This window comes from Cnephaeus nilssonii (assembly GCF_951640355.1).
Source record: "Cnephaeus nilssonii genome assembly, chromosome: 5".
Classification (NCBI taxonomy): Eukaryota; Metazoa; Chordata; class Mammalia; order Chiroptera; family Vespertilionidae; genus Cnephaeus; species Cnephaeus nilssonii.
The window spans coordinates 23,832,361-23,893,308 of record NC_137076.1 but is presented as its reverse complement, the minus strand read 5'-3'; the positions used below and the strand labels follow the sequence as shown (position 1 = coordinate 23,893,308).

The 60,948-nt window shown below is 44.1% G+C and overlaps 3 protein-coding genes across 3 annotated transcripts in view; all 3 read left to right on the top strand.

The window, feature by feature from the left end:
• Nucleotides 1–255: 255 nt before the first annotated feature.
• On the top strand, nt 256–16,726 carry LOC307099117 (uncharacterized protein). Its single transcript, XM_079770307.1, has 4 exons — nt 256–386; nt 10,374–10,500; nt 10,704–10,764; nt 11,708–16,726. Exons 1-4 carry the CDS (start codon nt 384–386, stop codon nt 13,452–13,454), a joined length of 1,938 nt encoding a protein of 645 aa, XP_079626433.1. The 5' UTR covers nt 256–383; the 3' UTR covers nt 13,455–16,726.
• An 11,861-nt stretch (nt 16,727–28,587) lies between these two features.
• On the top strand, nt 28,588–53,295 carry LOC307099189 (uncharacterized protein). The gene is made up of 4 exons (XM_079770386.1): nt 28,588–28,718; nt 49,391–49,517; nt 49,723–49,783; nt 50,418–53,295. Exons 1-4 carry the CDS (start codon nt 28,716–28,718, stop codon nt 51,811–51,813), a joined length of 1,587 nt encoding a protein of 528 aa, XP_079626512.1. The 5' UTR covers nt 28,588–28,715; the 3' UTR covers nt 51,814–53,295.
• A 7,453-nt stretch (nt 53,296–60,748) lies between these two features.
• Nucleotides 60,749–60,948, top strand: part of LOC307100283 (uncharacterized protein) — a 22,490-nt gene continuing 22,290 nt past the window's right edge. Inside the window, exon 1 of the mRNA XM_079772664.1 lies at nt 60,749–60,874. Within this exon, the coding sequence (XP_079628790.1) occupies nt 60,872–60,874 (3 nt within the window). The 5' untranslated portion in view covers nt 60,749–60,871. The remainder of the gene's footprint in view (nt 60,875–60,948) is intronic.

The following is a 60,948-nucleotide window of genomic DNA, read 5'->3' as shown; positions in this document are numbered from 1 at the left end:
ACCGTTTGGAAACTGAATCGGGAATTCCCTGTGCACACCTGCGCCCGGGTGTGCACAAAGCGCTGGGCAAACACAGCGCAGTCAGCCCCCGCCAGGCCAGGAGTAAGTTCTGTTTCGAGTCTGAGTCGAGGGTCCTGCGGAGGGCTGTCACTCAGGCAGAGGCGGGCGCGTCATCTGCAACTGTCCAATCAGAAATGCTGCTGGGGCAGGTGGGTGGGGCGAGGCGCCACAGGGGCGTGGACTTCTCACCGTCCGCCCGGCTCCGGAATGCTGGTCGCCTGTGCTTAACGGTCCCCGGCGCCTCTGTTGCAGGCTCTGCGGCGCGGTGACCCGCACGCGTGGGGAAGTTTAGGCGGGACTCAGGGAGGCCTAGGAAACTGGAAATGGTGAGTGTTTGGGGCCCGGCGAGGCACGGGGAGGAGGGGCTGGTTGGAACTGGCTGGAACTGGCTGGAGCCGGCTGTGGTCGGACCGGCCTCCCCTCGGTCAAGTCCGAGTCTGCGGACCGAGTCCGCTTTCCGCTTGGGCTCCGCTGGCCCCGCGTCCCCGCCGGCGCTCAGCGCGGGGCTGGGCCCGGAGCCGGGACCGGAGTCCCGTCCCGTCCCTGCGCGGGGCTGCAGCCGCGGGCTCTGTGGGCAGCCCGCGTCTCCCCCGATGGTGCGGGGTCCACGGGGCGGGTCATCAGGGACGATTGTGACTCGGTCTGCGGGGCTTGTGCAGGGGAGCGGCTGTGGTCTGTGGGGTCCCCAGTCCCCCCTCTCTTCAGGGGGAACCGTCCTTTTGTGAGTTTTCTTACATGTTTGGGAGGCAGGGTCTCAAATCCTGGACCCTGGTCCCCCAAACTGGCCTTTACGGAAACTGGCGGAAAATCTCTGCATTTCCAGGTCAGTCCTCCAATCCCCAAAGCCAGCTTTCCTCCCGAGGCTCAGCATCATGATCCACTATTTATCCTCCGGGGTGCGTTTCAAACAGACTCAATACTTTGTTTATTTTATTGAAAAAAAATTTTAATTGTCTAAAGTATTACATATGTCTCCTTTTTCCCCGATTGACACCCCCCCCCCCATTTAAATTTTTTTACGGAATAATGACGGAATGCTCTTCTTTAGAGATTTCTATTTGTCTGGATATTTTGCGTTAGAGGAAAGCCGAGAGTAACCACCTAGAAGACGTAGGAAGTCCGCGTTCCTCTCCCCCAGGACCTTCCCTGGGCACAGACCGAGGGGAAGCCCCCTGGGGGAGGTTCCTCTTGGGAAACTTCCCTGGGTGTTGTGCCCCGTCCGCACGGCCCCTTCCCTGGGTTGGTCACTTTGAAAACACTTACTGACTTATTTAAGTCTGAGTTTTTTGTTTTTTTTAAAAATATATATTTAATATCTTTTCATTGATTTCAGAGAGGAAGGGGGAGGGAGAGAGAGAGAGAAACATCCATGATGAGAGAGAATCATTGATGGGCTGCCCCCTGCGCCCCCCACCCTGGGGATCTGGCATGTGCCCTGACCAGGAATGGAACCATGTCCGCCTGGTCCATAGGTGGACACTCAACCACTGAGCCACGTCGGCCTGGCTAAGTCTCAGTTTTTAATAGGAGTAAAATGTAATTAATCACTAGAACCTGAAAGACAATATAAAAGAGTTCCAGATAAGCAAAAAGAGGAGAATTCGGGGGGAAAAATTTTTTTTTCAGTATTCCGTTCCATTTCTAGAATTTTTCTTTCACTCTTTCTGAGCATGTGTAGTAAGTTTCTGAGGCTGTTTTATTTTGGGGAGTTTTAAAATACAATCCCAGGGCTTGGCCTTGCAGAGCAGAATTGTTGAAGTAGATTCCTAAGAAGAGCTACTGAGCCCTGGAAGTGGGGATGCAATGCAGGGCCGTGGGTGGAGGTGGGTGCTGATGCCCTTTCTGTGGGTGTGGGTGTGGATCCTTAGTGCTAGCCGTTTCTAGATTTTATGTTGAGGTTTGCAATCAGAGTATAATTTGTAGACATTGAGAAGGTCTATGCAGATCAGGTGTTGTCTTGTGGACAAGAGGTTTATGGATTTGGGGATTCATTTGGATCAGAACTTAAAACTGAGTCAGGCTAAGAGTTGCCTCGCCTGTGAGAATGGAAGCCTCAGGGAGGGAGCATTTCCATGCTTACAGAAGAGGGGAGGGTGTGTGGAGATCCCAGTGCTCACTCCTGGGGCTACTCAGGTGTCACCCACGTCCTTCCCCAGGGGCTGACCCACTGCAGGGGTTTATCTCAGCAGGGGGTGTCTAGACCCTTAGTGGAAACATTCCACTTTCTGAGTGTGCGTTTCCTTCTGAACTGGAGGGAAGCAGGCTGCTTACCTTTCTTGATTCCAGTATGGCTGTTTACTTTCATTGGATTCCTTTCTCCATTGAATATTGCAGCTCTTTGAATCTAGTTTTCATTAACACTTGTGCTTTTAATATGTAAGTTGATTGAGAGATACCATGTATATAAGGCAAGATAATTGTGGAACCAAATATAATTTTGGTTTTATTATGGAAGAGAGCCTGAAGATGGGAGAAGGGTGTTTTTAAGTTCTCAGGTGATTTTCCCATTTTTAGGTCAGTTTTTATATGTCCATGATTCTAAAGAAATTTGACATTTAAAAGAATTTCTATTTGAATGAATGTGAGGAAAAAGCAGTTGAATTTTTATTTTCATTGATGTAGTAAAAGAAAAAAACTCAAAAATTAAGGATATATTTGAATTTTCTAGTTCATTTCAGGGCTTTATTGCAAACCCCTAATGCATTATAATATACTACTCAATCTCAAAAATATCCCAAGTGTAAAATACAGTGGACAAACTGTTAAAATGTCCCTTGGCTTCTTACCAGAAAGGAATTTGGGAATTTTTGATGGTCTGGAGTTTTATATTTTTTAGTGTTTAAAGGATTACATCTTAGAGTAGTGTTCTGTAGAAGAAAGTTAAAGTTAAATTAATTTTAAAAAGTAAAAATTAATTTAAAATAATGATTAAGCATAGGAAATAATGGTATATATATATATACTATTTAATAATCCTATTTAATAAAGAGGGAATATGCTAATTGATCCTCACACCATCACAAAGATGGCGGCACCCACAGCCAATAAGTAGGGAATATGCTAATTAACTGCCCCGCCCTCAAAGATGGCAGCGCCCAGTCACTCTGCGGCCTGCCTCCAGAGTCTCCCAGTCCCCTCAGCCTCCCAGCCGCCCAGGGCCGGCCTGAGGCACAGGCAAGCCTCAGATGGTGGCTGCCCAGCCACCCAGGGCCACCCGAGGCTCAGGTAACCAGGGCTGGCTGAGGCTTGCACTGCTGATACTGGCAGCAGCAGAGGTGTGATGGGGCATCGCCTTCCCCTGATTGCCGAGTTGCCTCCTGCCCCTGAGGGCTCCCGTACTGTGAAAGGGGGCAGGCCGGGCTGACGGACCCCCCGCTTTCAGTGCACGAATTTTTGTGCACTGGGGGCAGGGGAGTCCCTCGGCCTGGCCTGCGCCCTCTCGGGGGATGTCCACCTGCCGGCTTAGGCCCGCTCCCCAGGGGATTGGGCTTAAGCTGGAAGCCAGACATCCCTCTGGCAGCCCGGGAGCCCTCAGGGGATGTCTGATTGTGGCTGGGAGCGGGCCTAAGCCATCAGTCGGACATCCTTAGCGCTTCCAAAGAGGTGGGAGAGGCTCCTGCCACTGCCAGTCAGCCCGGATTCTGGCTGAGCGGAGCTCCCCCTGTGGGAGTGCACTGATCACCAGGGGGCAGCTCCTGTGTTGAGCATCTGCCCCTAGTGGTCAGTGCATGTCATAGCGACCAGCCGTTCCATCGTTAGGGTCAATTTGCATATTACCTTTTTATTATATAGGATATATATATATATATATATATATATACACACATACATACATACATATATATATGTATGTATATAATTTTCTCCTTATTTTAAATAAGTTGTGCATTGGAAGGAAGGCTGATTAAATTTCTAAGACAGAAATCAACAAGAAGACTTCCTGACCACATATCCTGGTCCATTGCAGCGCTGTATGTTAGCCATCCACAACACAATAGTTTCAATCACTTCTATATTACCCCCTATTTATATAAAAACAGGCCAGAGCTAATGCCTGTTTTTCTTACTTGGCTTTGTTCTTGTCATAAGTGGTCAGGCTCCATGTGTTTGATATTTAACTACTGAAAATTAAGCCGCACCCCTCTCTCTTCCCCTTGTCCTCCTTACCTGTCAGGCTGATAAGAACCTGGAGGCTCCTGCTCTGGGTGCTGCTGCTTGCTGGGGAGCCCCTCCCCTGAGCTCTGCTGCCCTGTGTTGCATTGTTGACCTCACAGAGCCTGGGTTCTGTGCTCAGAGGACTCTGGGTTGGCAGGTTTAGTCATTCCTTGTTGTTTGGGAGCAGGGGTTTGAGAATGGAGCTCTCCTTGCAGTGGTTTTGGTTGGAGTCTATGTGTGTGTTTAGAGTGAAGGTGTGACCCAGGCTGGGTTCTCCTTACCATTAGGGTGAGTCTTGGTGGGGCAGGGGAGTGTACTAGGGTGATTGATTATACTCATGAGTGAGGTGAGCCCATCAGATGGTCACTCCTTAAAGAGCAGTTATTTTCTTGTTCAGTTTTTTAAAAAAAGTTTACTTTTTAAAATTATAGTTGACATACAATATTATATTAGTTTCAGGTGTACAACATAGTGATTTTTGCATTTATGTATTTTACAATGTGATAACCAAAATAAGTATAGTAACCAACTGTCATCATATAAACTTATTATAATATTTTTGACTATTTTCCCTATGCTATAAATTACATCCCAATGACTTATTATATAACTGGAAGTCTGGACCTCTTACTTATTTCTCTTTATCTCTTTCACCTATTCAGCCAAAACTCTCTTTGGGGGAAGCTATCCGTTTGTTCTCTGTTCCATGAGTCTGTTTCTGTTTTGTTTTGGTAGGTTGTTTTGTTTTTTTAAGTTCCACAGATAAGTGTAATTATATGGTATTTGTCTTTCTTGGTATGACTTTTTCACTTATCATAAAATCTCTATCTCCACCCATGTTTATGTAACTGGTAAGATTTTATTATTTTTATAGCTGAGTAATATTCCATTTTGTCTCTGTGTGTGTATGTATGTATCACATCTATTGTACATAGTACTGTAATTAACATAGGGGTACAAATATCTTTATTGAATTATTATTTTTGTTTTGTTTGGATAAATACCCAAAAGTAGACTACCCAAAATCGAATGGTAGTTCTAATTTTAATATTTTTGAGGAACCTTCATACCATTTGCTATAGTGGCTGCACCAAATTACAGTCCCACCAATAGTACACAAGGGTTCTCTTTTCTTTACATTCTTGCCAACACTTGTTATTTGTTGACTTTTTGGTCATAGCTATTCTGACAGGTGTGAGGTGCTAGATAGAGAGAACAGACTGATGGTTGCCAGAGGGGAGAAGGATTGGGAATGGGCAGAAAAGTTGAAGGGGATTAAAAATACAAACTTGTAATTATAAAATAAGTCATGGGCGTGTAATGTACAGCACTAGAAATAGAGTCAATAACTTTGTAGTAACTATGTATGGTGACAGAAGGTTACTAAAATTATTGTGGTGATCACTTTGTAAGATATATAAATGTTGAATCACTATGTTGTACACCTGAAACGAATATAATATTGTATTTTTTTAAAAAGTGGTGAGTGCAGGCATTCTGTCTTGTTCCTGATGTTAGGGGAAAAGCTCTTAACTTTTCACCATTGAGTGTGTAAGCTCTGGGTTTGTCACATGTGGTTTTTATTATATTGAGATATGTTCTATTTAGTTCCACTTTGTTGAAAGTTTCATGCATGTTATATTTTGTCAAATGATTATTTGCATCTATTGAGATGGTTATAAGGTTTTTATTTTTGTTTTGTTATTGTGGTGTATTATGATTCTTGTTTTGTGGATATTGGACCATTTTTGCAATCTTGCAATAAATTTTACTGGATCATGGTATATGATCCTTTTAATGTATTGTTGAATTTGGTGTGCTAATATTTTTTGAGGATTTTTACATCTATGTTCATAGATGGTATATATATATATACGGGCAGTCGGTATATATATATGGGCAGATGGTATATATATAAACGGGCAGTCGGACATCCCTCAAGGGGTCCCATATTGGAGAGGGTACAGGCATATATACTAGAGGCCCGGTGCATGAAATTCGTGCACAGAGGGGGGTTGTCCCTCAGCCCAGCCTGTACCCTCTCCAATATGGGACCCCTTGAGGGATGTCCGACTGCCCGTTTAGGCCTGATCCGGTGGGATCGGACTTAAACGGGCAGTCGGACATCCCTCTCACAATCCAGGACTGCTGGCTCCCAACTGCTTGCCTGCCTGCCTTCCTAATTGCCCCTAACCGCTTCTGCCTGCCAGCCTGATCACCCCCTAACCACTCTGCTGCCAGCCTGTTTGCCCCCAACTTCCCTCCTCTGCCGGCCTGGTTACCCCTAACTGCCCTCTCCTGCAGGGTTGGTCACCTCCAACTGCCCTCCCTTGCATGCTTGGTCCCTCTCAACTGCCCTCCCTTGCAGGCCGGGTGCCTCCCAACTGCCCTCTCCTGCTGGCCATCTTGTGGTGGCCATCTTGTGTCCACATGGGGGCAGCTATATTGTGTGTTGCAGTGATGATCAATCTGCATATTACTCTTTTATTAGATAGGATAGAGGCCTGGTACAGGGGTGGGGGCCAGCTGGTTTGCCCTGAAGGGCGTCCCGGATCAGGTGGGGGTTCCCTTGGGGTGTGGGGCGGCCTGAGCGAGGGGCCTGTGGTGGTTTGCAGGCGGGCCACGCCCCCTGGCAATGCAGGCGGAGGCCCTGGTATCTGGAATTTATTTTCCTTCTACAATTGAAACTTTGTAGCCTGGAGCAGAGCCAAGCCTAGGGCTCCCTTCGAGGCCGGTAGCCATTTGTGCTGGGGTTATAATTGAAACTTTGTTGCCCCGCCAGGGTGTGCAGAAAGTTTTGCTTCCCCTGTTGCCGGCGGCAACCCTGGCCTGCTCTCTCAAGCTCCATTCTGCCGCCATTTGTTTGAATTTGTTTACCTTCTATAATTGAAACTTTGTAGCTTGAGTGGAGGCTTAGGCCTGGCAAGGGCAGGCAGAAAGCTTGGCTTCCTCTGTTACCTAGGAAACCTTGCTCTCTGTGGCTGTAGCCATCTTGGTTTGGGTTAATTTGCATGCTCGCTCTGATTGGATGGTGGGCGTGGCTTGTGGGCGTGTCAGATGTATGGTCAATTTGCATATTTGTCTATTATTAGATAGGATTTTTGCTTTATGTACTTAGGCATTCCTATGTTAGATGCATAAATGTTATTATTATGTAATGCCTTTCTTTGGCTTTTATTAGAGACTATTTTAGTCTATTTTGCTTGGTGTAAGTATTCCTACACCAGCTTTCTTTTCATTGCTATTTGCATAAAATATATTTTTTCCCTTCAATTTCAGTCTATGTGTGTCTTTATATCTGAAGTAATTTTTTATAAGCAAATATGTATGACTCTTGTTTTTATTATTCATTCAGCCACTGTGTCTTTTGATTGGATAATTTAGGTCACTTACATTTAAAGTAGTTATTGATGGGTATGTAATTATTGCTTCTTTATTAATTGTTTTCTAGTTGTTTTTGTAGTTCTTCTCTATTCCTTTCTTCTCGTTTTCTTCCTTTGTGCATTGATGACTTTCTGTAGTGTTATGTTTGGATGCCTTTCTTTTTATTTTGTGTATCTGTTACAGGTTTTTGGTTTATGGCTACCATGAATTTCACATATAACAACCTATATTAATAGTAGTTTAAGTTAGCCCTAGCTGGTTTGGCTCAGTGGATAGAGCGTTGACCTGTGGACTGAAGGGTCCCAGGTTCGATTCCAGCCAAGGGCACATGCCTGGGTTGCAGGCTTGATCCCCAGTAAGGAGCATGCAGGAGGCAGCCAATCAATGATTCTATCTCATCATTGATGTTTCTATCTCTCTCCCTCTCCCTTCCTCTCTAAAATCAATAAAACATATTAAAAAAAAATAGTAGTTTAAGTTAATAGTTGCTTAAATTCAACATATTCTAAAAGCACCATTTTTTTACTCATCCCCTCCCCCATATATTATGTTTTTAACATTATATTACACATCTTTGTGCATGTGTATGTCTCTTAATTAATTTATTCCAGATACACATGATTTTAAACTGCTTTTCTCTTGCTGCTTTTAAAATTCTGTCTTTAACTTTTAGCATTTTAGTAATTATGTGTTTTGTGGGTTTCTTTAAGTTCATCTTGTTTGGGACCTATGTGCTTTCTGACTTGGATATCTGTTTCCTTCACCAGGTTAGGGCAGTTTTCAGCCATTATTTCTTCAGATAGTTTTTCTGTCCCTCTCTCTCTCTTCTTCTGGGACCTCTATGGTGAGAATGGTAATATACTTGATATTGTCCCAGAGGTCCCTTAAACTATTTTCACTTTCTGAAATTCTTTTTTCTTTTTGCTGTTTTAGTTAGGGTTTCCGCTACCTTGCTTTTCAGTTCACTGATTCACTCTTCTGCATCATCTAATCTGCTATTAATTCCCTCTAGTGTATTTTTTTTCATTTCAATTATTATATTCTTTAGTTCTGATTGGTTCTTTTTTAATATTTTCTATCTCTTTGTTGGAGTTTTCCCTGAGTTTATTTATTCTCCAATTTTATTGACCATCTTTGTAGCCATTGCTTTCAACTTTTTATCGGGTAGATTGCTTGTCTTTATTTCATTTAGTTCTTTTTCTGGGGTTTTGAGTTATTCTTTTGCTTGTAGCATAATCCTCTTTCTCCTCATTTTGTCTATCTCTTCATGTTTGTTTCTATGTACTAGGTAGACCAGCTACATCACCAAATTTTGAAAAAGTGGCTTTATGTAGGTGTGCTGGGGGTATCTTGTGGTGCAGTCTCCCCTATACAGGGGAGCTTGGAAATGACAGAAGGGAGGGCATTATCTATATATACAAATAATAGCCTTGTATTATAATTGCCCGTAGTATTCAGTAAGATAACAAGCTGTCCAGGTTTGTAGTTTAGGATCAATCTGCTATGCCATATAGCCTAGGTATTTGGTAGGCAATGCCATTTAGATTTATGAAAGTACATTCTACATGTATCCATAATGATGAAATTGCCTAACAATACATATCTCAGAATATATCCCCATAGATAGATGGTACCAGACTAACTTTCTGGGCCGTCATATTGGACAGAGAGAGAAAGGAAGAAATGAGTCTGTAATAAATATTGCACAAGAGGCCCAAACCGGTTAGGCTCAGTGGATAGAGTGTCGGCCTGCGGACTGAAGGGTCCCAGGTTCGATTCCGATCAAGGGCATGTACCTCGGTTGCGGGCACATCCCGAGTAGGGGTGTGCAGGAGGCAGCTGATATATGTTTCTCTCTCATCGATGTTTCTAACTCTCTATCCCTCTCCCTTCTTCTCTGTAAAAAAATCAATTAAAAAATTTAAAAAATATATTACACAAGAAAAAAGCAGTGCTGGTCTGTATGAATGTTATTCAGCCAGCTACATCTGATGACTTTTAATGATCTGGAGAACTAATTTAAGACGATATGACTACCTAGACCTTGCTGAAGCTAGCATTGTCATAGGCCTTCTGGACTCATGTTTAATGATGGCAATAGAACAAAAAGCAAATATGTTTATTCAATATGTATTTATTCCCAGAAATCTTATACACATTTAATCCAATGCCTCATGGAGTACTGTAAGTGGTAATAAGGAAAAAAGATTAAAAGTTTTTTTTCTATCCAGCCGGTGTGACTCAGTGATAGAGCATTGACCTATGAACCAGGAGGTCATGGTTTGATTCCCAGTAAGGCCACATGCCTGGGTTATGGGCTTGATCCCTAGTAGGAGGGGTGTGCAGGAGGCAGCCAATCAATGATTCTCTCTCATTATTGATGTTTCTATCTTTCTCTCCCTCTCCTTTTCCTCTCTGAAATCATTTAAAAAACATTTTTTCACAAGGAATTTATTATCTTAAAATGATAATATAATATTTGTTTCATTTCTGTAGCATTTCTTTCTATTCCCAACATGCTCTGAACCCTGCCATTAGAGGAAATACATAAAATATAATGTGATCATGGTAAAAATGTATAAATAATTTCCATGTGTTCGTGATGGTATTTATGAAAAAGTAATTGTGGACAGAGTGTAAGTTTCTGATGATGAAGTCTTAGCATAAATGTTTGGAGATGACAGAATCATATGTAACTTCCTGTAAATGAAGTCTAGGTGTTCAGTGCAGTCCATCTCACAAATTTTACTATACACATATTTGTGATGTTTTAGGACTTAGTGACATTTGAGGATGTGGCTGTGAACTTTAGTATGGAGGAGTGGGCCTTACTGGATTCTTTACAGAAGAAACTCTACAAAGATGTGATGAGGGAAACCTTCAGGAACCTGGCCTCCATAGGTAAGGATGACAAGTTACCCTTTACTTCCTCATCTGAAGGATAAGTATTTCTTATCCATCAACATTGTGCTAACATGTAATGTAGGAATAAAGGACATTGATAAATAAGCTAGGCATAGTCACAGCTCATTATAGAACTAGAATCTAATAATTTTTCTACAATTTCTAATATTTGGAATCCTATTTCTTGGTCTGATTTTTAGGGGAAAAATGGGAAGATCATGAAACTGGAGATCAGTACAAAAACCAGGGGAGTAAACACAGGTGAGTAACATTCACAATAGAAAGCAGTGTCTCAGATGAGAAACCAGTTATGCTATAAAAATTTTAGAAGAATTTTCTCAGCCCAGCTCAGTGGTTGAGCATCAACCTATGAACCAGGAGGTCACAGTTCTATCCCCAGTCAGGGCACATGCCCTGGTGGTGGGCTCAATCCCCAGTGGGGATGTGCAGGAGGCAGCTGATCAATGATTCTCTCTCATCATTGATGTTTCTATCTCTCTCTCCCTCTACTTTCCTCACTGAAATATATATATATACTAGAGGCCCAGTGCACGACATTCGTGCACTTGGGGGGCTAGGGCGGGGGCGGTCCCTCAGCCTGGCCTGTGCCCTTGCAGTCTGGGAGCCGTCAATCGGACATCCTTAGCGCAGCTCTCCTGCCACCACTGCTGTGCTTGCCAGCCGTCAGCTTGGCTTCTGGCTGAGCGGTGTTCCCCCTGTGGGAGCACTCTGACCACCAGGGGGCAGTTCCTGCATTGAGCATCTGCCCCCTGGTGGTCAGTGTGTGTCATGGCAACCGGTCGTTCCACAGTTTGGTCAATTTGCATATTACCCTTTTATTATATAGGATATTTAAAACAAATGAAAAAAATCAATCTAAACTAACCCTGCTTCAAATTACTTCTCAGAAATTTTTTACTAAAGTACATTTTATATATGAGGTAGATGTGTAGTGTTTGCAAAAAAAAAAAAATAGTTTACATGCAAAGAGCATTCATGAAGCTAAATCTGAAGGTTATTTTTTTGATAATAGCAAGGCTGAAGTTGTCTTGCAGAGATTTTGGTGTACTCAATGTCCAACAATTTGGACAAGATAGTAAACCTATACTTAGCAGTAAATCATAAAAATGTAGTCCAAATATTCTACTAACAAGTATAAAATTATTAACAAAGAAATTAATAATGTGCTTCTTGTTTTTTGCAGAAGTCAAATGGTAGAGAGGCGCTGCAAAAGGATGGAGGGTAGTCAATGTGGAGAAAACTTAAGCCTTATTCCAAATCTCAATCTGACGAAATCTCTACCTGGAGTAAAACCATGGGAATACAATGCATGTGGGGAAGTCTTCATGCATCATTCATCCCATAATAGGGACATCAAATGTCAAACTAGACACAAGACCTCTGAGTATCAGAAATATGGAGAGAAACCATATAAATGTAGTATATGTGGGAGAGCCTTCACTTATATTCAGTTTTTTGATGAAAGAAATCACAATGGAGAGGAAGCTTATAAATGTGAGGAATGTTGGAAAGCCTTCAGGTGGCTCAAAAGCCCTCAAAGACACATGATCAAACATACTGCAGATGCTCCTTATAAATGTAAGGAGAGTGGGAAAACCTTTAGTTCTTCACTTTTTCTTCAAACATGTGAGAGAAGCCACACTGTAGAGAAGCCCTATCAATGTAAACTCTGTGGAAAAGCCTTCAGATATTATAAAAGTTTTCAAAGACATGAAAGGAATCACCCTGGAGAGAAACCCTATGAATGTAAAAAATGCAATAAAGCGTTCAGCTATCCCAGTCATCTTCATATACATGAAAGAACGCACACTGCAGAAAAGCCCTATGAATGTAAGCAATGTGGAAAGACCTTCAGATCTTACAGTTCCTTACAACCACATGAAATGATTCACACAGGAGAGAAACCCTATGTTTGTAAGGAATGTGGAAAAGCATTCAGATATTACAGTTCCTTACAAACACATGAAAGGTCTCACACTGGAGAGAAACCCTATGAATGTAAAAAATGTAGCAAAGCATTCAGTGCTCCCAGTTGTCTTCGCAAACATGAAAGAATTCACAGTTCAGAGAAACCTTATGGATGTAAAGAATGTGGAAAGGCCTTTAGATTTTATAGTTCCTTACAAACCCATGAAAGGACGCACACAGGAGAGAAACCCTATGAATGTAAGCAATGTGGAAAGGCTTTGAGATACTACAGTTCCTTGCAAATACATGAAAGAATACACACAGGAGAGAAACCCTATGCATGTAAGGAATGTGGAAATGCATTCAGATGTAACAGTTTCTTAAAAATACACAAAAAATCTCACACTGGAGAGAAACCCTATGAATGTGAAAAGTGTAGTAAAGTGTTCAGTACTCCTAGTAATCTTCGAATACATGAAAGAACTCATACTGCAGAGAAACCCTATAAATGTAAGGAGTGTGGAAAAGCCTTCAGATATTATCGTTCCTTACAAACACATGAAAGGACTCACACAGGAGAGAAACCCTATGAATGTAAACATTGTGGGAAAGCCTTCATTTGTCGTACCACCATTCAAAGACACTTGAAAATGCACACTGGTAAAACACCATATCAATGTAAGGAATGTGGGAAAGCATTCACTTGCCTTAGTTTATATCAAAGACATGAAAGAACTCACACTGGAGAGAAACCCTATGAATGTAAACAATGTGGAAAAGCCTATAGAGATCACAGTTCCTTACAAAGACATGAAAGGACTCACACTGGAGAGAAACCCTATGAATGTAAGGAATGTGGGAAAGCTTTTATTTGTAACAAAATTTTTCGAATACACATGATGAGAGTGCACACTACAGAAAAACCATATAAATGTGAAGAATGTGGGAAAGCCTTTAGTCATCCCTATTCCTTTCGAAGGCATGAAAGGACTCACTGGATAAAACCTCTTGAATGTAAGTAGTGTGGGAAAGACTTCAGTTGGCCTACATCCTTACATGTGAAAACTCCCACTGAAAAGAAATAAAAAAGCAAATAACATGAGAAGGATTGACATAATTTAGTTATAATGCTCTAGAAAACTTTCAAGATTAGAGAGCTATTATTAAAATAGTAAATTATGTTTATCAGTTTGTTTGTTTTTTTTCTTTAATCTGTAAAACTTGAGGTAGTTGTGTATTTCAAGATTGATAACTATTTATCTTGGAGGTAGACGATTAAGAATTTCATCCTGTTTGTTGACCATTTGCCCAAGTGTTTGTATCATTTGTCGAAGATCTCTGGATGTTATCGGTAAGTCTTGGTCCTTCATTACTGTTGGCTCAGATCTGCATTCGGTTTCAGTGTTACGAACAGAGACGCCCATCAGCCTGTCAACTTCCTCAGCACTGATCCCGTAGACGATTCTCAAACTATCGTAGCTCACATTCGATGCACCTCTCTTCTTTAGTGGTGGCATTAATAGCGCTTCCTCAAGGTCCTGTTCCGACACTTCAGACTGCAAATCCTTTGTTATCCAATATTCTTTGAAGGTTCCATCTCTTTTCCATTTCCAAAGAGTTGCTGCTTTGAAGAGATTAGGAAATGCTTAAGGAACAATGTATTCATGACCTTCTAATCGCAAGATTTTCAGATACGGAAACCTTTCCTTTGTGTTTTTTTCCATGAGCTCTCTTTCAACCGTCACTAATTTAGCATCATCATCTGCAACAGATCTCAATGTCATCACATGACCAATTCCGTCATTGATCAGGGCCTTCATAACCACATAGTGAAAAGGTGGAGAAAAGCTTAAGTTGCGTGATGAATGCTTGAGAGGTCTTTCCAGGAAGTTTGTCATCTGGTATGAACAAGAGAACGTTCAATATCTTTTGGTCTAATCCTTCTTGAGTCATCCAATCTGCTGTTCCTTTAATATCCAAAGTTGGATCCAACTCGATGGCAGGAGCTTGTTAGTTTGGAAATATAGTGGCATATAAGGCATTGAATCTTTTATTTATTTGCGTTTTTGGATTCTGTTGTGGTCTTCTGGCGACATGAAACATAAGAGATAGTGCAATTTTTACAATTTTCAAGTTAACCTCAGGGTCGCTCTCCACTGAATGGTCCCACCATGCAGCTCTTCCATCTTTCCCTGGCACGCCTCTATCTGGTTTGATATACTTTTCGAAAGGCTTAGATGGAACCTTGTAGAGCAATGGAAATATGGCCAACAGACAGGAAGTGTTGATGGATATCGTTCCTCCACATGTAAAACTTGATGTCTTCGTGGGTTCAAGAACCCTCATTGTAGCAGCCATAACTACATGAGCCCTCGGAGGGATGTACACATCGGCACTTCCAACAGCCAATATCTCCACATGTGACGCCATAGATTCCTGTTTATCAGTTTTTTAAGTGCACATTTGGACATGGGATTTATGCTACAGTTGATCCTTGGAAAACTCAGGAGTTAAGGGAACCTGTTTTCCATGCAGTTGAAAATGTTTGGCCGAAACCGGTTTGTCTCAGTGGATAGAGCGTCGGCCTGCGGACTCAAGGGTCCCAGGTTCGATTCCGGTCAAGGGCATGTACCTCGGTTGCGGGCACATCCCCAGTAGGGGGTGTGCAAGAGGCAGCTGATTGATGTTTCTCTCTCATCGATGTTTCTAGCTCTCTATCCCTCTCTCTTCCTCTCTGTAAAAAATCAATAAAATATTTTAAAAAAAATGTTTGTGTAACCTAAGCTAGCCCTCTTCATAAATGAATACCAAACCAAAGATTGAAAATACAGTTGATCCTTGAACAACCCAAGTTTGAAACTGCACAGGTCCACATTTTAAATTCTACAGATGGTGGCACCCAATCCCCTCATCCCCACTGGGGCACCTGCCTCCAGAGTCCCCCAGTATCCTCAGCCTCCCAGCTGCCCAGGGCCGGCCTGAGGCACAGGCAAGCCTCGGATGGTGGCTGCCCAGCTGATGCCCGAGGTGCAGACAAGCCTTGGATGGCAGGTGCCCAGCCGACCAGGGCTGCCCAAGGCTCAGGTAACCAGGCCGGCCGAGGCTTGCGCTACTTGCAGTGACAGCAGCAGAGGTGTGATGAGGGCGTCGCCTTCCCCTGATCCCCCGGTCACCTCCCACCCCTGAGGGCTCCTGGACTGTGAGAGGGGGCAGACCAGGCTGAGGGACCCCCCCCCCCCCGCCTCCAGTGCATGAATTTTAATGCACTGGGCCTCTAGTCAGTTAATAACATTGTCTCTACATTTTGAAGCTTGTAAGATACATGGGTGCATTCAAGTTTACTTCTAATATGCAATTAGGTTTAACTTTTAATGTTTTGTTTCATGTTAAGGGGCCATTGGGAAAAAAAAGACAGTTTGTTATTTGTTGGGATTTTCCTACTGGTTTTTTGATAGTTCCTGGATTTCTATTTCATGATATATATATATTCTCACTTTCATACTGACAAAACTCCTTATATGGGGTGATGGGTATTAGGTACTTTTTCCATTTTTTTCATTCTAATTAAACAGAATAAATTTTTAAGTATGTCAAGTTTATGAAAGATTTTAGTTTCATGGGAATTATTATTTTCATATTTCAGCCTTTGCTGTTGTTTTATTTGACTTGCATTTGGTGAATAGATTTTTATTTCAGAAGAGAGACCTGTATTAAATAGGAAAATAAATAGAGTTGGAAATAACACCCCTGTGGGTAGTGTTAGGAACTAGATTTTTAGAATCTATGCCCTTTGTGGTTCCATTAGACATTACTAGTAGCCCCATAGTGTGAGATTTTGAAAGCCAAAGCAAAGAAGGTATTAATTAGTCATATTGTAGAGCTACCACACAGGGAGAAAGAGGCACCTACGTACCATCTTCCACCTCATTTTAAAAAATTCTTTGCCCTTCCAGTCAAGAGAATACTCAAAACCACCACCAACTATTTAATTTCCACTTTTTAGGTATAAGTTTCCACTGCTATCTTCACAAATTGCACATCAAAGTTCCATCAGAGTTTGGATTTTTCTGTAAGCTGTCTGTGCCCACCATGAAACTGATTCAAATGTTTATGTTTATACTAGAGGCCCAGTGCATGATTAAATCATGCACGTGTAGGGTCCCCTAGGCCTAACCTGCCATCCAGGCCATATCCACTGCCCCGCAAAGCCTAGCATGCTCCGCGGACACTGCTAGCAGCCTGCTCCCCGCTTTTGATGGCAGGGGGTCCGCTGGTGCTGGAGCGGACACACAGCTCCACGCTTTCGATCACGGGGGAGCTGGCTGTCTGTCCACTGGTGCACCAGGCCTTTCGAAAGCCTCCGGCGTGGCAGAGGCTTTCGAAAGGCCTGGTGCCGGAGCGGACAGGCACCCAGCTCCCCTGCTTTTGATGGTCCGCAGCAGGACATGGGCTCGCTGCCCCAGAGGCCCCTTCTGTGCCGCAGCACAGCCATGGCGCAGACGCTGAGCTTGCGCCTCCGCTGGCAACGCGAGCTCAGTGTCCCACCAGCCCAATCGGCCACCCCGGCCACCCCGAGTCCCGCCCCCTGCGCCTCCCGCTGGCCCAATCATGGGCATAGCGGAGTGATGGTAATTTACATATTACCCTTTTATTATGTAGGATCTGATTCTCCTCTAGATTACATCTGCATAAGTTCTAAATTATATAGGAAATACCTTATGCTGTTAATAGTGCTAGTATATGTCCTTGGTTGACCATGACATCTACAATGCTGCTACGAAAAGAACATGGAGTTTGTTTTTCTGCTGCATGTTTTGGGGCTGTGTTGACCTGGTCCTTCAGTGTGAGAAATAAGCACCTTCCTCCTCTCAGGAAGACTAGGTGTTTCCAATTACTTGTAGCTGAGCCCAACCCCTCAAGATATACATATGTATACATATATAATTTTAATCCTCATTCAAGGATACGTTTTTATTGATTTTAGAGAGGAAGGGAGTGAGGGAGAGAGAGAGAGAGAAATATTGATGTGAGAAAGAAACATTGATTTGTTGCCTCCTGTATGCTCTGCAACTGGTGATCGAACCTGCAGCCTTTTGGTGTATGGGATGACACTCCAACCAACTGAGCCACTCAGCCAGAGCCGCGGTAAACTTTTAATTATGCTTGATTATATGTGATTAAAACTATGTGCTTACTTTTTTCCAACTAATGCTTATGTAGTTGTTTCATAGAAATATTGTAGTAACTGTTTTTAAGATATAAAATGCTAATAGATATTTTGTTTTCCATTTCCTGAAAAGAATATATTAAAATGTCTCATTATAATATGCATTTTCAGATACACTTGGCAATTTTTTACATTTAATGATTCCATATTATTGTTAGTCAATATTATCATGTACATACAAGTTCAGGTTTCTTTCTCAAACAAATTTTATTTTACTTATTTTTAAATATATTTTTATTGATTTCAGAGAAGAAGGGAGAGGGAGAGATAGAAACATCAATGATGAGAGAGAATCATTGATCAGCTGCCTCCTGCATGCCCCCTATGGGTGATCGAGCCCACAACCCAGGCATGTGCCCTTGACCAGAATTGAACTCTGGACCCTTCAGTCTGCAGGCCGACGCTCTATCCACTGAGCTGAACCAGCTAGGGCCTCAAACAGATTTTATATTTTAATCTTTCATAGATACAATCTTATAAAACTGATTTATGCCCTGGCTCAGTGGATTGAGCATCGGCCTGCGGACATGTGCCTTGGTTGCAGGCACCTCCCTGGCCCAGGCCCTGGTCGGGGCTCGTGCAGGAGGCAACCAATCAATGTGTTTCTCTCACATCTCACATCGATGTTTCTGTCTTTCCCTCTCTCTTACTCTCCCTAAGAATCAATGGAAAAAATATCCTCGGGTGAGGATTAACAACAACAAAAAATCGTGTTTAAGGACACAGAACATCGTAAAGCACGTTTCAGAAAAATAAGTTTAAAAAAATCCACAAAAAAACTGATTTCTTTTTCATTCTTAATGCCAGAACTGTAAATCATGTTTTTCTCAGTTCTCTTGCCAGTGACCTGCAGGATTACACCTCTAGTCAAAAAGAGAGGAGTAATGGATTCTAATAAGAATGAAGACAAACCAGCAGGGATTGTGAGGTACAATATCAGCATGTTCAAAAGGACTTTTAACAGGATTTTGACTTGTGTTAGATGATTTCATTGCTATTAAGGAAGCAAGACCTTTTTCTGTATAGAATGCTGTGAGGAGGTAAACTTTATTCGATCATCAGTAATCATAGTCATTTTCTAGAAGGCAAAAACAATGTAGTGGAGCTAAAGGTAATTTGGGAGAAGCCCCAGTCAGTGATATTAGTAAGAAGAGGGGACTATTGGTTATTGTTATGATTTGGAACTATATCTTTATTTTTAGAGCTATGGATACAAAATCCCCTTATAAATGCCTTGGTGTGTCATGGTCACTTTGATAAAGGGGTGTGGCATTTCTCTCTTCAGGAGGATAAGACTGGCTTTACAAGGAGAGCAAGGCCAGCTCCCTCTACACCAGGGTTTGCCTTTCCTAGTTATTAAATACTAGAGGCCCGGTGCATGAAATTCATGCACAGAGGGTTGTGTCCCTCAGCCCAGCCTGCACCCTTTCCAATCTGGGACTCCTCGAGGGATGTCTGACTACCCGTTTAGGCCCGATCCTACTGGGATCGGACCTAAACGGGCAGTCGGACATCCCTCTCACAATCCAGGACTGCTGGCTCCCAACTGCTTACATGCCTGCCTTCCTGATTGCCCCTAACCGCTTCTGCCTGCCAGCCTGATCACCCCCTAACCACTCCCCTGCCAGCCTGATTGCCCCTAACTGCCCTCCCCTGCAGGCCTGGTCCCCCCCAACTGCTCTCCCCTGCAGGCCTGGGTCCCCCCCAACTGCCCTTCCCTGCAGACCCGGTCACCCCCAACTGCCCTCCTCTGCCGACCTGGTCACCCCTACTACCCTCCCCTGCAGGCTTGATCACCCCCAACTGCCCCGCCTTGCAGGCCTGGTCCCTCCCAACTGCCCTCCCTTGCTGGACTGATCACCCACAGCTGCCCTCCCTTGCAGACCTGGTCCCTCCAAACTGCTCTCCCCTGCTGGCCATCTTGTGGTGGCCATCTTGTGTTCACATGGGGGCAGCCATCTTGTGTGTTGGAATGATGGTCAATTTGCATATTACTCTTTTATTAGATAGGATAGGTGTATTTTCTACAGTGAATTAGACACCATTTACCATAAAGTACCTCAGTTAAAATATATAAATTTACTTTTTGGTATACTGTATAATATATTTAATACCACCTTTCTGAATCAACTGAGGTCTCTAAGTTTGAGTTAATTGTGAGTGAACACAATCCTAGCAAAGGGGAAAGGATACCTTGTTCAATTAAGCCTTTCTTGTTTAGAGACTATGCTTCATTTTTGATTTGTAAAAAAAAATATGTTTTTATTGATTTTTAGAGAGGAAGGGAGAGGGATAGAGAAACAGAAACATCGATGAGAGAGACATCAATTGGCTGCCTCCTGCAGGCCCCCTGCAGGGGATCGAGTCAGCAACCCAGGTATGTGCCCTGACCTGGAATCGAACCAGTGACTTCTTGTTTTCATGGGTCGATGCTCAACCATTGAGCAACACTGGCCGGGCTGATTTTCTTATTTTTAAGAGACAAACGGTTCCTTTGGGAACGAGTAAAAGAGGAATTCTTAATTCTTTTTCTCTCTTCTGGTGACTGAACTGCACAGTGAAATGGGTAACAACATAAAGAATTCCCTTGCGGCCCTAACCGGTTTGGCTCAGTGGATAGAGTGTCGGCCTGCGGGTTCGATTCCGGTCAAGGGCATGTACCTTGGTTGCGGGCACATCCCCAGTAGGGGGTGTGCAAGAGGCAGCTGATCAATGGTTCTCTCTCATCGATGTTTCTAACTCTCTATCCCTCTCTCTTCCTCTCTGTAAAAAATCAATAAAATATATTAAAAAAAAGAAAAAGATAATAGCTACAAGTTTTTGTAAAGAGCACAGGAATTTAATCTTTTCTGTTTTGCTTTTGTTTATTTTTGTAGTGGTAACATGTATTGGAAGGGTTTCATTTTAATGGGCACCAAAGGAAGTGGTCTTTTGGCGTGATAAAATGTTTTCCATCTTTTTTTCTTTTCAGGCTCCAGATATTCTGCAGGTTTATTTCTTAAACTCAACTGGGAAACAAAACCCTGGTGCTTGGAAAGGCCCCTGCAAAACAGTACAGGGTCAAACAAAGCAATACTGGCCCTACTGCTTTTTGTTCTAGGTGCTGGACAGTGCTATTGGAGGAACTGGCAGACAGGCAGGCAGAGTGGCCAGCCCCAACAGCAGGAGTACGGGGTGAGCCACAAAGGAAAGCCGGCCTGGCTGGATTATCTAGGATATCACCACCAACTCAGGGTCCAGGCTGTCACTAGCAAGGCCAGTGGGGACATTCAATGACAAACTCCTGGGGCCATCTCAGATACACCAATGGCAGACATCCCCCCAACCCACTGCTGCCACTCCATGGGTCCCACAGCAGCTACACTGAATGGTGACACCCAAGAGGCTGCTGCCAGCTGAGAGTCTGAAGGGTGGGCCAAGCAGCCACCCAGCACATATTTTCCATCTCTTGATAGTAGTATTATTCCCTGTTTGTGAAAACTCAAAAGCACACCTAAAATAATTATATTGATATCTATATATATAAAACTCTAATATACAAATAGACCGAATGGTGGGACAACCAAACAAACGGTCGCCATGACGTGTGCTGACCACCAGGGGGCGCATGTGGAACATGGCAGGCGTTGGCCTTAACGGGATGGTGGGCCAGTGAGCAGGGTCGTCAGACCAAGGCAGGGCTCAGTCACTGTCATTGGGGTGAGCCTCTAGTGGTTACTGAAAATTTGTTGCTCCCGCATGCTGCAGTCCCGCCTGGGGCTTGCACCTGCTGCCAGTGCTGGCCCCGCTCACACCCACCGCCAGTGCCCGGCGCCAGCCCTGATCAGCAGGTGTGAACAGCGGCTGCCGGCCCCAATCGCCCCTCAGGGCTTCTCCACTTCCCCCTGCTCCTGAGGGGTGATTGGGGCCAGCAGCTGCCTCTCGCACCCACTGCCGGCGACGACCCCACTCACACCCACGATGGCACCGGCCCCAATCACTCCGCAGTTCAATTTCAGTCAAGCCCACATGCCTGGGTTTCAGGCTTGTTCCCCAATCAATGATTCCCTCTCATCATTGATGTTTCTATCTCTCTCCCTCTCCCTTCCTCTCTGAAATCAATAAAAATATATTTAAAAAAATAAAATGATTTACCCATTGAACCGTCCACTTTCATGTAAGTGGAGGCATGCTCCGTCCAGGGCTGTCTGCTTGCAGGAAGCCTTTGCTTAGTAACTATGACAGATGGATGCGCCTGGTGCCAAGCCAGGAAAACCCAAGCCAAGAGAGGCAGAGCTTGTCCTCCCTGTGGGCTCTGGAGGCTTAAGGGAGGCGGTGTCTTTAGAGAGTCCACCCCCCCCCCCCATTTTATTTTGTCTCCATTTCCTGCCCTGGTGGCTCCAACATTCATGAGTGTCCTTGCTGCGTGACAAGTCCCGGGCTCATCTGAGACTCTAATAAAATGGGCTCTCCATACCTTAGCCGTTTTTTAATTACGAACTTTGGGGTCTTTAGCCAATTCGCCTACCTGGCGCATCTTAGCTGCTGTGACCAACAGCTGGGAGCCAGTTCCAAAAACCCATAGGAGACAATCAAAGCTTTTCTCCCCGCTTTGGACAGAATTATCTAGAAAACCTTGTTTTCCTCCCGTGGTATCCTTACGTGAGTCCATCTCTCATGCTTGCTGGTCATTGTTGGACGTTTTGGTAGGATGGATAGTATCAGGGAACACCTGGGACGGCGATTGCCTCTCCCAGGACTCAAATGCTGCCACCCCCTGGTCTAGGTGTTCCAATCAGCCCCCCAGGAGTCGGGGTTCACTTCCACCAGTGGGACATTCATAGATGTTTGGGGAAAGTCCCTGACAAGGACACACCAGCAATTGGCACATTGGTATGTCACCACCCAGTAAAGCCCAAGCCATTTGAGCAGGGGTCGAATACACGTCCAGCTTGTCTAGTTTTTCGACCTCCTCTGGGAACTTGGGCGGAGCTGGAATCATGTGCTGGGGGGAGGAGTGCTTTAATCCAGATTCATTTTGCTGCACCACACCAGCGTGGGACCCCTGACACCCCATGGGGTTGGGGGATGATTTGTGACAGCAGCAAGGAATGCAGCAGCTTAGGAAGCGCTTGCCTCAGCGCCTGCCCACCGTGGGGGACACGGTGTCCCTGGTAGAGTTGCCTCTGTCACAAGTCAAGGCTGGCTCTCCAAGCTTAACACCCTGGTCCCCACCATGGACACAGTGTGTCCCACAGCTGCCCTCCCCTTCCACACTCTTCTAGGGGAGCCCTCCTTGGCTCCCAGCCCTTTCGGTGAGTTCACTTTGGCCTATGATTATAGCCCATTGCCTCCACGCCTCCAGACTTGTCACCCAGTGGGGTCTCACTTAGAGACTTGGAAACACCCACCTCAGCCTGGGGCCTGCTGGGCAGTCTCTGGAGGGGAGTCTGATGTCTGACAGCACCCACAATTTCAGGTGGGAATTTGCAGCAACACTCGCAGCCACCGTACAGAGCAAGCAGCGCTCCTTCCCAGAGGGACTGAGCAGTCAGAGAGGAATTGAGCGAGCCAGCGGTGGCTCCAATGTGTGTTATGGGACTTCAAACTACACCCATGATCCCATTCTTGTCACCAATTGTGTTGGGGGCACAAGCTATAGTTTGTGTATTAAATAAAGATTCTGCAGATTATGGCCTCCTGAATGAGGGGGCACAAGTCATCCACAGGGGGACAGGAGGCAGCTCCCTCATCATCTTAGTTCCAACTTTGGGGAAGTAAGAACTCTGGGACCATTTTGATTGAAGGTGCGCATCAGTACACTCACACAAAGCAAGCAGAGACACAAGATTTCTTTCTTACAGCCCTAGCCCAATTGGCTTAGTGGATAGAGTGTCCGCATGCAGACCAAAGGGTCCTGGGTTCGATTCCGGTCAAGGGCACATGCCTGGGTTGCAGGCTCCTTCCCGGTCCAGGTCCTGGTCCTGGTCGGGTGCTTGTAAAAGGCAACCAATCGATGTGTTTCTCTCACATGGATATTTCTCTCTCTCTTCTACTTTCTCTAAAAATCGATGGAAAAATATTCTTGAGTGAGGATTTAAAAAAGATTTCTTGCCGAAACCGGTTTGGCTCAGTGGATAGAGCGTCGGTCTGCAGACTGAAAGGTCCCAGGTTCGATTCCAGTCAAGGGCATGTACATTGGTTGCGGGCACATCCCCAGTAGGAGGTGTGCAAGAGGCAGCTGGTCGATGTTTCTCTCTCATCGATGTTTCTGGCTCTCTATCCCTCTCCCTTCCTCTCTGTAAAAAATCAATAAAAAATATTTTAAAAAGAATCAGCAATTATGATTAAAAAAAAAAAAAGATTTCTTACAGATCCCAGAAATGGGAGGGTGGGTGAGTACAATGAGGTGGGCAAAGGGCAGTCCTTCATCCAAGATCACAAGCCAGCAGAAGACAGAGAGCAGGATAGCATTCACCTATTATAAGGTGGTTAGGGAAGCGGTCACAAACTTTTTGCCTGTTTAAGTGGTTATTTTGTTTGTTTGTTTTAATCCTCTCCCAAGGATATTTTTCCATTGATCTTTTAGAGAGAGAGTAGAAGAGAGAGGGAAACATCGATGTGAGAGGAACACATCAATTGGTTGCCTCCTGCACATGCCCTGATTAGGGCCCTGGCTGGTGGTGGTGGTGGTGGGGGGGAATCCTGCAACCAAGGTGCATGCCCCGGACCGGAATCAAACCTGGGACCCTTTGGTCTGCAGGCCAACGTTCTATCCACTGAGCCAAACCGGCTAGGGCTCAAGTGATTTTCTAAATATAAATATATTTTTATTGATTTCAGAGAGGAAGGGAGAAGGAGAGAGAGATAGAAACATCAATGATGCGAGAGAATCATTGATCGGCTGCCTCCCGCACCCTCCACACTGGGGATCATGCCTGCAACATGAACATGTGCCCCTGACCGGAATAGAACCCAGGACCCTTCAGTCCGCAGGCCGATGCTCTAGCCACTGAGCCACACCAGCTAGGGCTCAAGTGGTTATTTATTTATTTATTTATTTATTTATTTATTTATTTATTTATTTCAAGTGGTTATTTTAATTGGTGCCCAGGGAAAAGCAAATCAGGAACTTGGGATGGAAACCTAACCTCCTTACCTAAGTATGTATGTGTATTCAAAACAATAGAAGACAGACAAAAATGCTTCGCTGTTCCAGAAAAATGTTAAGCTCTGCTGAGCCTTGATTTTTATGTGTTCAACTCTTCTTTCCACAACTGTGGTGTCCTTCTTAGGAAGAACTGAAGGACCAGGAAGGACTCAGGCCCCAACAGGCCTTTCTTGCTGCCCTGTCTTACTTGGAAAACAGCCTCTAGGGTTTCAGCTGCCCTCATCTCATGCACATAACTTGGAGGAAGGGAGAGGCCTCCCAGGTTTGCCTGTGGGTTTAAATCATGTTCCCTATACAGTTAAGTAGAAATACTGTGGTTCTGAAACATAAAGGCGTAGCCCGCAGGTCTCCCCAAGTGGAATCTATTAGAGGCCCCTGTGATCAACGGTGTGCTGGTTCTCTTTCTCTGCGTTTGTGGAGTTGTGTTTCAGTGAGTCCTGAAGGATTTATCCAAATACAGCAGATGGTATTAGCGATGGCACAAACACCATCGCTAATTTATCACCAGGAGAAAGTCTGTTGTCTAAAACAACCTCAGCAAGCGAATGTAAAGATTTTTCTTGAACAGCTGATGCTTTGGCACGACATTCAGCAATTTCCCCTAAAGTTCTAGACACATTTCTGGCCATGTATTTACTTCCACTGAAACCCACCATGGAATAAAATTCTCAAAAAATCTCATTCCTTCACTGTCGGAAACACTATCGGGCAATTCTAGTTGTAATCTGTGATGTAAATGTAAGAGTGATGTCCAATACTGAGTCTCTGATTAAATGTGTAATGAAATGGGCATAATCAATCATCTGACTACATAACACCTTCCAAGTCGGTAAGAATTTAAGCAATATGTCCTCCATAGATTTTCCTGCCAACTGCAATTAAAAATTAATCCTAGCCCTAACCGGTTTGGCTCAGTGGATAGAGCGTCGGCCTGCGGACTGAGGGGTCCCGGGTTCGATTCCGGTCAAGGGCATGTAACCTTGGTTGCGGGCACATCCCCAGCGGGGGGTTTGCAGGAGGCAGCTGATCGATGTTTGTAACTCTCTATCCCTCTCCCTTCCTCTCTGTAAAAAATCAATAAAATATGTTTTTAAAAAAATTAATCCTAATGGGGCACAGATCATGGAGGTAGGGATACCAAGACTGATTGAATCAAGACTCTGAAAAATGTGAGCATTTAAGAAGGTGGGTGGAGTTAAATTGCATTGGCATAAGTAGCAAAAGTTGCAAAGGAACAACTGTTGAAACCTGGGATGCTTGGGAGGCTCACTGTCCCATGTTATAAACGTTACCTCTTACTTCTCTGTAGGCTTGATTGGTCAGGTGAGACGTTCTAGAAGGAGTCCAGGAAAGTCTCACCCAATATGTGGGTTTAATATTACCATTGGTACTCAGAGTTAGGGGAGAGATGGTTGAGAAATTGGTAGTTACGTGTTGTAAAGGAGTTTTCGGTTCCTGAACAGAGAGAGGAGGCTTCTGACAAATCCAACAGTTTGTCAAAATTCCTCCACTTGCAAGGGATTGGGATATGTGAACTAGGCAGTTATCCTTCCAGGAGAAACTAAAAAAAAAAAAAGGAAATAATAGATATTGTAGCAAGTGTTTGGACTCCTATACTAATACCTGTTATATTCCTTGTTTGAGGGATGGAAAGAGATTGCTCAGGCTATATGCAAAAAGAAAAGAAGTCCACACATAAATAACTGTTGGACATAGAAATCGGGACTCAAAAGAACTGTTGGCCCAGAAGGAAACTCACTACAGACTGATTCATTTGCCTCTCAGCATAACCATTATTGCTCGTCTCACTTTCGGTTCCTATAAGTGTATTCCTAGTATCACATGAGCTCACTCATCTAGGGGAAATGATGAACAACATAGACTGAAGAACAAGAACAGCATTGATCAGACTGTCAGACCTCAGAGGGAAGGTAGGGGAGGGTGGGGACAAGGGAGATAGATCAACCAAAGGACTTGTGTGCTTGCATATGAGCCTAACCAGTGATCACGGACAACAGGGGGATGGGGGCATGCGTGTGGGGGGGTTTGGGATGAGAATGGGGGGAGGGGTTGATGACAAATATGGGATACCTTAATCAATAAAGTAATTTAAAAAAGAAAAGAAAAGAAGTCCAATAATTATCATTGTAGTTGAAATGTATTCTACAAAGAAATGATTCTTGGGATACATTACAAAATCACCAATTAATAAGGTGATCATGTTTTAGTAGGGCAAGTAGCATAAGACAGGCAATATTCCAAAAATTTTCCTGAAAATTAGGCATCTAAATTTCAATACCAACACATAGTGCAAAAGAGTTTTGCAATCCTGGCTCTTAGGCATATAAGAGTTTCCAGATTAATTAACACATCTATCGACTTTGTGTGTGTGTGTGTGTGTGTGTGTGTGTGTGTGTGTGTAGAGAATGCTTAAGATCCACTTTCTTTGCAATTTATAATTGCACAATTCAGTATATGTATATGAAACCATCATGTAATCTTCACATTTTTATTAGTGAATTAGAGCTCAATAAAACTGGGTGGGGGGAGGTTTTCAGATGCATCTCAAAACTGATCTAAATTAAATTTCCTTCCAGTGTAAGATGTACACCTGAGAATATAATGGCCACATCTCACACCCAGTGGTTAGAGAAGAGCCCTTGCATCGAGGCTAGGGCTTCTGCAAGTTCCCACCAGAGCCAAGTGCTCTGGGATTCTTACTAAAAGGACCACATGAGAGGAGATGCGGAAGGGATGGGTAGAAGGCTCAGTGCTGTCAAGGATCAAAGGTTGAAATGGAGCCAGACACTTCATTACAGATGGTGAGGTCATATTAAGTGTCCATGTGTCTAAACAAAGCTCACAGTTCCGAGTGACCTCCTAGCCTTACACCAAGCCCTAGGATGTAAGACGCCCTTGTTCTGTCAACCAAGTGTTAATGAATAAGGAGGCTTTGGCTGAAAATAAATGGTCAAGATTTCTTCAAGTGTCTTTTAGTTTGCAACGTGGAAACACAGCTAGGCAAAAATCCCCGAAGTGTTCGTTCCAAAGAAGATGTAAAAATTAAGAGTTCTCAGAGTCAAGTCACGTGGTGGAGAAATATCTGTGCTGCATTCTTAGCCCTGGGATTGGTCCAGGAGGCTTATCAGGCAGATGTCCGGGGGTCTGGAGAAGGGATGCCAGGTGGCCTGGAGCATGGGCGCCAGGAGGTCTGGTGGCCTCCTGAGTCCTTTAGAAGATAATCGCGGGGTTATCTGCCAGTAAATAAATGTCAGGCTATTGCACAGAGGCTTACGTTCCCAGGCAAGCTAAGACAAGAAAAAGGATCATTTCTTCATGCTTGCCTCAGCCTTCATAGTATCAGTACTGTAACAGCTGGATTAAAATGACTCCACTGTGTATTTCCCCTATCCCTCTTTTCCTCCGTTTCCATCCGTCCTGGCCTGGGCCACCCTCTCGTCCCTGCTTACCCGCTGCATCTGGAAGTTGAACCAGGAATGCTCTGTGCTCACCGGCGGGTCACAGAGAGTTGGGGAAAGAACGCGGCAGCCCCCGGCCAGGAAAAACTTCGCTCTTTCAAGTCCAACGCGCCCGGCGGGGTCAGGTTCCCGCCCACCTGCCGGGGCTTGTTCTGCGGGAGAGAAGCGTCCTCGGCGCGCGGGTGGGCCAGGCCCGCGGGGCGTGGCCTGGAGCTCTGCCTATGGGGGTGCGGGGGGGGGGGGGGGCGCCGCCGGGGAGGTGGCGGGGCCTGTGACAGCGGGCGTGCGGGTCCCTCTCTGCTCCGGGCGCACTCGGGGTCTGCTGCCGCCTGCCCGTCCAGGTCCCGGGCGGCCCTGCCCGAGCCTCGGTCCGGCTGTGAGCGGCGCCGGCTGTGGAAGGACGCGGGGAGACCCAGGACATCTAGGGATGGTGAGCGTGCGGGGCCGGGGACGGGGAGGAGGGCGAGGGGCTGGCTGGTCCGACCCGCGGTGGCGTGAGGGCCTCCCCGCCATCGCCTCCCGGGTCTGCGGGCCTCGGTCCCCTCCCGCACGCAGCGTCGTGGCCGGGCCCTGTCACTGCGCGCGGATTCTTCGGCCCCGGAGCCCCGGAGCCCCGCGTCTCCCCAGATGGTGCGGGGACAAGGGGAGGGTCATCCGGGGACGATGGTGACTCAGTCTGCGGGGTTGCAGTGTGGGAGGAGCTGTGGTCGGTGGGTACCCAGTCTCTCCTTCCTCCCCAAGGGTGACTGTTTTCTCCTTTGTTTCCCAAATGTTTTTTTGTTTTTTTTTTTTGGGGGGGGGGGGGAGGGGGGAGTCACATTCAGGAAACTCTGCCCCAGGCTAGCCTTTCCTGTGAATGTCAGTACGTCCCTAAATATTCGAATCCTCCTCGCTTTCCCAAGCCCACTTCCCCTCCTGGAGTCACAACATCACGATGACTAACTCTGTCCTCGGGGGTACATTTCAAACAGACCCAATATTTTAATATTTTATCCTTTTCCCACAGAATTAAATGTCTCGTTTTTAAGATATATATATATATATATATATCTTATAAGAATATATATATATATTCTTATTTATTTCAGAGAGGAAGGAAGAGGGGGAGAGAGATAGAAACATCAACCCTACTGGGGATGGAGCTCGAAAACGGGAATCGGGAATCGAACCCGCGACCCTTCAGTCCGCAGGCCCACGCTCTATCCACTGAGCCAAACCAGCCAGGGCATGACTCCCCCTTGAGCCTGCCAAGGGAAGTACCTGAAGGCCCACTGACCTTCCTGGGGAGCCTCCCCTGCAGGTGTCCTACCTGCTCACACCCGGCAGGGAAGGAGCCTTTACACTGAGAAGCTACAAGTCCTGGAGAGCTGGGGGTGCAGGTGCACAAGGAGGGGGAGTGGGGAGGCGGCCCTTTCTAAGGCTGTGATTTCTTAACTCTGGACAGTTTTAGACCTTGTTTGAGTTTTGCATCCCCAGTGTGGGTGCACTCAGTGTCATTTGTGCACGTTGAGGAAGTCTGTGAAAGTCAGGAGTGTGTGTCCTGGGTTAGGGATTGTGAATTTGGGAGTTGATTTGGATTAGAACCCGACACTGAATCCAGCTGAGCACTTCCTCGCTGTGAGCTGAAGCCTGAGAGAGGGAGCGTTTCTGTTATTCCCCGGGGAGAGGAGGGTGTTGGAGCTCCCAGACTTCACTCCTGAGGCTGCTCAGGCGTCCCTCCCTCCTTCCCCAGGGACTGGCCCACCCCAGATGCTCTGCCTCAACCTGGAGAGTCTAGGATGTGGAACCTTCTGAAAGTGGCTCTCCTTCTGTCCTGTGGGAAGCAGGCTGCTCCTCTGAGCTGATTCCAGAACTTGTTTCTTTCCTTCGGATCCTTTATCCCCTGAATAGTGCAGGCCTTTCACGCTACTTCCCTGAGCACTTTGTAATTTCATTCCCTGTGTGAGAAATAACACTTTCAGTGTCTTGGACTTAAAAATGTAAATTGAGTCCTAGCCATTGTGGGTTGATTCCTGGTCAGGGCACATACCTAGGTTGTGGGTTTGATCCCTGGATGTTCTCTCTCTCTCTCTCTCTCTCTCTCTCTCTCTCTCTCTCTCTCTCTCTCGTTAATAAAAAGGATTTTTTTTTAAAAGAGTGAATAAAGTTAGTTGAATCAAACAGAATTTCTGAAAAAAAAATGTAAATTGATTGGGAGATCATGTTGGTAAGGCAAATAAATAATGGCACTAAATAGAATTTTTGGTACCTTCCAGGCTAGAAAACCTCAAGATGTGAGATGAATGTGTTTAAGCTCTCAGGCCCATTTTTTCTTTTTACATCAGTGTTTTTAATTGATATGAGGAAAACTATCAAAGCTTTTGCAAATTTTTTAAAAATGTACTATGTTTAAACAGCTAAACCCAAACCCAAATTGTGTCATAATATGCTACATAGTTCTGAAAATACCTTTAAGTGAGATTATGGGACAGGACAAACTAGGATGCAACTTGTCTTTTAGTTAGCAAGAGATTCAAATTTTTTTCACTCGTATGGTTTACATTTCCATAATCATTAGTATTTAAAATAATTAAATCTTAGAATGGTTTCCTATGTTAAGAAGTTGTAATTAAAGAAATACTTGCAGGTAGTAAAACACGGTATATATAATTTTCTGTGTTTATCTTAAATCTGTAAGATAAAAATGTCTAACTTAAGAAAACTCACTGCCCACATATCCTGGTGTCTCTAGAAATGTTACTCCAGCCACTCCCAAATACAGTTTTCATCATTTCTTGAGCCTCTTTGTTGGTGTTTTTTGTTTGTTTGTTTGTTTTTTAAATTTAAAAACAAAGCATTGCAAGTGCATGTTGTTCTTCTCCATGTTTGTCCTTATAATGAGAAGTCATATTCCACATTGTTTGGTATTTGCTGACAACTTAGGACTCCTCCTCTCTCTTCCCTGTGTCCGCACCAGGGCAGGCTGATTAGAAAATTCGGGACTCCCTCCTCTGGCACTGGCTTCAGATTCCAACCACACAAACTCATCTGTGTGCAGAATTCTTGCCCTAGCTCTGCCCCTGACAAAGAGTCTTTGCTTGAACAGGCTCCTGACTCCTCCCAGGCCTATCTTTGCATGTCCTTGTAAAACTCTGTTTTAGCAGGTACCCTGCTAAGTCGGGTGAACCAGAATCCTGCACCCCTCCTATCTGACCACCCTCCATATCTGCTCAGGTTCCTCCTCCTCCACCATCAGGCGATGCCTGGCCCCCCTGGCCTGTCTGCTGTAAGAATCCTGTTTGGTTCGTTTAGCAGGTACCCCCTCACCCCTGATTTTTCTCTGAGGAATTTTCCATCCACTGACCCCCACCCTGCTCTCTGGCCATGAAGTCCCACTTGCCCATGCTGTGCTCAGAGTTGACTTCAATCTTTGAAAGAGCCCTTTCTCACCCACTGCAAAATCCCACAGCAGCGGTCTCTACACCTATCACAGTGGTTCTCAACAAATTCTGCCTTACTATCTTTGACAAATAGAATAGAATTTTAGGCATTTGGGAGCAGGAGTGTGGGGTTGGGCCCCTCCTTAAACTTGTCCTGGGTTGTTGCCTTTGCTGGAATTCATCTCTGTGTTAGAGGGAAGCTGTGACAGAGGCTGGGTTGGCCCCAACATGCCCTGGGGGTGGAGGTGGGTAAGGGAGACGACACCCTGTGGCCCCATCTAGTTGTCACTTTTGAAAGAGCAGTTATTTAAAAAGAGAAAGAAGAGAGGAGGAAATACAGCCAGTAGGTGGCCAGCTGAGTCCACCCCCTACTACCAGAGGGCTCCGCAGATCCCTTAAGTACTCTTGAGAGTTCTTTTATCCGTGAGTTTGTTAACATTAGAACATCCAAACCTATGGAAAAATTAATGTGTTTATTAAATTTTCTTTGAGGCAAACCAAGGACGTGTCTGGAACATGATTTCCAGGATCTGAGAAAATGCTCGGGACAAGGGCAGTTTTGCAGTTCTTTTTATGCACTGGGAAATAAAAGAGGAGAAGTAAAAAAGATCACATGACTTCCATTGGTGGTAGATTGTGAAAGTGAGGGAAAGCAAGGTGGGAACATGTTATGATTGAATAAAAAGTACATTAATTTGGAATGATATCTAGGCAATAAGATCTAGTGTTTCCTTGAGAGTGTTGTGGGGTCGAACCCTGGAGTCAAAAATAAGACCACCGGAGGCTGCTAATTGATTAAAAAAAGCAGGCAAGGATTTATTGAAAACTGTCCAGGACGGCCGCGAGGGCACCACACGCAGGTGGCCACCCTCACGACCGCGCCATCCTAGGTGTAGGCAGTCCTTTTAAAGGTCTAAACCACAAGAATTTCCCTTTGTTCTAAATTCTGAATACATTGGAATGTGGATCTATCTTGCAAAAGCAGATTGTACAAAAGCAGGACTGAGCAGGGTTAATAATCTCTAAAGGTGGTCAACTCCTGGAGCCACTGAGTCAGTGGGCATCAATCTTCTGTGGTTCTGGTCCACAGGCACAGGAAAATGACCTTTGTGAGTCTCCAGGTCTCAATCTGGAGCTGAGGTAACTACCCTATTGTTTAAGCAAGTAAGTGAGTGCAGAAGCCAGAATAGCAGGGTTAAAATTTAAACAGCAGTTTTTACCTAAGTATAGTTGCTACCATATTTCAAGAGGATCTGGAGAAAAGGATTAATCTGGCATTTCAAATGTGTTTTAACCTTGATGCACAAGCACTGTGGACAGGGCTTAAGGCGAAAATAAACCTTTTACTAAAGAAGTTATAGGCCTAACAGTCCTATGATTGCAGGGGGTGAGGGGTGGGGACGGTGGTGGTGGAGATGGAATAGGGCCGTGGTCGGCAAACTGCGGCTCTTTGGCCCCTTGAGTGTGGCTCTTCCACAAAATACCACGGCCTGGGTGAGTCTAGTTCGAAGAAGTGGCGTTAGAAGAAGTTTAAGTTTAAAAAATTTGGCTCTCAAAAGAAATCTCAATCGTTGTACTGTTGATATTTGGCTCTGTGGACTAATGAGTTTGCCAACCACTGGAATAGGGTATATATAAGGATGAATGGTGATGGAAAAATAAATATAAAAAATTTTTAAAAAGTTATAGGCCTGAGGAGTGACTGCCCTCCCTGATCTGATGGTCCTGTGAGGTTGCTTTCGGTTCCTGAGCTGGTATGATTTACTCCATAAGCCCGTATTCTTGCCCAAGCCATGTAGGAGTGTGTTGTTTAACGTTGAAGTAGGGAGGGTTTCCCTGACTTCTGGGTCCTCACTGCCAGCTGTCAATTAGGCAGAAAGAGATGTGCATGAATTTCTGTCCAATCAGGGGCACCGCTGGGGCAGGTGGGTGGGGCCACACACCTCCTAGGCTGAATGTCAGAACTGGCTGGTGACAGCGTGTCCCCCCTCCCTTAATGGTCCCCGGTGGCTCTGTGGCAGCCTCTGAGCCACTGTGATCTACAAAGACCGTGGGACTCTGGGAGGGACTCCGAGACCCAGGAAACCCAGAAATGGTGAGTGTGCAGGGCCAGCTTCAGAGATGGGCACGAGAGGCCGGTGGGACCGCACGGAGCGGCCTGTGCTGGACCAGCCTTCCCTACGGTCAAATCCGGAGCCTGCAGACCCGCGTTCCCCAGGGGCTCTGCTGAGACCTGGGTCCCCTTCAGCACACAGCGCGGGGCTGAGCTGGCAGCCGACCCCTCGTCCCTCCCTCCTTGACCGCCCCCCTCCCCCCGCTCGGCTGTCTTGTCCAGTCCGTGTGCTCAGCGACGTTGGCCCCGGGCCCACAGCCTCTCTGGGCAGCTCTGCGCTTGCAGCCCCCGCATCTCCCAGAACGTGCTCGCCTGCAGGGCGGATCATCAAAGGGCAGTCAGGACTCGGTCTCTGGGTTTGTTTGTGAAAGCAGCTGTGGAATGTGGTGCCTCCAGTTTCTCCTTCCTGCCCTGGGGTGCCCCTTTTCTGGTGAGTTTTTCAAATATGTTGGAAGCAGGGTCTCAATACCATGACCCTGTCACCCCAGTCGCTTGGGACTGGCCAGAAGTACATCAAGGCCCAGTTTCCTGTATGCATTCCCAAAGGCTACTACCCGTCTTTGAATCACAGTATCCTTTTCAATGATTGGTCCTCCGGGGTGCATTTCAAACAGATCCCATATTTTACTTGTTTATATAGTTCTTAACAGAGTAATGGAATGTTCTCTTTTTAAAATTTATATTTGTCTGTGAATATTTTACAGGGAAAAAAAAATCCTAGAATAACTGCCTGAAATATGTTGTATGAAATCCTTTTGCCTCTTTTCCCAGGATCTTGCCTGGGCACAGGCATCCTATGGGAAGGCCTGTGGGTGGAGGTTCCTTTTTTGGGGGAAATTTTCCTGAGTGTTCTCTTTTGTTAGCACTGCCCCTCCCTGACTCTGTCACCTTGAAAACCTTTATTGACTGGTTTGTCTCATCTTTTCTCAATAGGAATAAAATGTTTTTCATCAGTAGAGCTTGAAAGACAGTATAAAGTAGTTCCAAACAGGCACAAAAGGTAAACTCTGAAAAAATTAAATATTTCAGTATTACATTTTTATAGTTATACGGTAGGCCTAATAGAGTTCTTTCATTCTTTTCTCCTGAGAATGTGCAGTAAGTTTCTGAAGTTTGTTTTGCTTTTTTTTTTAAATATATTTTATTGATTTTTTTTTTTTTTTTTTTTTTTTTTTTTTTTTTACAGAGAGGAAGAGAGAGGGATAGAGAGTTAGAAACATCGATCAGCTGCCTCTTGCACACCCCCTACTGGGGATGTGCCCGCAACCGAGGTACATGCCCTTGACTGGAATCGAACCTGGGACCCTTGAGTCCGCAGGCCGACGCTCTATCCACTGAGCCAAACTGGTTTCGGCTTGTTTTGCTTTTAAGTTGTGGACCAAAAAACAGGAGGGGGGGGGGGCAGTTTCTGTGAAAAGTAACCTCATGGGTGATCTGGTCACATTCTTAATTGGGCAGGTCATGGTGGATAGTCAGACCTCAGGCCTATAACTCCATTGGTAAGAGGTTCTAAGCCAGCCCTACCCATTATTCTTGTGCATCTAGATTAACACACCTTTAAAATGCCGTAATTAGCCCGACTGGTGGGCTCAGTGGTTGAGCCTTGATATATGAACCAGGAGGTCAGGGTTCGATTCCCCGTCAGAGCACATGCCCAGGTTTCCGGCTTGATCCCCAGTAGGGCCATGCAGAAGGCAACCGATCATTCTCTCTCATCATTGATATTTCTCTCTTCCTTCCTCTCTGAAATTAATAAAAAATATTTTTTAAAATAAAAGTAATAAAATGCACTAATTAATATTCTTCAAGAGAGCACATCATCTTGTTAATTATCCTGTAATCCAATCCCCCTTTGCTTTTTCCTACCCTCAAGTGATCTTCCTTATATTCCCTCCTTAATTTCAAATGTATAAAAGAAACTGCAAAACTGTTATTCTTTGGATCTTGATTCCTGGCAATTGTCATCAGTCTTGGCCCAAATAAACTCATAAAAATTATCTGCAGGCTTTGGACATTTCTTATGTAGACAGGGTGTTTTCAAATACAGTTCCAGCCCGGCTGGTGTGGCTCAGTGGTTGAGCATTGACCTACAAACAAGGATATCAAGGTTCGATTTCTGGTTAGGGCACCTGCTAGGGTTTTGGTTCCATCCCCAGTTGGGGCGGGGGGGGGGGGGGCATACAGGAGGCAGCCAATCAATGATTCTCTCATCATTGATGTTTCTATCTTTCTCACCTTCTCCCTTCCTTTCTGAAATCAATAAAAATATATTTAAAACAAAACAAATACAATTCTAGGGCGTCCTTTTGCAGAGCAGAAGTGTTCAAGTAAATTCATGAGAAAAGCTACAGCTTCCTGGGAATGAGCTGTACGTGCCGGGGCGGGTGCAGTGATGAAGCCCTCTCTGAGGTTGTAATTATTGCTCCTGAGGCCTAGATAGTTTGCGTTCAGAGTGTAATGTGTGCACACTGAGAGGTCTGTGAAGATCAGGGCTTCTGTCCCATGGACAAAGGGTTTACAAATTGGGAGATTTCAGGCTGAGGGTTTCCTCACAGTGAGAATGGGATCCCGGGGAGGGAGTGCTTCCATGCTTACAGGAGAGGGAAGGGTGTAGCTCCCAGTGACTCCTGGGGCTACTCAGGTGTCACCCACGTCCTTCCCCAGGGGCTGACCCACTGCAGGGGTTTATCTCAGCAGTGGGTGTCTAGACCCTTAGTGGAAACATTCCACTTTCTGAGTGTGCGTTTCCTTCTGAACTGTAGGGAGGCAGGCTGCTTATCTTGATTTCAATATTTGTGTTTCTTTTTTTAAAAATTCATTCTTTTATTATTATTATTATTGATTTCAGAGAGGAAGGGAGAGGGAGAAGAGAGATAGAAACATCAATGATGAGAGAGAATCATTGATTGGTTGCCTCCTGCAAGCAACCCGGGCATGTGCCCCTGACCGGAATGGAACCCGGGACTCTTCAGTCTGCAGGCTGATGCTCTATCCACTGAGCCAAACTGGTTAGGGCTGTGTTTCTTTTTATTGAATTACTTTCTCCGGTGAATATTGCAGCACTGTGATCTAGTTTCGACCCACAGGTTGAGAACCGCTGCTGTAGAGCCTAAGACCATCGGAAAACACAGATATTTACATTACGATTCATTAACAGCAGCAAAATTACAGTTATGAAGTAGCAACGAAAATAATTTTCTGGTTGGGGGTCACCACAACATGAGGAACTGTATTAAAGGGTCGCGGCATTAGAAAGGTTGAGAACCACTGCTAGCACCTGGGCTTTTCATCTGTAAGTTGATTTAGAGATACCATGTGATAATTGTGGAATCAAGGAGAATTTTGGTTCCATTTAGCGAGGGAACCCGAAGATATGAGGTGAGTGTTTTAAATTCTCAGGTGTTTTTCCTATTTTTGGGGGCAGTGTTTGTATGTCCATGTCTCTAGAGAACTTGCACATTGAAAAGGTTTGCCATTTCTAAGGCAACAGATTAACCAATTTTAATGGATGTGAGAAAAAAGCAATTGAGTTTATATTTTCATTGACATGAGGGAAACACCTCAAAACTTGTAAGAATTTATGAAAATCATGGTATTTTTTAGGTCTTCATTGCAAACTCCTAAAGCATTATCATATGCTACTCATTCCCCCAAAATATCCCCAGTGTGAAATACAGTGAAGGGACAAACTGTTATAATACATCTTGTCCCTTTTGTGAGAGAGAGATTGGGAAAGTTTTGATGATCTCCTGTTTTATATTCATTACTGTTTCAAGGATTAAATCTTGGAGTGGTATTCTATGTAGAAAAGGTAAAATTAAATTAATTCTAAAAAGCAAAAGCTAATTAAAATACTGATTAAGCATAGAAGATATGGTATATATAAATATTTTTTCTTAAAATTTTTTAAAATTGATTTTAGTGAGGAAGAGAGAGGGAGAGGGAGAAACATCAATGATGAGAGGGAATCATTGATCTTCTGCCTCCTGCATGCCCCACACTGGGGATGGTACCTGCAACCCAGGCATGTGTCCTTGACTAGGAATCAAACCGTGACCTCCTGGTTCATAGATGGACGCTCAACCACGGAGCCACGCTGGCTGGGCTATATTTTTCCTTTTTAAAAAAGAAATAGTATATTGGAAGGTTAATTCAGTTTCTAAGCTAGGAAACTAACTTAAGGAGACTCCCTGCCTATACTAGTATACCCTGCTCTACCCTTGTGCTCTTACTCCATCCACCCTCAAGTACTCAATTTTAATCACTTTGGATCATCTTGTTAGTGTTTATGTACAAACAAGCCAGTGAGGATTCCCATTTTCCTTACTGGTATTTGTTCTTGGAATGAGAGTAGATTCACACTTTTGATATTTGTTTACTGAAAACTTAAGCCTCGCCCCTCCCTTCCCCTGTCCTTATCTGTCAGGCTGGTAAGAACCTGGAGGCTCCTGCTCTGGGCACTGCTGCCAGCTGGGGAGCCCCTCCCCTGAGCTGTGCCTCCCTGTGTTGCATTGCTGACCTCACAGAGCCTGGGTTTTGTACTCAGAGGACTCTGGGTTGGCAGGTTTAGTCATTCCTTGATGTTTGGGAGCAGGAGGTTGGGAATGGAGCTCTCCTTAGGGTGAATGGTCCTGGGTCAATGTGTTGGCTGGAACCTACCTGTGTCTTTAGTGTGCAGGTGTGGCTGACGCTGGGGTCCCCCCAATAGGAGGGTGTTCTCAGGGGGAACGAGGATGATTGTACCCTGTGAATGAGGTGAGCTCATAAGGTGTTCACTCCTTGAAGAGCAGTTATTTCCGAGAGAAAGAGAAGAGGCAGGGAGAGGCAGCCCCCAGGGAGCAGGCTGAGCCCACATCCCTAACACCAGAGGGCTCGCCAGGTTGCTTTGCCTCTGCTGCTGCACCTGCCTCTCGGAAGCACAGACCCTGACCCTCTGGGCCACCGGGGACAACTCCCATAGTCTTATTATGGCACAGCGAAGGAGTTAGGAGACCCTACTGAGCCCGAGTTTTATATACAAAGGATTCTGGGTGTAATTATTGATCATTTGTTTTTTTGGGGGGAACAGAAGTATAGGAATGGGGTCTTCCTGACAGTGCTTCGGGTCTGATGTTTTGTTTGGAACCTATCTGTGCATTTAGAGTGAAGATGTGACTGAGGCTAAGTTCTCCTTTAAATTTAGGTGAGTTATATATAGGTGATTACTAGGCTCATTGTAGCCTATGAATTTGGTGACACCATCAGATGGTTATTCCTTAAAAAGCAGGCTTTTTTCTCTTTTTATATTTTGTAAGTTGTGATTTATTTCATGTTAAATTATAGTTGACATACAATATCATATTATTTTCAGATGCATAACATGGTAATTTAAAACTTATATACTTTAGGATGTGATCAGCAAATAAGTCAGTAACCATCTGTCACCTTTCAAAGTTATTACAATAGTATTGACTATTTTCTTTATGCTGTACATTAAATTCCGGTCACTTATTTATTATATAACTGGAAGTCTGTACCTCTTCTTCCTTTTTTTTTTAATTAATCCTCACCTGAGGATATTTTTCCATTGATTTTTAAAGAGTAGAAGGGAGAGAGAGTGGGAGGGGGAAGAGAGAGGAAGGCAGGACAGAGAGGGAGAAGAAACATTGATGTTGATTGGTTGCCTCCCACACGCTCCCCCGAGCAGGGATCAAACCTGCCACCCAGGTACGTGCCCTTGACCGGGAATCCAATCCAAGACCCTTTGGTCCGAGAGCTGATGCTCTAACCACGGAGCACACCGACCAGGGCTGTACCTCTTATACCTCTTCACCCTTTTCACCCATCTCTCCACTCCTCACTTCTCTGGCAACCATCACTCTGTTCTCTGTTATGATTTTGTTTCTGTTTTGTTTGTTGATTGGTTTTGTTCTTTTTAGATTCCACACATCAGTGAAATTATACAGTGTTTGTCTTTGTCTGTCTGGCTTAGTTCACTTAGCAAAACATTTTTGCCCTGGCTGGTTGCTCAGTGGTTAGAGCATAGGCCCGCACACCTGAGGGTCTCAGGTTCCCTCCCTGCCTGGGTTTTTGGGGCCCGTGTGGGAGGCAACCAGTCCATGTGTTCTCTCTCACATCAATGTTTCTCTCTCTCTCTCCACCGCCCTCCCACACCCTCTCCCTCCACTCTGAAAAGCAATGGAGAAAAATATCCTCGGGTGAGGATTTATAAAATAAATAAATAAAAACACTTTTGAGGGCCATCCTTACTTTATTATTATAACACCTATTCTCCTAAAATACTCCTTATTGAGCAGGAAAACTCCTAAACAATAATTCGTGAATTTAAATAAAATAAAATATTATTTGCCACTTCCAATTTAGGGGCACAAAATGGGACTTGATGGTTATCACCCCTTAGGAAAATTAGATGATATGGCCCAGTGTAAATTAAACAGGGGCTTCAAGGATTGAAAACTGTTCTAAGAAACCTTTTAGGAAGACATGATTATCTCCAGCTATCCCTTGAACAGCTGAATTGGGCATGTACTTGAACCTGAAAAGAAAGAATGACACCTCACAGTGGATTATCAACACCTTGAGGCTGTGGTCAGACCAAATAAACCCCTGTCCCCAGGACCCAGCCACCTTGGATTTGCTGACTCAGCAACCTGTACAGATTCTGCTCTCATAAGTGTGGGTTGGTCTGTTCTGTTTAGTGTCCGTTTCAACAGTCTCTCAGCTTTACTTGGGCTTCACCTTGAAGGGACATGATACCTTTCCTTTACCTGGTTACCCTCAGGGAACCGCAGCACCATACCACTGCACACAGTCTCTGCAGGCAGGGGCTGAACTGCACTCACCTCGCTCCGGGAGAGCAGGTATGACACAGTGTCATGACATTCCCCTTTGTGGACATTCATTTGACATACCTAAACAAAGTGGATGGGCCCTACCCGGTTTGGCTCAGTGGATAGAGCGTCGGCCTGCGGACTGAAGGGTCCCAGGTTCGATTCCGGTCAAGGGCATGTACCTTGGTTGTGGGCACATCCCCAGTGGGAGGTGTGCAGGAGGCGGCTGATCAATGTTTCTCTCTCATTGATGTGTCTAACTCGCTATCACTCTCCCTTCCTCTCTGTAAAAAAATCAATAAAATATATTAAAAAAAATAAAGTGGATGGGCCCTCGCCGGTTTGGCTCAGTGGATAGAGCATTAGCCTCTCTCTCTCACATCTATGTCTCTCTCTGTCTCTCGCCCTCCCTTCAATTCTCTCTAAAATTCAATGGGAAAATATCCTTGTGTCAGGATTAACCAGAAAATAAAAATAAAATGACAACACAATGAAATAGTCTCTCAGCAACCACCATGTGGCGTAGATTTTGTGTGTGTGTGTGTGTGTGTGTGTGTGTGTGTGTGTGTGTGTGTGTTTGGGAGGCAATATATTTCTTGTTTACAAAATTTACTTGAGTTCATTTATGCCATTACTTGCCCACCGTCCCACCTTGAATGGGCACCCCTATTATAGAAGATTCTAGGCTGTTTAAATAGTTGTGCAACAGGCACACCTGGTAATGTCCTCTGAGACGCCTTCATTATAAGGCTTCAGTTACCAGTTCTTATACCTCTTGGAGCTACCCATGATGGCCTTATGTTGTAATTTCTGTCTTGCTTATTTCTTTATTTTAAGTAGATGTTTATCAATTTTCACTGAGAACCCCTTTTTGTTTTATTTTTAAAAATGATTTCACACAATTACTTTTATTCTTTTTCTGTTTTATTATTTTTTTATTACTTTTGGGGGGTGACATTGGTTAATAAGATCATATAGGTTTCAAGCGTGCATTTTTATGATATATGATTTGTATATTGTATTATATGCCCACCACTGAAAATTAAATAGTCTTCCATCACCATATATTTGGTCCTCTCACCCTAACTATTTCCCCACTCCCCCTTCCCTCTGGTAACTACCATACTGTTGTCTATGAGTTTCAGTTTTATACCCCATATATGAGTGAAATCATATGGTTCTTAGGGTTTTTTAAGCGACTTATTTCACTTAGCATCATATTCTCAAGGTTCATTCATGTTGTTGCAAATAGCATTTCATCTTTTCTTATGGCTGGATAGTATTCCATAGTATGCATGCATTTTTTTTCTTTAATTCTGCTTACTTTGGATTTAATAGTTCTCTTTCTTGTTTGTAATTGTATGCTTATGTTAATAAGTATAGATCTTTTTTGTGTGTGTATTTGTTTGATGTCATAAATTACCCTTTGGGCATTGCTGTCGCTGCAGCCCATAACCTTCGATAAATTTTACTTTTATTTCATGTAGTTCAAAATAATTGTTTTACTCTTGAGAGGTCTTCTTTGATTTCATGTGTTACTTAGAACTTGTGTTGTTAAATGTTTACATATTTGGGGGTTTTCCAACTATGGTCCTGTTAGTGATTTCTAGATGAATGCCCGTGGTGTGAGAGCATATTTTGTATAATTTCTGTTTTTTCAGATTTGTTAAGGTGTATTTTATGTATCAGAATGTGTTCTGTCTTGGCAAAGGTTCCATGTGAACTTGAGAAAAACGGGTACGCCACTCTTATTGCATGAAGTATTTTATAAATTACAATGAGATCCAGTTGTTACATGGCGCTGTTGAGGTCTTCTCTGTGCTTGGTGTTTTTATGGCTGCTGGAATTTATTATTCATGATATGGGTTGTTGAAATCTGCAATGATAGCAGTGGACTTATCCATTTTCCCCGGCACTCTATCAGTTTTGCCCCATGTATTTTGCTTGTCCGTTGTTATGCACATACACATGAAGATTGCTATGCCTCCTTGGAGAATGGACCTCTTTATTGTTATTTTAAGTTTAAATCTATTATTTTAGATAAACTGTCATCTGTTATATAAATTATGATAAGAAATACAAAAACTATTAAGAATACCTTAATTTATTCTTTTTCTTATTGACCACCTTCATCATTTACATTCTTCCTAACGAATATAATTTCTTTCTTTCTTTTGTGTTAATCCTCACCCGAGGATATTTTTTCCATTGATTTTTAGAAAGAGTGGAAGGGAGGAGTAGAGACAGAGAAAGAGAAACATGGATGTGAGAATCACACATGATCAGTTGCCTCCTGCATGCACCCTGACCGGCAGGGGGTCCAGCCTGCAACTGAGGTGTGTGCTCTTGACCAGAATCAAACCAGTGACCTTCAGTTTGTGGGCCAGATCTCTAACCACTGAGAAAACCAGCTAGAGCTGAATACCATTTCTTTCAAAGTAAGTGTACTCATGACAAATTACCCCAATTTTTGTTATCAAAGACCTTTTTTCCTTTATTCTTGAAGGATAATTTTGTTTGACACAGAATTCTAGAAGAGTGTTGGTTTTTGTTTTAAGATATAAAAACCACTTTGCCCTAGCTGGTTTGGCTCAGTGGATAGAGCATCAGTCTGTGGACTGAAGGGTCCTGGGTTTGATTCGGGTCCAGGACACATGCCAGGTTGTAGGCTCGATCACCTGTGGAGGGCGTGCAGGAGGCAGCCGATCAATGATTCTCTCATTATTGATGTTTCTATCTCCCTCTTCTTCCCTCTCTAAAATTAATAAAAAACATATTAAAGAAACAAACAACACTATTTTACTTCAGTCTCTTTTTGCTTGAATAATTTCAGAAAAGAAATTTGATTTAATTTTTATCCTTTTTTATTGTAACTGAGTTTTTTCAATATATTCTGTTTGTGTTTGGATTTGCCCAATTTGAATCTGAGATACTTGGTTGTCATATTTAGTGTTATGTGAGCTCCCTGGGTTGACAGTTTGCTGTCTCTCATAATTTTAGGAAAATCTCAGTAATTGTTACTTCCTATATTTTTTCCTATATTTTTCAACCACATCCCTCCTCCTTCCCCTTGTGCCCACATCTGCTCAAGATGACAAGAAAACCTTAGTGCTCTCTCCTTGTAGTCAGAAGAGACTGAAGCCACCCAAGCTCCTGCCCGCGTGTGAACTCTCACCCTAGTGCACTTCCAAACCTCAAAACACAAGTCCATGGAGTTTTCTTGTTTTGCTCTTTGAAGCTATTTCATGCCTGCTGGAGATGACTGACTTAGTCGCCCCAGAGACTTCAATTGTGGAAGTAAGCCCAGTGGCATGGCTCAGGGGTTGACTGTTGACCTGTGAATCGGGAGGTCACAGTTCGATTCCCAGTCTGGGCACATGCCCGGATTGTAGGTTCAATCCCCAGTGCGGGGCGTGCAGGAAGCAGCCAATTGATGATTCTCTCTCATCATTGATGTTTCTATCTCTCTCTCGATCTCCCTTCTTCTCTGAAATCAATTAAAAATATATATTTAAAAAAATTGTGGAAGTAACAGGTCCTTTCATACCCTATTGGCCATGCATGGTGTCATGAGCTGAGGGATTCCCATGCTGGAGTTGAGCTATCATGTTCCTTTACTGCACGGGGGCGTGTTGCGTGGTGAGGGGTGTTGGAAATGAAAAAAAGGGAGGGCATCCTCTAGAGTGGCTGAAGGGAAGCACTGCTGATGCCTTTATGTAATTTATAATCATGGCAAATTCATCATGAAACCATGGTGGACGCCGATGAGCTCTCTTGCAATCTGTAGCTTTTAACCTGCTCTTCAGTGTCAGCAGGTCCCAGAATTGACTGTTAGGGTTGTGCTAGAAGGAGCACTTTGTCTTATTAGTATCTCAGTGTGTGTACCTGCATGTGCCAAAAATTGGCTGGAAGTGTTATCAGACCGGGTCTGGGTCCGGGGCGGGTTTGCCTAGAGCTGGCCTGTAGTGTATGGGTTCTTGACTTCATGTAGGAAAGATTTCACATGAGTCCAGGTGACTTTTGAGAGTGTGTTCATTAAAGACAGAGAGGGTTAAAGGTAGGAAAGGCAACAGGCGAGGAAAATTCAGAGAAAAGGGGGACTTGCAGACTGGTTCGGGGGGTTAGCTCGAACTGCTGCTGCCCAATGCTCCCCTGGTTGGAAGTCTTGTGGGGTTTAAGAGAAAAAATAACAAAGATACAAACAAAGATACAAGGTGTGGCCCTGGCTGGTGTGGCTAAGTGGTTAGAGTTTCAGTCCTCACACGGAAGGGTCAAGGGTTCGGTTCCTGGTTAAGGCCACATACCTGGATTGTGGTTTCACTCCCCACCCCAGTCGGGGTGAATACAGGAGACAACCAGTCCGTGTGTCTCTCTCACATCAATGTTTCTCCCCTCCCCGCCCCCCGCCACTCTCCCCTCCCGCCTTCCTCCCTTACACACACTCTGAACAGCAATGAAAAAAATATCCTCAGGTGAGGAAAAAAAAAAAAAGATACAAGGTGTGTGTGTGCTCTTTGAAGAGTCTTAAGGTGGCTTCTTTGTCTTGAAGCTTTTTTTTCTCTCTCTCTCTTTGATTCCCGAAATCCTAGGGGAATATTCATTAGCTTTTCAGGTGTGTCCTTCAATATGTTGACTCATCAAAATGTGCATATAGAGGGGTCAGGGGTTATTTTCTGGTTAGTTTCATTAAAAAAATATATTTATTTATTTATTTATTTATTTATTTATTTATTTATTTATTTATTTATTTATTTCAGAGAGGAAGGGTGAGGGAGAGAGAGATAGAAACATCAATGATGAGAGAGAATCTGATAGGCTGCCTCCTGCATGCTCCCTACTGGGGATCGAGCCCACAACCCAGGCATTTGCCCTTGGCCAGAATCAAACAGGGACCCTTCAATCTACAGGCCAACGCTCTGTCTATTGAGTCAAACTGGCTAGGGCTGGTTAGTTTCATTTTTAAAGAATGTCATCAAGAACATCATTGTAGAGGGATTGGGATTGAGGCCATTCTATCCCTGAACAGTCTGGAATTTGCAAACCATTTGTTCCTTAGTGTCATTGGTTAGAGAAGATAAAACCTTGTGATTCGTTAGCTGCCTGTAAATTGCTCAGGTTGTTTGGGCTTGTTTAATTATTTTCTTTCAGTTTCCCTTATTCCACTTGCCAAGCAACCCCCCTACCTTCTTACTATCCTGCCTCAGAAGCAGCCCTGATGCACACGAGGACAGGGGTTTTGTGGTCTAAATTGTCCTGCCTTCTTCCTAATATCTGAGCTCTAAGTTCCAAATAACTTTCTAGGCCATAAAATTGTACCGAAAGAAGAAGGAAGAACTGAGTCTGTGATAAGTATTACCCAAGGTCAAAGTAGTGCTTCCCCATAAGAATGTTTTAGTCAGCCAGCTGCCTCGGATTGCAGGCATACCTTGGAGATATTGCAGGTTCAGTTCCAGACCATCGCAGAAAAGTGCATGAGTCAATAATTATTCTAGCCCTAACCGGTTTGGCTCAGTGGATAGAGCATCGGCCTGAGGACTCAAGGGTCCCAGGTTTGATTCTGGTTGGGGACATGTACCTTGGTTGTGGGCACACCCCAGTGGGGGGTGTGCAGGAGGCAGCCGATTGATGTTTCTCTCTCATCGATGTTTCTAACTCTCTCCCCCTTCCTCTCTGTAAAAAATCAATAAAATATATTTAAAAATATAAAAAATAATTATTCTACAGTTTTTTTGGTTCCCCAGTATATAAAGAAGTTCTATTTACATGATACTTTAGTCTGTTAAGTGTGCAATACCATGTCTCCAATGTCAGTGTACATGCCATAGTTAATAAAAATACTTTACTGTGCAGTCCTGGCTGGGTAGCACAGTTGGTTAGAACATTGTCCCAATACACCAAGGTTGCAGGTTCGATCTTGAGTCAGGGCACATACAAGAATCAACCAATGAATGCATAAATAAGTGGAACAACAACAAATAAGATGTTTCTCTCTTCCTTCCTCTCTCTAAAATCAATAAATAAAATTTAAAAATACTTTATGGCTTAAAAAAAGCTCACCATCATCTGAGCCTTCAAGGAGGTGCAATCATATCTCCATATTGATAAAAATGCAATATCTGCCAAATGCAATAAATTAAAGCCCAATAAACAAAGTATGTCTGTACTCCTAATGGTCTGTAGAACTTCAAGACAGCATGGCCAGCTAGGCTCTGCTAAATGTAGGATTTCCACAAGCCTCTTGGACTCTTCGTTTTTGGTAATTGGAACAGAAGGAAAAGCTTCCAGTTTTTCACTATGTTTTTATTTATTTAAACCTCATGCAGATGAGGTATAATGGGTGCGGTAAATGGGTAATAAGGAGACAGATGGAAAGAATTTTTTCATAATGAATCGATGGGAGAGAGAGAGGGAAACATCAGTTGTGAGAGAGATACATCAATTGGTTGCCTCCCAGGTATGTGCCCTTGACCACAAATCGAACCCATGATCCTTCAGTGCATGGGCTGACGCTCTAACTGCTGAGCACACCGGCCAGAGCTGATGCTTTTTAAAATATATATATATATATATATATATATATATATATTAGAGGCCCAGTGCACGAAATTCGTGCACTGGTGGGGAGGGGGGGTCCTTCAGCCAAGCCTGCCCCCTCTGACAGACTGGGAGCCCTCAGGAGATGTCCTACTGATGGGGAGCGGGCCTAAGCCGCAGTCTGGCCTTCCCCTGCGGGAGGTGACTGGGCTGATCAGGGGAAGGCACCAGCCCCATCACCCCACTCCTGCTGCCACTGTCACAGCCGCCAAGGTGTTTTCACCAACACGGACTCCAGTCCCTACACCATGAAAAAATGACAGCTTTCTTTAGGCACTTTCAAGATGTGTCTTTCATAGGATATGACATTTCTTTTCTTTCTTTCTTTTTTTATCCTCACCTGAGGATATGTTTCCATTGATTTTTACAGAGCTTGGAAGAGAGAGGGAAAGACAGAGAGAAACATCAATGTGAGAGGGACACTTCGATTGGTTGCCTCCTGCATGAGCCCTGACCTGGGCCATGACCAGGGAGGAGCCTGCAACCTAGGTACATGCCCTTGATCAGAATCGAACCTGGACCCTGCGGTGGGCAGACCAAGGCTCTATTCACTGAGCCAAACTGGCTAGGGCAGGATATGACATTTCTTAGCCCTCCAGCAGCACACCTTAGTTTTTCCTCCAGGAGTGTGGTGGAAAAACCTTAGAACACCTTCTTAGGTTCTTATTACTCAAGTTACCAAGAACACTGTGAGAGGCAGCTTACAGGGAGCTTAGCCAATGAGCCTTCAGAAAAGGTGTTTCTTCTGCAGTTCATGCACAGAGGACCCCCTTCATTGTGTCTGCAGGGCTTTTCCGTCCACTGGGCTGGGGGCATGCCCCAAGCCGCACTGCGGGGGGCTGCCAGGGGCATGCCCCCAGCCCAGCGGCCCTGCTTTCTGTCAGCTGCACTTCTGTCTGCTGGGCCAGAGATGTGTCCCAAGCTGCACAGCATCGCTCCCCGGCCCAGTGTCTGTCCGCTTGGCGTGTCCCAAGTTGCGCTGTGGCGGCTCACCCCCGGCCCACCGCCTGCTTTCTGTCAGCTGGGCTTCTGTCTGCTGGGCCGGGGGCGTGTCCCAAGCTGCGGGGGTGGCGACTCTGAGCATGCCCCCAGCCCAGCAGCCCAGCGTTCTGTCTGCAGCTCTTCCTCCCTCTGCGGCCTGTGAGTGGGACGCTAGCATTCCACCCTGGTGCTATGTGGGCCGCCAAGCAGCCCTGGCTCTGAGCAGCCCCCAGCCCAGCAGCCCGGTTCTGTAGCTGGGCTTCTGTCTACTGGGCCAGGGGCGTGTCCCAAGCCGTGCAGTGCCGGCTCTGAGCAGCCCCCAGCCCAGCGTCTGTCCGTTTGGCGTGTCCCAAGTCACACTGCGGCGGCTCAGAGCTCACCCCCGGCCCACAGCCTGCTTTCTGTCTGCTGGGCCGGGGGCGTGTTCCAAGCTGCGCGGGCGGCGGCTCTGAGCATGCCCCCGGCCCAGCAGCCCAGCGTTCTGTCTGCAGCTCTTCCTCCCTCTGCGTCCCACCCTGGTGCTATGTGCGCCGCCATCTTTGTAGCGGAGGTACGGTCAATTTGCATATTACTCCTTTATTAGATAGGATATATATATACATATATATACATATATATGTATATATATATATATATAAAATTGCTTTTTAGAGAGAGAGGAAGGGAGAGTGAGAGAGAAAGAGAAACATCAATGTGAGAATGAACATCAATCAGCTGCCTCCTGCATGCCCCCCACTGGGGATTGAGCCCACAACCCCAGGTATGTGACCTGATCAGGAATCCAACCAGCAACCTTTTGGTGCATGGAACAATGCCCAACTAACTGAGCCACACTGGCCAGGGCAGATGATTTTAAAATAATAGTATTTGTTTTATTAGTGTAACATGTCTGTCATTTCCCAGTATACTCTGAACCCTGACATTAGAGAAAGATATGATGTAATGTGATCACAGTAAAAATGTGTTGATAATTTTTACTTCCTTATGATGGTATTAATTTTATAAAAAATTAAGTGTAGATAGAGAGTAAATTATTGATGATTAACTCATAGTATAAATGTTTGTAAATGATAGAATCAGATGTTACCTTCTTATAAATGGAGTCTAGGTGTCCAGTGCTATCAGTCTCACTCATCCTACTGTACACACATTTGGGGTGTTTTAGGACTCAGTGGCCTTTGAGGATGTGGCTGTGAACTTCAGTCTGGAAGAGTGGGCCTTACTGGAGCCTTCACAGAAGAAACTCTACAGAGATGTGATGCTGGAAACCTTTAGGAACCTGGTTTCAATAGGTAAGGATGACAAGTTCCTTTCACTTCCTCATTTAGAGGACAAATATTTCTTATCCTTCAACATTGTCTTAAGGTGTACAATGTGGGAAGAGAGGACACTGGTAAATAAACTGGGCATGGTCATAGCTAATTATAGAACTAAAATCTAATAAACTTTCTATAATTTCTAATACTTTGGAATGCTTTCTTTGGGTCTGCATTATAGGTAAAAAATGGGAAGATGTTGATATGGAAGATCAGTACAAAAACCAACAGAGAAAACAAAGGTGAGTCACACAGTAGAAAGCAGGGTCTCACAGCCCTAGCTGGTTTGGCTCAGTGGATAAAGTGTTGGCTTGTTGACCAAAAGGTCCCAGATTTGATTCCAGTGAAGGGCACGTACCTTGGTTGCAGGCTCCTCCCCGGCCCAGGCCCTGGTCAGGGCACATGCAGGAGGCAACCAATCAGTGTGTTTCTCTCACATCGATGTTTCTGTCTTTCCCTCTCTCTTCCACATTTTCTAAAAGATCAATGGAAAAATATCTTTGGGTGGTGATGATGATGATGATGATGATGAAGAAGAAGACAAAATAACCCCTGCTTCAAATTAATTACTTCCCAGAAATTTTCACCAAATTACTTTCTTATATATGACATAGATGTTCATTTTTGCAAACTAGTTCCCATGGAGACAGCATTAATAAACTGTATATATGAATGTCACTGTTTTAATAATTGCAAGGTAAAGTTGTCTTTTAGAGTTTTCAGTGTGTTCTATTTCAAACAATATGAATCAAGCAGAATACTTACAATTTTGCTATAAATTATAAAAAATATAATTCAAATATTCTACTAATAAATACATAACATCACTAATAAATAAATTATTAATAATGTGCTTCTTTTTTTCCCCTCCTCCAGAATTCATATGGTAGAGAGGCTCTGTAAAGGAGAAAAAAGTAGTCAGTATGGGGAAAACTTCAGCTTTATTCCCAATATTAATGTGAAGAAGAAAATGTTTCCATCACTAAAACCCTGGGAAGACAGTGTGCATGGAAAAGTCATCATGGATCATTCATCCAATAATAGGCACACTAGGTGTCACTCTGGACACAAACCGGCTGAGTATCATAAGTATGGAGAGAAGCCATATAAATGTAACACATGTGGGCGAGCTTTCCGTTATCTTCAGTGTTTTGAAAAACACAAACAAAATCACAACGTTGAGAAACCCTATAAATGTGAGGAATGTGGGAAAACATTCATGTGGCTCAAAGCCCTCCAAAGACACATGATCACACACACTGTTGATGTTCCTTATAAATGTAAGGTGTGTGGGAAAACCTTTAGTTCTTCAGCTGCACTGCAAATATGTGAGAGAGCCCACACAGGAGAGAAGCCCTATCAATGTAAACACTGTGGGAAAGCCTTCAGATGTTATAAAAGTTTTCAGAGACATGAAAGAAATCACACTGAAGAGAAACCCTATCTATGCCAAAAATGTGGTAAGGCATTCATGTATCCCAGTTACCTTCGAATACATGAAGCAACTCACACTGAAGAGAAACCCTATGAATGTCAGGAATGCGGAAAGGCCTTCCGATCTTACAGTGCCTTAAAACCACACAGAAGAACTCATGAAGGAGAGAAACCCTATGAATGTAAGGAATGTGGAAAGGCCTTCAGTAATTACAGGTCCTTACAAATACATGAAAGGTCTCACACTGGAGAGAAACCCTATGAATGCAAGCATTGTGGTAAAGCATTCAGCGCTCCCAATTACCTTCGAAAACATGAAAGAACTCATATTGCAGAAAAACGATATAAATGTAAAGAATGTGAAAAAGCCTTTAGATTTTCTAATTCCTTACAAACACATGAAAGGACGCACACAGGAGAGAAACCCTATGGATGTAAAGAATGTGGAAAAGCCTTCAGATCTTCTGGTAACTTACAAACACATGAAAGAACTCACACAGGAGAGAAACCTTACAAATGCAAGGAATGTGAAAAATCATTCAGATATTCCAGTTCTTTACAAATGCACAAAAGGACTCACAAAGGAGAGGAACCCTATGTCTGTAAAAAATGCAGTAAAGCATTCAGATATCCCAGTAATCTTCGAATACATGAAAGAATTCACAGTGGGGAGAGACCCTATGGATGTAAGCAATGTGGAAAGGCCTTCATATCTTACAGTTCCTTACAAACACATGAAAGGACTCACACTGGAGAGAAGCCCTTTGAATGTAAACATTGTGGTAAAGCCTTCATTTCTCGAAAATCCCTTCAAAGACATGTGAAAATGCATACTTGAAATAATGCATTTCAAGTATCAGTGTAAGGAGTGTGGGGGAGCATTCACTTGTCTTAGTTGGCATCAAAGACAAAAGAATTCACACTGGAAATAGACACTATGAATGAAAACAATGTGGTAAAGCCTACATTGAACAGAGTTCCTTACAATGACATGAAAGAACTCACACTGGAATAAGAACTATGAATGTCAGGTCTGCATAAAAGCCTTTACTTTTAACAAAATCCTTCAAAATCACAAGATGAGAGTGTACTCAGCAGAGAAACTACATAAATGTGAGGCATGTGGGAAAACCTTCAGTCATTTCTCTTCTGAAGATGTGAAAGGACTCACTGGGTCAAATCTCTTGAATGTAATCAGTGTGGGAAATGCTTCAATTGGCCCATATCCTTACTTGTAAAACTTCCACCAAAAATATAAAAATGTAAAAACAAAAAAAAATAAAAATGTAAATAATGTAAGAATATGTGATGAAAAGTAATTAATATAGCCCTGACTGATGTGGCTCACTTGGTTGGAGTGTCATTCCCATGCACCAAAGGATTGTAGTTTCGATGCCCAGTCAGGGCACATTCCCATGTTTCTGGTTCAATTCCTGGTAGGGGCGTGTAAGGGAGGCAACTGAAAGGATGTTTCTCATGTCAATGTTTCTCTCTCTCCCTCTCCCTCTCTCCCTCTCTCCCCTTCTTCCTCTCCCTCTCCCTCTCTGTCTCTCTCTGTAAAATCAATTAAAAAACCCCAGCATATCCTCAGGTGAGAATTAAACAAATTAATTCATATAAAATATCGTAGAAATTTTTCAACATTAAAGGGTTAATAATAAAATTGTAACTCTCTCTTCCTCTTCCTCTCTCCCTCTCTCCCTCTCTCCCCCTCTCCCTTTCTCTCTCCCTCTCTTTCTCTCTCTCTCAAATCAATTTTAATAACCCCAGCATATCCTCAGGTGAGAATTAAACAAATTAATTCATATACATATAATATTGTAGAAAATTTCAACATTAAAGGGTTGGTAATAAAATTGTAAATTACGTTCACCCAACTTCTTTCTTTTCTTACTAAATAGTGCATCATTGAATACTGGGTTTTTACTGAAGTAGGCACTTGGACAAGGGGGAGGGGAGGTTAGGAGCATTGACCAATTACATCATCAAAAATCCACCTACAACTTCAGATGGGCCTCTGCATGTATGGATTTCCAATTTTTTACAGAGATTTTAACCCCAATATAAGTGGACTGTGCAGTTCAAATTTACGTTGTTCAAGGGTCAACTGAAACTATTTTCAGAAATGAGTATCGATGGGAGATAGTTCTGCAAGTTGTCTTTCAGCAATAGTCTATAACATGACGAGGTAGTGACTTATTAAATCAGTAACATTGTCTTTTTATATTTTAAAGTCTGTTAGATTTATGGGTTAATTCAAGTGTATTTCTAATATGCAATTATGTTTATTTTTTAAGATGTTTATTTTTGTATGTATTAAAGGGCCATTGAAAAATGACAGTTTGGTTTAAGTTGAGACTTTCCTACAGGTCTTATGACAGTTCCTGCACATTCCTGGTCTATTATACTAGTATATATTCTCCCTTTCTTATTCAATAAGTCTTTTTTTGGGGGGGGGGGGTAAAAAATCCTACTTTTCCCACTCTTATAAAAAGTTGGAGTAAATTTTGTTTGTCATGTTTATGAAAGAATGAAGTTTTATGTGTTATTATTTTTACTGTTAAACGTTCGCTTTTTCTTTTGACCGACATATGGTAAGTAGATGTTGATTTAAGAAGAGAGACCTGCTCTGGCTGGATGGCTTAGTTGGTTGGAGTATCATTCTGTCCACCAAAAGGATTGCAGGTTTGATTCCAGGCAGGAGGCAACTGGTCGATGTTTCTCATAGCTCTCTCTCTCTCTCTCTCTCTCCCTCCCTCCCTCCCTCTCTCTCAAATCAATAAAAATATATCTTCAGATGAGGATTTAAAAAAAGAGGAGTTCTGTGATAGGGCAAAATATCTCAGTTGGAGCTATTCCCTCTTTTGGTAGTGGTAGAAAGTAGATTTTTCAGGACTCACTTTCTCTGTGGTTCCATGTTAAAATATACCAATAGCCTTACTTGTATGGCTTTGGGAGGCAGAAGCCAAGAAGTCATTCTGTCCGATATTGAAGCCACCACCATACAGAGGGAGACAGATACATAAGGAATTTCGAGGACACCATCTTCCAGCTGATTTTTTGGATTTCTTACTCTTCAATCAAGTGTATCTTCAAAACCACCACCAACTCTTCAGTTTTCATTTTCTTAGAGGTGTAGTTTTCTACAGACGTCTTCATAAGATCCACATCAAAGGTCTATTGGAGTGTGGATTACTTTTAAGCCAACTGTGTCCACCAGGAAATAGTTTCAGACTTAGATGCTTGCGAGTATTTTCTGGTGTTCCTCTTTTCTGGATTATGTCAACATAAGGCCCAATTATAGGAAACAGTTTTATGGTATTAATAGTGCAGGTGAGCCCTGGCTGGCTTGGCTCAGTGGATAGAGCGTTGGCCTGCAGATTGAAGGGTCCTGGGTTCAATTCCAGTCAAGGGCACATGCCTGGGTTGTGGGGACAATCCCCAGTAGGGAGTGTGCAGGAGGCAGCAGATCAATTATTCTCACCATAGATGTTCCTCTCTCTCTCCCTCTCCCTCTCCCTTCCTCTCTGAAATAAATAAAAATATATTTTAAAGAAATAATGAACATTTCCTTGGGTGAAGATAAACAACAACAATAACGAAACTCCCAAAAAAACAAGGGTTAAGAAGGAAAGAGTATTAACAAGAGCAAATTCAAGAAGGTGGCTTTGGGAAAACCCGGGGTCATTCAGTAGAAGCAGAGGGTGAACAGGGAGGTGTTGCCACTCTTCTCAAACTCCTGCAGCAGCTTGTTGCTCTCACTGCCCCTCCTTTGTGTGCTGAGAACTCTGGCAGAGCTCACGGGTGCCCCGGATGGCGTCTCTGTGGTTGTCCTGGATGTCCACATTGAGCAGGTCTCCTGCTCTCCGAAATCCAGATTCTTTTGCCACCTTGTTGCACACTCTCTCTTCACAGGTGAGGATCAGGTTGAACAAGTTTTTGTGTGGTAGACAGTTAGACAGACATGAGCAGAGCAAGGATGATGGGCGAGGTACGGAAGGTCACCAGGGCAGAAAGCCATGGGCGCCTAGCAACTGGCAAAACTAGGGTCATCTCTCCTCCCCTAGCATATTGCTGGTCATTCGGTTTAGAACCCCTGACCCTTCATATCCCTGACATGTGGCTAGTCATGCAGGTTAGACCCCCCTTTATATGGCAGACGGGAACATGGGGCCCTTCCCATGCTCCAACTCTCTCCCCCACCCCCCCACCCTGTGGGAAATGCAGTGAAGGCCATCAGTAAGCAGCCTGTGAGACCTTGGGAACCTGGCCAGCTCCTCAGACTAAGAAAGGCCAGAGAGAAAGTGCTTCTAGATGTGAGTCTGGATTGTAAACAGCGAGTGTTTTGATCTCACACAGCTTACTCACAGGCCCGTCCTCCCTCTGCATGCCCTGTTTTACTCTGTTTTCTGTGCTCTATAAAAACTTTGTGCTGGGAAAGTCTGGGGCAGCAAAACAATTGCACCAGCCAGCAGCCCCTGGTGTGGCCTGTCGGCAGGCCAGGTGGGACTTGGACAACTTCACTGGTGGCAGCTGGTGCCATGGTAAACTTCACCAGTCGGCCACCACCAGTGCACACGCAAATTCTAATAATCCCATGTCTTTCACAGATAGTCCTCTGGGTTATTTCTTTGCAATCCATGAACAATAAGCTGAGGTTTCTCTGGGACCTCAGCACTTTGCATAACACCCTGAGAGGGAGAGTAAATAAGGGGGCCAGAGAACAGCCCTTAAGCATTGAGCCCCCAGGACAATGAGGCTCTGACCTGCATCAAATACATCTAGGCCTCAGTTGTGCTTCAGCTCTAGGCCCAGAAAAGCAGCAATACCACATAAGCAATGCCATGGATGACATAAGGGCCAACTGCATTGACTGATGACCCCCTGTCCTTGAGCAGACCAATCAGTGGAGACCACAACCCTGAGGAGACACTAGTGAAAAGCTGCTGAATAGTCTACTGAGATCCTCCCCTTCGACCTCCCCTAAAGTCTTCACCCTTAAAAGCTCTTACAAAGAGGGCAACGGAAAGACCCAACACACTCTCCCTCCCGGGAGCACGCCCCTCCTTCTCTTCTTCCCCCAGGCGCATTACCTTTACCTTCCTCTCTCCCAATCCCCAAGGGCCCTCCCTGTTGACTCTGCAGCTTGTTTCCTGAGCCCATTTATTCTATGGCTTACTTCTAACTCTGTGACTTTCTAAGTAAACTTTCTCCTTATAGTTTGAGTCTTGGCTCTGAATTCTCTCTTAGCCAGAACTCAAGTCCCGAGGTTGTTGAACCCAGGTCTGGTCTGACTCCACCAGTCTAACACCTGGTGCCGTTGCACCGCCAACAGTAGCGTGTTGTTGTCCCTCACCTGTTTGTGCTTTTTCTAGTTTTCTTCTTGTAATTGATGTCTAAATTCATACTGTTGTGGTCAGAAAAGATGCTTGATATGATTTTTTTTTTACAGCTTCCAAAAATATTTTTATTCCTTATTCTATAAGACTTTTAAATTTTTTTATTTTTTTTTTACTTTTTGTTAAAAACTAAGCACAAACACATTAGGCCTACACCAGGTCAGGGTCCTCAGTTTCACTGTCTTCCTCATCTGTTGTCCACTGGAAGGTCTTCTGGAGCAACAACACACATGGAGCTGTCATCTATGAAAACAATGCCTTCCTCTGGAACGTGACATGATTTTGAGACAGGCCAGTAAGCGAGCGCTAGCAGAATAGGGAAACTGAGACCAGATTTAAACAGCAGTTGCCGCCATCTAGTAAATCCCATCTTCCCTAAACCAAGGACACTTAAAGAGTAAATGGTTTACAGTTCTCCCCAATAAGAGGGTAAATAGCTTAAATCGCCCCACTCAGTGAGACAGCAGAAATCCAATTAGTGCCATTTGCCAACCGCATTAGTGCCATTTGCCAACCAAGGACAGATGAAGAGAATAAATCTCATTTTGGTACAGTAGCATAAAGCTGATGAATATTCTATTAAAACCCTCCCATAAGACCTCCCCTAAACTCTCAGCCTTTAAAACCCCTCAAAACAAAGGTCCCAATGCACACTCTCCCCATGCTCGGAGCATGACGGTGCCTTTCCCCTTTTCTCCTGCCCCCTCCCTATTTTCTTTCCCCACATGCACCTCTCAAACTCTAGGGGACCCATGAGGCTTAGAACCAGGGCAGCCAAGGGCAGGGATAATTCATCTGGGCAAAACCCCCAAGTCTGTTCCCAAATCCCTTTCTCTCTTTTTAAAAAAATATATTTTTATTGATTTCAGAGAGGAAGGGAGAGGGAGAGAGAGAGATAGAAACATCAATGATGAGAGAAAATCATTGATCAGCTGCCTCCTACATGCCCCTACTGGGGATCGAGCCTGAAACCGGGGCATGTGCCTTTGACCAGAATCAAACCTGGGACCCTTCAGTCCACAGGCCAACAACACTCTATCCACTGAGCCAAACAGGCTAGGGCTAATGTTTCTTTTAAATAAAAGTGACCAATCTTGTTGTACTCTGTAAAAAACTAAATAAATAAACAAATAAACAAAATGTCAAAGGATGTAAATAGAAATTTTCCCCAGGGAAGATGTAGGAATGGGCAAGAACACACAAAAAAAGATGCTAGAAATTACTCATTATCAAGCAAATCCAAGTCAAAACCCCAATGAAATACAACATCACAACCACCAGGATGTCTGGAATCAGAGAGTGGGATAATAATTTGTTCTGTGGGGAATATGGAAATTGGACCCCTCACCCACTGCTGGTAGGAATATAAAATAGTGCAGTAGCCACTTAGGAAACAGGTTGCAGGTCCTCAACAATTAAAGCGAGGATTGCCATAGGACCCAGCATTTCACCCCGAGGTATATGCCCAAAAAAATCAAAACATATGCCCAAATGAAAACTTGTACATATAGGCATATATATATATATATATATATATATATATATATATATATATATATATTTCAGAGAGGAAGGGTGAAGAAGAGAGAAATAGAAATATCAATGATGAGAGAGAATCATTGATTAGCTGTCTCCTGCACACCCCCTACTGGGGATGGAGCCCACAACTTGGGCATGTGTCCTTGACCGGAATCAAAGTCGGGACCCTTTAGTCTGCTGGCTGATGCTCTATCCACTGAGCCAAAGCAGCTAGGGATTTTTAAAAAAATATATATTTATTGATTTTAGAGAGAGAGGAAGAGGAGGGGGGGGGGGAGAGAGAGAGAGAAGTAGATGGATTTGTTGTTTCATTTATTTATGCATTCATTGGTTGATTCTTTTATGTGCACTGACAGGGGATCGAACCTGCAACCTTGCCATATTGGGATGACACTCTAACCAACTGAGCTACTGGGTTAGGGCCATATAGGCTTTTTTGTAACATTATTCAGAATAGCCAAAAGCTGGAACCACACCAAATGACTATTAAAAGATTAATAAACACATTGTGCTTTATCCAAACGATCAAATATTATTTGGCTGTGAAAAGAAATGGAGTATACCCCATACATACTACTTCATGGATGTTTCTTGAAAAAATTAAGCTGTTACTGAAGTTACTTATCAAGACAACCTATTATATGATTCTATTCATATGTAAACCCAGAATAGGGAATTCTATAGAGAGAGAAAGATAAGAGGACTGTGGCTTTCAGGTGAAACATGAAAAGATGGAGAATTTATAGTTATAGGGTATAGGGGGCTCTTTTTGAGACTACAAAAATGTTCAAAAACTGTAATGCTTGTATGTTGTCTGTGAGTATACTGAAAACCAATGAATTGTACACATTAAAGGGAAGCATTATATAGCATGACTATTGTACTTCAATAAAGCTATTTAAATATACAAATAATTAGAAGTTTTGAACCAATGTGTTAAGTATATTGAGTTTTCATATACATCCAATTTTCCAAAATCTTTTTTTTTTCAATTTTCCAAAATCTTTTATTGTTTTTTTCCATGTTGGTGAAAATAGAAATTCAATTGCCTTATGGCAGTGATGGCGAACCTATGACACGCGTGTCAGCACTGACACGCGTAGCCATTTCTGATGACGCGGCCGCTGAGGCGGTCGCATGCCGAGGATGAAACATTTGCGAAATAATGTTTTTTCCTCAAAGTGACACACTACCCGAGTTATGCTCAGTTTTTTGGCGAAGTTTGACACACCAAGCTCAAAAGGTTGCCCATCACTGCCTTATAGATATCATAGCCACTTACATTACAAAATCTCTAGGCACACACTCAAAAACTATAAAAAGAGCCCCGCTGGAGTGGCTCAGTGGGTTGAGCGCTGTCCTGCGTACTGAAAGTTTGCCAGTTGGATTCTGGTCAGGGCACATAATTGGGTTTTGGGTTTGATCCCCCGTAGGTGCACATACAGAAGGCAATCAATTGAAGTTTCTCTCTCACATCCATCTCTCCCTCTCTCCCTCTCTCCCTTCCTCTCTCAAAGCATGTCCTCAGGTGAGGATTAAAAACCAACTATAACAATTTTTTCCCTCCTTCTATAAAATGTACTAGTGCACCTGTGAGTTTTATTGAGCACAGCTCAAGCTTATGATTGTACACAGAAGAGTCCCTGCACCCATGTGACCCATGTGGCTCTGCTCGGTTCAAATTTGCCACCAGATCCAAATGTTTGGGAAGCCATGGGGCTCCTTAGCTAAAGTACCACACGTATAGAGGTAGAGATGGATGGGTGGAAGTCTACATGCTGCCAATAAACATGAAAATGGAGCCCAACTCTCCACTGCATATGGGGAGGTTATTTTTAAGTGTGTTTGTAAAACATTTTAAAGTATGTTTGCCAACCTCTGACCCGGGGAGGACCTCTGACCCCCTGGTCCCAGTCTGGCTTGGCCTGAGCGGCCCTTTTGCTGAGGACAAGGATGGCAACATCTGAAATTCCCTCTTCACATCTGTGTCTGCGGGAAGACGCCACTATCCCTTTTTAAAGCAAACGTCCCTGGGGTTGGTCAGAGCACAATCCAGGCCTTGGAGCGAGGGGTCCGTTTGGCCCGCTCTCCCTGCGCCCCCCACTGCCCCCCGCGGGCACCTCCCACCTGCCGGCAGAACGGCGCACAATCTGATCGAGTAGCTGACAGGTACTTCCACGAGCACAATGAACACAGGAATGTCATGTGACCCGAAGAACTTTTCCGAACAAGTTTTCCAAACCCGCTGAGGTCTGAAGACACTTGGTGTCCAGCAGAGTCTAGGCTGGGTTCATAACGCGGTTCAGGAGCCAGAAGCGCATATGTTTCTCTCTAGACGGCCTCTTCCAAAAGTATATCGGGGGGTCGTCCATTACATTGCCCCACCCCCAAATGCAATATATACGTACATATGGTAGTATTCAGTGGGCATTTGAAAAAGTGTTCAAATCGTTCATCCATTCACGGGCAGGAGCTGTGTCCTCACAGCAACAGAGATCAGTTACATGCAATTGGAAGCAGGTTACTGTAAGGTGTTTAACATAACATTTCTTCTAGGTGCTTTTTCTCATAACATTAGTGCCTGTTTGACTTTACCTTTTACTTCTGTTAAATAAGTTTGTACGTTGCGTTTGTTTTTTGTTTCTTAAAAAAGCAAACTTCCCTGGAGGATGGTCCCGCCCACCAGCGGAAGCTGGCTCTGCTCAGCCACCTAAGCTGTTCCCTCGGCTGTCACTCAGGAGTGAGGGAGGCGGGTCCTCACAAACTGCCCTATCAGGGGCGGAGCGGGGCAGGGGGGCGGGCCCGCTCTCAGCAAACCCCGGGACCTGCGAGGCTGACCCGGCTCGAGTCTCACCTGCGCTGAACGGTGCAGGTATCTGCGGCGGCGTCAGTGCCGCTGTGACTTGTACCCGCAGAGGAGCGGAGAGGGCCGCTCACAGGGACCCCAGAAGCTGGGAAATGGTGAGTGTGCGTGGCTGGGCGTCCGGGACGGGGACCAAGGGCCCCCTGGAACCATCCGGGGCAAGACCCGTCTC

What these genes read in the sequence shown, in the direction of transcription:
- LOC307099117 (XM_079770307.1), top strand. An exon ending in CAGGAACCTGGCCTCCATAG is followed by an intron (nt 10,501 to 10,703) that starts GTAAGGATGACA and finishes TCTGATTTTTAG; the next exon opens with GGGAAAAATGGGAAGATCAT. An exon ending in AACCAGGGGAGTAAACACAG is followed by an intron (nt 10,765 to 11,707) that starts GTGAGTAACATT and finishes TGTTTTTTGCAG; the next exon opens with AAGTCAAATGGTAGAGAGGC.
- LOC307099189 (XM_079770386.1), top strand. An exon ending in TAGGAACCTGGTTTCAATAG is followed by an intron (nt 49,518 to 49,722) that starts GTAAGGATGACA and finishes TCTGCATTATAG; the next exon opens with GTAAAAAATGGGAAGATGTT. An exon ending in AACCAACAGAGAAAACAAAG is followed by an intron (nt 49,784 to 50,417) that starts GTGAGTCACACA and finishes CCCCTCCTCCAG; the next exon opens with AATTCATATGGTAGAGAGGC.